The sequence below is a fragment of the Osmerus mordax genome, chromosome 14 (genome assembly GCF_038355195.1).
Source record: "Osmerus mordax isolate fOsmMor3 chromosome 14, fOsmMor3.pri, whole genome shotgun sequence".
In the NCBI taxonomy this organism is placed as follows: Eukaryota; Metazoa; Chordata; class Actinopteri; order Osmeriformes; family Osmeridae; genus Osmerus; species Osmerus mordax.
Window position 1 is genome coordinate 15,118,076 of NC_090063.1, and position 68,358 is coordinate 15,186,433.

The following is a 68,358-nucleotide window of genomic DNA, read 5'->3' on the forward strand; positions in this document are numbered from 1 at the left end:
AAAAAAAGGGACGAGAATGAATTTGGGAAGCGTCGTTCGAAGGGCGTTGGAGATGGAGGGGTTAGGGTTCACGAGGCTGTCACGGCCGCCTTAAGCTTGGGTGTTTGCGTTTCGGCTGTAAACATAACATCAAATCTCCGGTCACGCCTACGGTTTTGCAGAGCAACACACAGGTAAACAAGCGCTTTTCTTCCGGGAGTTTCCATCCGTGTCTCGACGTCCTCGTCTGACTCTGGTCTCAGTCCCGCCCACGCCACGAGTCAGAGAGAGAGAGAAAGAGAGAGAGAGAGCTTGGTCTCCTCTCTGCCCCAAACAGCTTGAGCCTAATCACATTAATCCTCTGTTCCTCTCACCCACTTTATCCACAACACAGTGTCAAGAAAAACAGGCTTTGCTCAGATGCCGTACAGGTGGGCAGAGTGGAGACGATGTACCCCATAATTGGTGTTAGTTCCTCCTCCTCTCCTTGGTCTCTTATGGTGTTAATTTAACACAAATTTCGCTGTGTGCTGAGGTGTGTGCATTGCTCGAAAGCTGTGTTCTGCAACTCATGTGACTAAGCAAATAAATCTGGCGAACAACCGCAGGACAAGTTGTTCAAGGCGGCCTGGCCTCAGCACACATGGCAACTTTGGCAACACATTACAGCAGGAAGTCTGACGTGATTGGCTCATACCCTGGGAGGGGGCGGGTCGTAGTTGAGCTACGCTGTAGGAGTGCACCAATAAAAGAAATCCTATTGTTCAGCAAAGGCTTCAGAGGGAGTCAGGATCTGTCGAATATTCGTTGAGATGGGAGTCGTGAGTCCTGGTCGAGGAGTTTGGCTTCAATTAGTAGTTTCCATGAGGCCTAGCAGTGGGCCAGTCTAGAGACACAACTCACAGCAACTCTGAAAGAACCTCGAGGATTATAAACTAGAGACGGAAGCCATTCTTACTCTCTGTTTCCCAACACACAGCATTAAGTGCTTGTGAGTCCAGCTGAGGCTAAAGTAGAGCGCTCCCTAGCTAGCTGTCTGTGCACATGACCCAAACAATTTTTCAAGGATATGAAAAAAATATATAAAGTTTTAATTCAAATAAAGTAAACGAGAGGATATCGTTTTAGAACATCCCTTCTCTGTCCCTCTTCCAAACATCCATAACATGCGTGATGCGTGTGTGACAAGGGGATGAGTTGTGTAACACGAATGTAAAGACTAAACTGACCACTTGAAGATGTGATTACGTTAAGTACCTCGATGGAGGAGGTCAAGCAGGCCCAGACACTGAGGGGACATGTCAACAAAACAGGTCTTTGGACTGAAACTGTCAGAGGTGCCTGTGGTTGAGGCACACACACACACACACAGAGGCTCAGGGGTCACCCAGGGGTCACCCAGGGGTCAGACCTGCAAGCAGTCAGGGACACGATGGATCCAGAGAGGATTTCCTATCCGATAATCGATCAACAGTCTCGAATCCCACGGAGGGCCGTGTGATTGAATGAATGGGAAACGTGCGCTCACTGCTCCACATTCACTGATCTCCACCAGTCGGCTCGATTCACATACAGGAAACAGGAAGTTGGAGTTATGTCACATTCTGCTCCATCCTCCCGGCAACCGTCCCATGACCCCCAGAAGTTTTTAGTCCAGGTGTGTCTCTGCTAGGAGGGGGGCCGTCCTGGTAGACCCCCCCTCCCCCCCCACTCCAGCCTGGTTCAGCTCTCTGGAGGAGACCTGATAGGGGGTCAGTCTTCCGGGGGGCGGGACGGGGAGTGTGAGGGGCAGTTCCAGCATTCAGTCACCTCCAGGGGGCAGCGGCGGGGGGCGGGGAGGGGGAGGGCTCCCCTGGGGTGGAGGGAAGGTCGGCGGGAGTCTGGGAGGGGGCCGGCGGTGGGTCTGGGGGGAAGCTGGAGCTGGCGGACAGGGTGAGATCCTCCGTGGAGAAGGTGAGGCCTCCCAGCTTGGCCAGGGAGCTGGAGCGTTTGAGGCGGGAGGGCATGGTGAGGCCGGCCAGCCTCATGTGGCTCTCGATCTCCAGGGCCCGCTGGCGGACCAGGCCGGGCTGGCCCCCGCGGAGGCTGTGGAGGCTGTCGCTGCTGGAGCTGCGAGTGAGGCTGGAGGAGCCGTGGGGAGAGGAGAGAGGTGTCCGGGTGAAGGTGGCGCCCGGGGGGGAGGTCACCGGGGTGGGGGGGTGCTCCTGGGCCGAGACGGTTGCGGAAGATGTCCGGGTCTCGGAGGGGAGCTCCAAATCCTCCTCCACCTCCATATCCTCCAACACCCCCACCCCCAGGTCCATCTGCTCGGGCAGGGGTCCAGCCGAGAGCTGCCCCTCCGCGGCCAGGCTGGCCAGCCTCTCCAGCTGCTCTGCTCTCTGCCTCACCATGCCCGCCCCAAGGCGTGTCCTCTGCAGCGTGGCCAGGGCTTCCTCATGTAGCGCCGCCTCCCCACCAGGGGGCATCTCCTCCAGGGCGAGCTGGAAAGCGACCCCCTCCCCTGGGGCGGCCGCGGCGGGCCTCTCCCCCTCCAGGCTCAGCTCCAGCAGGGTGAGCTCCGTCACGGCTCCGCAGCCGGCCTCCCGGCCCGGCTCTTCCTCCTCCTCCTCCTCCTCCTCCTGCAGCTCGTCCATGTCCTCCGTCTCCAGCGAGCAGCGGTCGCGGGGCAGCTCCTCGCAGCTCATGGGCGACACCAGGCGCTGGCGGTAGGCCTCCAGGCGCGCCACCGGAGCCGGCAGGGCGCAGGGGGCGCCCGGGCAGCACAGACGCCCGCAGGGCTGCACCAGGGTGGAGGGCACCGGCGGCGCAGGGGCGGGGGCCGGGGCGGAGAGAGGGGTCGGCGTGGGGGCGAAGTGCGTCCCTGGGGGGTCGATGGAGATGGTGGGGATGCTGCAGAGGCGGGCGGGGTTAAGGCGGTGGGGGCGGCCTCCGGCGGGGCGCTCGCAGCGGCGGCTCTGAGGCAGGCGGAGGCAGTCTGTACACGTCTGGTAGGACGGCTTCACCTTGGAAGGGTTTCCTGTGCTAGCACTGTCCTAAACAGAGGAAACAGACAGACAGGATACGTGGTCAGACACAAGATGACTCTGCACGTCGAGGAGAGGTCCAACCCTTTAAAAAAAACGACTGTATTTATTCACTCTTCATATGTTGCTTTGGATAAAAGTGTCTGTTAAATAAATTAAATGTACAACATTTTCACAAAACATACAACATCGCAATCCCTTTAGTAATACAATGTTTGGTACATAGGATCTGCTATGTCATGCGGGTTCTAGACTGTTCCACTCACGTCAAAAGCAGCCGGGCAGCTGCGCTTGGCCGCCAGACGGTTACTGTTGTTGGTGTTGAGGTTGGCCAGGCCTAAGCGGCTCTCCTCCTTCCTGTCCCCTTCCCCTTCTCCCCCCTCCTCCCCTCCCCCCCGCCGCCTCTCCTCCGCCCCGGCGGGCCGGGCCAGGGCGGCCATCTCCGCCTCCTCCTTCTGCGCCTCCTCCTCGTCCTCCTCCTCCACCGTGCTGAACTCCAGCCGCAGGCGCGTCTCTTCCAGCGGCTCCAGACGCCCGCAGGTCTGGGCACCGGCCGCCTCGCCCGGCAGCGCCAGCTGGGCCATGGGGAACCCCTCGTCCTCAAGGAGGGCGTCACGCTCCACGTCCTCGATCTCGATGAACACCCTCTCCATGCCCAGCAGGGGCGGGCCGCGCACGGGCGTCGAGGGCTCGCTGTCCAGCGCCGTGTCCGACAGGCGGCGGAAGTAGTAGTTGTAGTTGAGCGGGTCCAGGGGCTCCACCTCCAGGCCCCGGCAGGGGGAGCCGCCGCAGACGCCTCGCCCCCAGACGTCCTCCTCCTCTAGGGAAGAGGCTCGCAGCCCCGGGGGGTCCTCTCCAGGGACCTCCAGGCCGCAGCAGGGCCCGGACGCCTCGCCGCCCCCCTCCTCGGCCCCCTCAGGCCTCCACAGCTTGTTGTGCCGCTGTTTGCTGTCCGGGGGCGGAAACACACAGTCGTGATCAGTAAATGGCCATGAAGCAGGGGTCTCTAACCCTGTTCCTGGACAGATTCCTTCCTGTAGGGTTTTACTCCAAACCCAGTTGTGACTAACCTGAGTCAACCAGCTAGCCGTTGGAATCAGGTTGGCTAGATTAGTGCCGGAGAAAAACCCTGACGGACGTTTGGTCTGCAGGAACAGGGTTGGAGACCCCTGCCTCAGTCAGACTATATTCATAATACCTTCACTAGCCGACTCAAAGCTACCATAGTCCATTAGAATCTTGGCCTATGACCTTATAATCCACCTTTATGGGTACACACACTACTAATGCTGTGTTCACACCAAACGCGAAGCAAATTATTCGCCCGTCGAGATTACACGAATTCGTCAGTGACACCTCAACATTGATAAACTTTTGCGACACAAATATGAATTTATATCAAAGTAAAATTTAGTAAAAAAAATCTGATCCAAAAATTCTAGGTTTCCAAAATTCAGGTTGCTGCAAAGGTTACCCAACATAACCCTCAGAGAACCTGTGGTTCCAGATGGTTCCAGACAGCAGAGTTAGGGGGGTGGACCCTCACCTGGCGTCCAGGATGCCCTCGTACTCGGCCAGCTGCCTCATGAAGCCGGCGTTGGGCCGCGCCACGCTCCTCTTCTGCTTGACGAAGTTGTACGCTCGCTCCAGCGACCAGCCGTACTCCTTCATGGCGTAGGCGATCACTGTGGACGCCGAGCGACTCACCCCCATCTTACAGTGGACCAGACACTTCGACTGGTTCCTCCTGATGGACAATCACAACACAAACAAAAAATGACAGAATGCTCCTTTTTTTAAATAAAAATAATTAACATTAGCCTACTGAAACTAACAGAATAAGCAACAGTCAACGATAAGATGTGATATTTGGAGCGTTTTATGGTTCTCCAGTACTGCTGTGTTCTAGTGTGTTCTAGCAGAGGCTGCTGGTCTCACTTGGCTCTGAGGATGAAGTTGTAGGTGTCGTTCCAGTGGGCCAGGAGGTCCGTGGTCTCCTCATCGTACACACGGATGTTGTGGTAGGAGAACGTCCCCGGAAAAAAATTATCTATCTCCCTGGTCACGTTCAGGATATAACCAATCCTGTATCAAATACAAAACACTGATGAATCTCTTGTTCAGTGAGATTCATTTGAACTGTGTTTTAGTCAAAAAACTTCCTAAATTCATGACTAATAAATGTAATTCAATCACTCGTTCAGCAAGAGAAATTGACACAGACTTCATAACCATTCCTTCGAAAACTGTATTTGTCTTCCCAACAGACGTTATATATATATATATTCATGATGACTGTAGAATAATGGGCTTTGGCATAGTGGCTCAGGAATGCTTTTATATAAGAAGCTGCCAACCCAGCTGACGTGTTTGTAAACACTCACCCGCAGTCTCGCAGCTCCTCCAAGTTAGACGCGTTCCACTCAGAGCCCTGGAGTCGTCACGGGCAACGAATATCATGTTGTAGGTCAGGGTTAAAGGTCACAACCTAACACACTAAGGCTAAGTTCATGTTCAAAGCTAAGATGCTAATTGTTTGGGTGACTGAGGACTGGATGAGGGGATTAGGTAGAGGATTAAAGCAGGTTGAGATGTGGTTATTTTGTACTTTAGACTAGTAAATACAGACTCTAACCACCAAAATACTGTTTAAACTACTATTTGTTTGTCACTTTGGATAAAAGCATCTGCTGAATGAATCCGATGTGACGTAGGAGGGCTGGTGGTGTTACCAGGTAGAGGTGGTGTAGGAGGGCTGGTGGTGTTACCAGGTAGAGGTGGTCGAAGATGAGCGTGGCCTTGTCCATCTGGCCCAGGATTAGCAGCATCTCGTTGTCGATGAACTCCTTGAACTCCTTCAGGTTACAGCTCATGTGGTGCTCCAGCTCTGTACGGATCTGATACACACACACACACACACACACACACACACACACACACGCACACACACGCACGGACACACACATACACACACACACACATTGGTTGTCTAATAAATCTATCCATAACACCACCAATAAACTATATGTCTCTGTTGGCATTCACGATTAGAACGTCCAGCTGTGGAACCGTACCTCCTTAGACGTGACGTTCTCCAGGTCCTGGAACATCATGATGCTGCGCAGCTTGGCTCTGATCTGACCCTCGGTCCTCTCTCTCTCCGTGGGTCTGCCGGCACGCAGCACAGCGTTAGCCTTGTGATCTTACTGTGCTAGCGTACTAACGAGTTCATTTACATTACGTCATTTAGCAGACACTCTTATCCAGAGCGACTTACAGTAAGTACAGGGACATTCCCCCGAGGCAAATAGGGTGAAGTGCCTTGCCCAAGGACACAACGTCAGTTGACACGGCCAAGAATCAAACTGGCAACCTTAAGATTACTAGCCCGATTCCCTAACCGCTCAGCCACCTGACACCCCTTTTTTTTTTTTTACGTGGTGAAGTTCTCACCGGTCCACGAACATGGTGGGGGAGTCTGGCCTGGTGGTCTCCAGATCGGTCATGGTGTTCCACTCGTTGATGCAGCTCTGCTCCGAGGAGACGCAGCTCTCGTAGAAGCCCATCCAGGTGAGCGCCATGCCCCCGGGGAAGTAGTTGTACCTGCGGGACACCTCGCACGCCTTGTGGAGGATCTGGAGAGCAGACCTGAACACACACACACACGCATTCACACACATACAGACACACGCACATTCACACATTTTGATCCAAAGTGACATTCAAATGCATCGTGCATTTAAAAAAGTGCATTTTAATCAAAACTGCATTGTATTTTGGTGGTCTGAATGAAGGTACGGTCTGTGTTCAGCAGACATCTCAGCTATGATGAACAACAACAACTCTACTACACTGCAACCATCACTACATTATTACTTAGTACAGTGCTTTTTAACTGCAGTAATGTCTCTCTTGACCACTAGATGGTGCTCAACCTAATCTGCTGATTAGGCAGGATAATGTCATGATTTTACATCCTTCCTTTCAATATATTCGAGTACAAACAACAACTAAATCCTTTCACTCTTGGTAGTGTGAGGTAAGTTCACCAGATCAGGGGTCACGCTGAAGTACAAACACATATGAAGTCAAACCCCCACCCCTCACTCACCACATGGCCTGCACAGACACAGGTTTGAAAACATGTGCCCTTCCTGCCGTAGTCACGCTGAACCCCCTGAGAAGAAAAGATGAGAGGAAGATGAAATATTAGTCCATGGGAAAGGAGAAGAAGTGGAGATACGGAGGCATAAGAGCTGTCCTCCAACACACATACAGCTGAACGGGCCCATGGGACTATTCACTAACACAAACCAGTGGAACATTCCACTCACAGTGGGACTTAACAGGTCAGCAAGAACTCCACTTCCAGGGATGGAGTGAACTGGCCTGCAGTGGACAGTACTGTCCACTAGGGGGCAGGGGAACCCAGTGTGTCTGCGAGGAGCAGTGCTTTTTGCAATGATGCATCTTGAAGGCAGGTTCACACATTATCTTTGCGGACCTATCTGCAGAGGGTGGGCTTAGCGAGATGTGCTCAGAGAAAAGCTGTTTAGAAATATCTGTGTTTTGGTCATTCACTTGGTCATTTGATGAGTCATTGGTCATTCACATCCATACAGACCCAAAAGTTGAGCTCCTCCTGTGAATTTTCGTATTTCTGTGAGGTAAAACCCACCGCAGCTATTTTGAAAATGTGTGAGTTTAAACACAGTCGTACACAGGGAAACTCTCAATGAAACTCTCACTAGCCATGCTACACCTTCATATGGAGGTGTGTAGATTCGGAAGTACAGACTGACAGACCACGGAAAATAATAATGTACTTTATGTCTTCATCTGCTTGGTAGGAACTCACCCATCTCCATCTAGATGTATCTTTGTGTCGCTCCACAGTGGCAGCACCATCCCGATCGAGCAACTTTTACTGAAAAAGAAAAAGTAGGAATTACACACAAAACCACACGTTACATTTTCAAGCACCGGTTTTACAGAGAGCGATGCCATCGTCTGGGTAGGGTCGGGTCCAGGTGTCTCACGCCGACACCTGGACCCACTTCCTGTTTCCGGTGAGGGAAACAGGAAGTTGGAGGCTTGTGTACCTGTCCTTGTCAGTGAAGTCCATCCCCAGCAGCAGGTTCTCTTCCGTATCCTGGCGACCGTTGGTGTAGACCACAACCATGTACCGCACGCGCTCAGACCACCCGCTCTCTAACCGGACAGCCTGGGAGGGGGGAGATACAGAGATACCTTACTTACCACAACGAGTGTTAATGTGCGTGACCGTGTGTGAGTGAGTGTGTTTGAGAATGAGGCAGTGAGTGTGTGTCTGACCGTGTGAGTGTGTCTGTGTTTGTGAGTAATTGAGTCTCTGTCTGTGTGCGTGTGTGTCTGCCTGTTTGTGACCGAGCGAGTGAGCGAGTGTGTAACTGCAGGGTAGTTCAGAGCGCTGTGCTGCTACTGACCAGCTTGATGCGGTCCTCTGAGCGGAGCGTGTTGATCATGATCTGAAGGTGCTGAGGAAGATCTCCTGAGAGAGAGAACACCGAAGGGGTTAGCCACAGATCTAGAACACAGAAGGGGTCAGCCAGAGATCTAGAACACAGAAGGGGTTAGCCACAGATCCAGAACACCGAAGGGGTTAGCCACAGCTCTAGAACACAGAAGGGGTCAGCCAGAGATCTAGAACACAGAACGGGTTAGCCACAGATCTAGAACACAGAACGGGTTAGCCACAGATCTAGAACACAGAACGGGTTAGCCACAGATCTAGAACACAGAAGGGGTTAGCCAGAGATCTAGAACACAGCCTTGTCTGCATGTCACTTTGAAGAAAAGTGTCCGCTAAATCACCACATTGCACTCATATTATTATTATGATGAACGCAAAACAAGACATTGAAACGTCAACAGGCAGTGCTAACACACGGCTCAGCTGATCAACCCTGAGCTCTGCTCTCCAGCTCTCCTCGCTGCAGCTGATCAACCCTTCAGATCAGGACCACCCACCCCCCCGGATCCTCACATCTCCTTCCCTCAGACCCGCACCTCTCATGACTAGAGCTGGACAGCGTTCCCCAAAAGAGCTCATCTTATCTGGAGGAACACGGTTTCTGACACGAGGAGAACGTGCCGGAACACAGAGCTGGAGAACGCACGGTCTGGACACAGGTGTAAACGTGCAGTCTGGAGATGTAGAGGTAGATAGATGCATTCCAGGATTATCACTGCGCTGATCCCCGCGGAGGAAAACATCAACTTAGACGCCTGATTACTGAATGTGATCGACTTGTGTGTGTCAACAACATAATCGCCATTAGACTCTTTGTACCTCGGCATTTTCCGTAAGTACAAACATACAGACCTAATACACGCGTGTGCATGCACAGACACAAACAGAAACAAAAGCACGCCCACGGCTGAGGTAACAGCAGGGCGCTGCTGGGTCCAGCTGGTGACATTACGCAACACCTCGATGGGAAAGTCAAACACAGCCGATCTACAAAGCCTTATCTTGTTTAGTCTGCCTTCTCTCTTTTCACCTGTGAAAGACTGAACAGGTCCGTCAGCCCTCACAGAAGCTCCGGGGACAGGCACTCCCCTAACCCGCCCCTTTAGAACCACCACTCTCCTAACCCCGCCCCTTTAGAACCACCACTCTTCTAACCCCGCCCCTTTAGAACAGCCACTCTCCTAACCTCGCCCCTTTAGAACCACCACTCTCCTAACCCCGCCCCTTTAGAACCACCACTCTCCTAACCCCGCCCCTTTAGAATCACCACTCTCCTAACCCCGCCCCTTTAGAACCACCACTCTCCTAACCCCGCCCCTTTAGAACCACCACTCTCCTAACCCCGCCCCTTTAGAACCACCACTCTCCTAACCCCGCCCCTTTAGAACCACCACTCTCCTAACCCCGCCCCTTTAGAACCACCACTCTCCTAACCCCGCCCCTTTAGAACCACCACTCTCCTAACCCCGCCCCTTTAGAACCGCCACTCTCCTAACCTCGCCCCTTTAGAACCACCACTCTCCTAACCCCGCCCCTTTAGAACCACCACTCTCCTAACCCCGCCCCTTTAGAATCACCACTCTCCTAACCCCGCCCCTTTAGAACCACCACTCTCCCAACCCCGCCCCTTTAGGACCACCACTCTCCTAACCCCGCCCCTTTAGAACCACCACTCCACTAACCCCGCCCTGCGTGCTGGTGGTGTGTGTGTGTGATGTACCTGCGTGTTGGTGGTGTGTGTGTGTGTGTGTTGTACCTGCGTGCTGGTGGTGTGTGTGCGTGATGTACCTGCGTGCTGGTGGTGTGTGTGTGTGTGATGTACCTGCGTGCTGGTGGTGTGTGAGGGTCTTGGGGCCCTGTGGACTGCTGCCCTGCTGCAGGAAGAGAGCTGCTCCTTTGACCATGAAGAAGCTCTCGCTGAGGCTGAAACACAGAGAGGAAGAGGAGGGAGAGATTTCATCATCATCATCATCATCATCATCATCCCAGTCCCCTTTCTGATGGTGCCACATGGAGAATTAGGAGGAAATCGGACTCAGCAGAAAGAAAAGGTTTCACAGCAATCTCACTGAGATCATCTGAATATAATTTGGATGTTTTAGCCAGTTGCCCTCACAGCAGCAAAGTGAATGGATGACAAAAATCGTTTTTCGATAGGTGTTTTGTCCATTCCTTCCATTTGTTATGTTTCCATATACAGCTGTATGCTAGCTGACATCCCATACTGTCTGACAGCTGTTACCACAACAACCCTGCAACATCCCATAATGCATTTGTTGTCTCCTCAAAAATGTTTTATCTTGGCTCATCTCTCTCTCTCTCTCTCCTCAGAGATGTCAGGGTACACCTGCGTGCTGCTCAGAGATGTCAGGGTACACCTGCGTGCTGCTCAGAGATGTCAGGGTATACCTGCGTGCTGCTCAGAGATGTCAGGGTACACCTGCGTGCTGCTCAGAGATGTCAGGGTACACCTGCGTGCTGCTCAGAGATGTCAGGGTACACCTGCGTGCTGCTCAGAGATGTCAGGGTACACCTGCGTGCTGCTCAGAGATGTCAGGGTACACCTGCGTGCTGCTCAGAGATGTCAGGGTACACCTGCGTGCTGCTCAGAGATGTCAGGGTACAGGGGGCCGGCTGCTAATTGCTTTCTAAAGGTTCAGCGAGCAGGAATGGGCGTGGGGAGATCTTCCAGGAGAGACTGTCGGCAGACGAGCGCTGCTAGCGAGACCTTTCCTAAATGAAATACATCCTTGCAGATAGCGACCCGATGCTGCTTGATTGGCTTCACTGACCTTTGGCAGAGGATCAGCAATGCAGCGCTCGGTCTGTCCCTCTAGCTTTCTCTCCATATTTATATATCTATATCTTTCTGTCTGTCTCTCTCTATCCATCTCGTCTTTCCATCATTCTGTCTCACTATCCCCGTCTGCCTTTATTGTTTGCTTTGTCCAGCATCATCCTTTTCTTCCCTCTCCCTTTCTCTTCTCCCTTCTGCCTCTCTTCTCTGCCCCAAACCTGCTGCCTGACCCTAGGGTTCACTCCCCTAGCCTCCCCCTGGCCTCTTATAGAAGTCGGCCTCCCCTAGCCTCCCCCTGGCCTCTTATTTACATTTAGTCATTTAGCAGACGCTCTTATCCAGAGCGACTTACAGTAAGTACAGGGACATACCCCCCCGAGGCAAGTAGGGTGAAGTGCCTTGCCCAAGGACACAACGTCATTTGGCACGGCCGGGAATCGAACTGGCAACCTTCTGATTACTAGCCCGCTTCCCTAACCGCTCAGCCACCCGACTCTTATAGAGGTCGGCCTCCCCTGGACTCAGTTCTATAGCTCCGACCTCAGCCCTGAGGTCCAGTAGCCAGCTATGAGTCTTCTGGCTAGGACAGTGCTGGAGAGAAACAGAGTGTTGCTTTGTTTGGAGCAGGCTAGCTGCCCTCTCTGCCACCAAACACAAAGCCTGCTGTGACGCGCTGGGGCCATCGCAGGACCTTGTGTTCCAACTACTCTGTTACGTGGTTATCATTGTTTCTGGACATGTTTCAACTGACAAAGTAGAAACGAATGATCAGATTGTCCCAGGTTGACAGACAGAGAGAGAGAGACAGAGACAGAGACACAGAGAGAGAGAGAGAGAGAGAGAGAGAGAGAGAGAGGAGAGAGAGAGAGAGAGAGAGAGAGAGAGAGAGAGAGAGAGAGAGAGAGAGAGAGAGAGAGAGAGAGAGAGAGAGAGAGAGAGAGAGAGAGAGAGAGAGAGAGAGAGAGAGAGAGAGAGAGAGAGAGAGAGAGAGAGAGAGAGAGAGAGAGAGAGAGAGAGAGAGAGATGAGAGAGAGAGAGAGAGAGAGAGAGAGAGAGAGAGAGAGAAGAGAGAGAGAGAGAGAGAGAGAGAGAGAGAGATAGTGATAGTGAGAGACACACAGTAGCAGGGTACAGTAAACACTAATAACTTCGTAGTTGAATGTCCTTGAAATGACCTGACTGGTGATAAGTCCACCAGAGTGACCAGGAACAATGTGAGTCTGTTCCTACCACAAGTAAAAAGACCTTTAAAAAACCAACGGAATAAAAATTCAGAAAAGACAAAAGACATTTCCTCTAGTGAATTCCAGAACCAGAACACTGCCCCTCTGAATACAAACGCGTTCTCTGTACACATTCCTCGTGTCATTTTCCTTCAAGACCAAATAAGACCCAAGAAGCGATCTCAGAACCAAAACACAGACTCTCAGAACACCAACGTCATCTCGCTCATCACGGAACCCCCGCTGCCTCCGAGGTGCCATTCGGACGAGAGCTCGCCGGCAGCGCGCGGGCTGCAGAGCGTGGTGAGGACTCACATGCGGTAGATGTCTCTGGGAGTCAGCACGGCGTTCTCCACAAAGTGGGGCAGCATGGTGAGCATGGCTTCCTCGCAGGGGGACGCCACCAGATGCATCCTGTGGGCTGCCAAGGACCCCAGACCAGACCTCCTCAGACCAGATGTCCTCTTCGCTGGGCTCCCCCCCTCTGGACGGGTCCTTTGGGCTCCTCAGCTTGTCTGTTCTTCTTCTCTGGTCCCCTCAACTGACCTCCTCACCACTGGGCTTCCTCCTCACCTCTCACAGCCAGTCCACGGGGAAACACTCCATAGCATCGGACATCTCCAAACCAGCTTGTCTCTTTAACCCGTCTGTCTGTTTGGTGTCTTCTTAAAAATACTTTTTCCTTTTCTCTGTGTTCCAGCGAAGAGCACAAGTGACGTTGACCAGACACGAGCTATGCGCGTCCAGTTATGATTCCTGTCCTGCTCTCTCTCTCTCTCTCTCTGGTTGCCGTGGCAGACGATCGTCCTGTCAACCCCACCGCCGCCCTCATCCGTCTGACGCCCCACCCCCCCACCCCCCCCCCCCCCGGCCACGAGCGGACGCTTATCTCTTCCTCGCAGCGCGCACTCCGGCAATCAGCGCCCCCCCCTCCACGACACTCCGCCACAAAAGCGCCATTCAGGCGCGGCGGTCGGATCGGGTGTCAGGGAGAATCTGCGGCTCGACTCCAGTCACAAAGCAGACGTCTGTAGAGGAGGACGGACATGAGGCGTCCCCGCACACATGAGCTCCGTGCTGAGTCACCGAGCAGGGAGGAAGCGCTCCGCTCGCTGGAGCGCTCGACACAAAAGCATGACGAGACACATTAAACTCTGCGTGACCCGAGATTTTCAACAAGTTATGCGACGCCCCGCAGGCATAGCTCACACGCACACACAGAAATACAAACACACACACACACACACACACACACACACACACATACCTCCAGTCAGGAGGTCAGCCCTTTCAAGGCTGTTGTGTAAGCTTGTCTAGTGCTAGGTTTTTCTCCTGAGAACCAAGGACTGCTGGAGGGTACAGTGTGGATTAGGTTTCTGTCTGACTGCTACAGTAAAGGCCAGATAGTCCTGGCCTGGCTGACACCATGACACTGGAGGAGGAGAGATGTACATCTGGTTTGCAGCAGGACCGCTGACAAGACACCATCTTCTATCCTGGCGGAACTACTTCAGCCTGAGGAGTTTCTCCATATCGACGAGCCCCGCATTCCTCTTCTGCTCTTTCTGAGTTCTCTCAACCTCCGTAAACTTGCAGGCAGTCTTATATGACGCTGATCTTCATTTAAATCATAGAAGTTTCTTTCTACGATTTGAAGTACAGAACTTGAGTGTGCAGCTAGGACTGGGCTGTATAACAACAAACATGAGCGCACACGCCTTATCACCTCCGCCACCACGCTACACAGATAGTCTAATCTAGAACACTAGAACACTATAAGTATCAACAGAATGTCATTCTTTGACCGGACGTGGGTTCTGTGCAGTCCACCACCAGCTCTTTAATAAAGATAGATGAAGCTTGATTGCAATTAAACAATGTCACTTAGGACAACAGCAATGGAATGGTGAAGTGTATTCCGTTATTTCTTCCTGGATATATGAATGACACCGAGAACATACCTGCCTGTAGCTGAAGGGAAATGATATTAGTGATGCTGGTGAACCCCAACCGATTTGAGAGATGTTTTATGTCCTTAGGGAGCTTATCACGACGACAGTACTGTAAATGATTATGGAAAGCCAGGATGTGAAGTTCAGGACAGCTTCCATGCCTCTATCTACATCTCGTCTCTGTTTCCTGTAACTTAGAGCCAGGGCTTCAGCGAGCAAGGAAGGGGGCAGGGGGTCAAAGTTCATAGGGCTTGGGAAACACACTCAGTGATTTCCCAGCCATGTAATGTACACCCCCCCCCCCACCCCCAAGAGAGCACAGCAGATCATTATTTTACATTACCCTCATCTATGTGCATTCTCAGCTATTAAGGGAAACATAAGAGTTGAAACTCTAGACCTCAGGCTGGACACAGTCTTTCACTGCTGCCGTTACACTCCACATTGAGGGGGAACAAGAATGCATTCTAACACAATAACACACTCTAGAAGAAGAAAGCATTCTAGAACAAGAAGGAGTTCTAGAGAACGCATTTTCAGAACAAGAACGCATTGTGTATTGATACAGCATTCTAGAACGAGGAGTTCTAGTCTGTTTTGCACATAGCTCTTTGGCGGTTTACACCACACTGCATTTGATTCCATCCCATAGCTTTTATTTCAAGTCTTCCTCTTTTAGAGAAGAAGAGGAAGTTCTCACCTTTGGTTGGCCTTTCGGTCATCGTCACTTCCAACGTCCTGAAACAAAAAGAAAGACAATCAGGCTGTAAATCAGTCGGATCTCACCGTGTCTCAAGTCCCGTTAGGCTCTTCCAGATTCCTCAGCCTGCAAAACTGTATACCAGCCATACCCTTACACTGACCTTACACTGAGATGTCATCATCCTCATCATCATCATCCACTCACAGACCTTACGAGAGTAAGTCTAAGACTAAGACTAGTCTAAGTCTCTCTAATGGTGGACCTCTATGCTTTGAAGATGTGGGCAGACTGTCACTACCTGGTCGACGCAGCTTGGATATCTCTGGGGATGTGTAACTCTAGATAGAGATGAGCGCGCTGGCAGCGTTACTATAACGCAGAGCATATTGGTGTAGTAAGTGGTTTGCCGATGCTCAAACCACCCCCAAAGCATCATCTTCATGAAAGATCAAATATTAAGAGGTTTTGGCCATCTTACTCAAATGTAAGATCACGTCTGCAGAGCTGTTTTTAATGATGTGATTAGTATGACATCATTCCTGCAGCAGTGTGTGGTGTTTTTTTTACCCTGTGTGGTTCAAGATGCTGTGACTGTCCTGACACTCTACAACGTTTTTAACAAACACCCAAAGACCACCATTTTAAGTGAGAGAGCAAGTGGAATTTAAAGAGACCTACAATGTCTTCACTATGCAGTTCATGTTCTCCTACGCCCGAGAAAGGTGTACCAAACAAAAGCAGGCGGGTGGCTTCGGTGAGGGTACTATAGGGTACCAGCACCCCCTACTGGTCATACCTTGTAACTATGATCTCATCTATGTTTTGAAACGTTGCACACCTGCCACACACTCAGTCACAGTTGTTTAAACAGTATTTGACAGTCATGACTCAAAAAAAGAAGCCCGCAGGAGGTGACTACGCACAACGACCACAGGTCTTTTCAAACAGGCAACACTTCTAGCTACCGTGCGTACGAAAGAAAGCGTTGAAGAATTCACATACACAGCTAGCAAGAGACGATTTGGGGAAAAATCAAACGCACTTTCTAAACTTGCGTTAATGTTTGTTTGGTTACAGTCGAAATAATGCCGCATTCAGACTGGGAACAACACTGACGAAAACGAATGTTGCCCCAAATGAATGCTTTGTTCTACACCTAATCCCTAGCTAAGATTTTGTTTACGAGCTCTTGCGAGCCAGGATCATTTGTTTAAGTATTCCGTTAGGTAATCACTACATTATTCTTTCACGATGACTGGCGTAACGATATTATGAATCAAAACACCGCAACTGAAATTCTTTGACAGTTTCAAGTGCCATCTGCAACACCGGGCCTAGCGGATTCGGAGCATCGCTACATCGGTAGCATCCTCGGTTTTTCCTCCAGCGTTGCCTACCGCAACACCCCCGGTGCTAGTCGGGTTCCACTTACCTCCCCAGCGTTGGTGGTGGCGGTGCTGGCGGAGGATGCTGCGCTGGGGGTGGGAGAGCGCTGCAGAGTAACCAGGGCCATGTCTGGATACTGTCGCTAGGAGAAGACAGTCCTTGGAAGGGAAATCTCTCGGACAAGATACGCCGAGATTTTCCCTGTCCACCACCAGGGACAAAATACTCAAGATCGCATTAAATATTTTTAGCATCTGATTTCACACCCCGTAGAAAACCATTCGTCAGCTTCCCCCTCGCCCATCCTGCACAGTTCATTCTGGAATAGTCACGGATGTATTGTAAATAAGCAAGGAATCTCCCCCGTCTGTGTTATTTGCCATGGTCTCGCGCACACAAACACCAAATTGCAGGTTGCATGCGGGGCAGAAATGAATTGCAGCGTTACTTCTCTCCCGGCTGCTGTGATTGGCTGTTCCATAATGCGTGTGCTCTGTCATTGGGGCAAATGTCGTCAAGGTGACTCTGGCTAGACTGAAAACTCGCATCCTTCCCATAAAACAATAACGTAGTAGTCTAAGTGATGACATACGTGAATTCACCCTCATGTATCATGCATTGGACGAAATTCGTCAAACTGTTTACAGTAATAGTAGCAGCATAGTGCAGGCCCACTCAATAGTAAAAATGCCAAAGATGAAAATGTCTAGTGCCTTTAAATAATAATATTTTGTAATAGTATTTTATATTAACACTGTATAGTACAAAATCCTCATGTTGCCCACTGTACAAATAGAAAGCTTTTGAAAGAAAGGCTGTAGTGTAGTAGCCCTGCCATGACATTCTAGCTTGCGAAAGCCCAAACATGCTAACATGCCATGAGGCATCCACTGGTCCATTCAAGTCTTTCAGTCCAGAGACCTCTGCAGTTGTCCAGGTTTATTTCTTTACTTCCTCGTTTCTTGTCTGTAGTTCTTCCTGGTCATGTGACCCGTAGTCAGCGAGGGCTGTGGGCTGAGCGTGGCTGGTCTCCGGGGCTGTGGTGAGGTGGCTGGACTCTTGCAGGACCCTGCCTGTGGTCTCTATGGGGAGGGCTAGAGAGGCTGCTGTGGCAAGCAGGCAGCACGCACAGTACACACTCAGAGTCAGAAACACTGACGTCCGAAGCAACACCTGCAATGTGAAGGATGTAGGTCATTTTCAGGTCAGTTAAAGTCAGTTTATTGAAAAGGAAATGACTGTGTTGGTAGTGTTCAGGGAATTCCGTATGCACTGTTTTCAGATCAGGAAGTGAAACACTTCTGATTCTGATTCTAAGAACTTGTACCAGATCATTATAAAAAACTAACATTGTATTGTCATTGTAATGTAAGTTCTCATAGGGTAATGTTACACATAAGTTTCAGTGCAATCCCAGGTACAGCTGGCCACAAACCTGTGCTACGAAAGGTGTTAGTAGGGCTCCAATTCTTGCCATTCCACTGCAAGTTCCAATTCCAAGAGCTCTGACTGATGTTGGATAAACCTCAAGTACCAGGATGGGAGACACATATTAATACAAATCAAACTAATACTAATAATGGAGTCAGGTGGCTGAGCGGTGAGGGTTAGGGCTAGTAATCCGAAGGTGGCCAGTTCGATTCCCGGTCATGCCAACTGACGTTGTGTCCTTGGGCAAGGCACTTCACCCTACTTGCCTCGGGGGAATGTCCCTGTACTTACTGTAAGTCGCTCTGGATAAGAGCGTCTGCTAAATGACTAAATGTAAATGTAATACATACATTATAATAACAAAAAGATAAAACAATAATAAAACATACCATAACAACATGCTGTACATGACTAAAATGATGACTAAGTTTACAATACCTCTGGTGTGTAAAGATAAGCAACTTGGAATCCCCCACTGATGAAGGCTCTGGCTATGAAGATGAAGATGGTGAGCGCTATCCTGGAGGGAGAAAGAAAGAAAAAGAGAGTGAGAGAAAGAGAGAAGAGACAGAGAGAAAAAGAGAGGGAGAGAAAGAGAGAAGAGACGGAGAGAAAGAAAGTGATAAAAAGAGAGGGAGAAAGAAAGAGAGACAGTGAGAAAGAGAGACAGAGGTAAGATGATCGAGGACTCTACCGTTCTCCAACCAACCTTGATAGAGCGAGGAGTCGACCCGGAGCACTTACCTCCCGATGCAAGCGTAGAGGGGCAGGACAGACAGAGAGAATACGAGGAAGGACAAGGCCATGGTTTTCTTCCTGCCTATCCTCTCGATCACACACAGCGTTAACAGGAGTCCTACAGAGGAGACAACAGTGCTGCAGTACATGCATGTCTTTCTCCGACCCGTACAAACACACGGGTATTTGGGTTTGGCTATTCAACATATTGTGAGGGGGAAATAAATGTCACAACAGCTTATTTGTTATCGTTAAGCAAACATGGCTTTTCCTTAAGTAGTTCACATTGGTGACATTGGAAAGAAAGCTCAGGATGTCCTCTCGGCCGGACAAAAGTAATAAACACTAATGGCAGTGTGGTTGCAAAGTTACTCACCCAAAACCAATGTCCATACTGGATGTGAATGAATTGCTGGGCCTCAACAGCAGCACTGAGACAGTCACATGAGTTTTGATGGAAACATGTTGATGCTATTCTAGATAGCTGGTCGAGTCTGTGGTTTACCTGGAAACTCTGCCAACGTGGTCCAGAGGAGGTCTTTGTAGTCATCTGCTGTTAAGGTTTTGCACTCCAGTTCACACACAGGCTCAATCTTGGCACCTTGGTCCACTGTTAGAATAAAAAAAAAGATTTTGTCATCAGGCGCTCACAAACTGAAGGTAAGGATTTTTCGCTTTGGATAAAAGCGTCTGCAAAATGACTACACTTATTGACATGCATATACAGTACTTGACGCGTAATAATAGCTGGGTGTACAGAAATAAATAAATACTTTAAAAAAAGTTTACATCTTTTTACTTACTACCGCACACATCTCCTGCTTGAAACAGCTCAGTGGTCAAGAGGACCAGGCCGTAGTAGGAGAAGGCGGAGGCAAACCTGGGGTTGAGATAACACACAACACAGGTTTCAATCACACCCTCACAGTGCTCTGAACCAATGCTGCATCAGGCTGGTGACCATGTGACCAAGGGAGAACAGGAAGTGGATGCTGCTGTACGCCTTTACCATATGAACCACAAGAGAAGGGTTGTTTTCCAGTACTGAGGCGTGAAGAGATCTCTGATCTTCCCTCGGTCTTCCTGACGCATAGATAAAAGGGAACAAAACACAATCGTTATCATTTCAGACACTGTTGTGAGAGGGAACTCTTAATGTAGACATTGAGTAGATTAGGGTGACCAGATTTGAGTTTGTGAAAAAGAGGACACTTCGTCGCGTCGACGGGGTGGGGGAGGGGGGTGCTGGTTGTGTATTGTATGCCGCATTATCTGATCAAATTGACAGTTCTCTCTACAGTCAGAGCTCGCGCAAGAAGGTGGAACGTGAGGGAGATACCCTTTCCAAAACTTGTAAGGGCGTAATAGTTTGTGAAAGACCCAGAGAAACACAAATGTCCGACGAGGCAAAATCCCGGACAATTTTGCAATCCCTGCCGGACGCATTTTTTAGGTCTCAAAAAGAGGACATGTCCTGGTAAAAGAGAAAGTCTGGTCACCCTAGAGTAGATGCTTTAATCCACTGCAATTTACATGGGGGATTTGAACCTACAACCTCTTGTTTGACAGTCTAAGGCCTTACCGCTGAGCAATACCAATCACAATGTTCAATATGTTTTCCTGGAGATTTACTTGACATCTGCCTTTAGTGCTATCATCTTGTACGGCACACACCTTAAACAAACACACACACAGCGGACTAGCTTTACAGCAGTCTGACCTGCTTGTTGGCAATAAGTATTCCCTGGGGCATGGTCTTGCCGTTGTCCGCCGCCATACGACTTAAGGTTGCCAAGGCGTTGTCTGTGTTCCCTGATAGCACGTCAAAACGGGCGCTTTCAGGCAGCCACTGTCACGCAGCAGATAGAAATACACCAACTCAATATATTGTACATACTGCAGTATATTACACACAGGAAAGTAATACAGTATATAGAAATACATAGATACTACATAACAATATTATAGTATACTGTCAGTGCTGTCTAGTGCAGGTTATGCTGTATGTAAAATGTATTTTAGTTTAAATACTCATTACATTTATTCATTTAGCAGACGCTCTTACCCAGAGCCCTCATTACACTGCACTATTTATATAATATGGAGTATTATATTTTTATTGTTATAGTTATTAGTATCATGCCCATAGGTGTGAAGCATTCATTGTGAAGTGTTTGAGCACTACGTACGTAACAGAGAGCCACGAAGACGGCCAGGGGGACGGCGGAGAGGGCGAGCAGCCAGCGCCAGCCCCAGGTGGGCATCACCACCATGGCCAGGAGGACCTCGAACACAGCCCCGAGCGCCCAGAAGATCTGACGCGTGGACAACAACACACACACGCACGAACAGACAGACACACACAGACACACACGCAAGCACCCAGAAACACACAGATACACACACACACAGACACGCACACAGACACACACACACGCAGACACACACGCAAGCACCCAGAAACACACACAGATACACACACACACAGACACGCACACAGACACACACACACACACACGCAGACACACACGCAAGCACCCAGAAACACACACAGATACACACACACACAGACACGCACACAGACACACATGCAGACACACACACAGACAAACACACACAAGAATACACACACACACACAGCAGTGAACAAAGACCAGATGGGATTATTCTCCACGGGGTGTGGGCAGCAGCTGAAACGTGTGAGTCTTGAGCGAGATGAAAGAAATGTCAGGGATAAACACACAGCATGTTACCTCAATCAGAAGAATGCAAGTGGCCCTAGATTTCTTTGGGAGGAATTCTGTGTACAGAGTCACCCTGAAAACACAAACACATTTCTACATTTCCAACCAAACTTGGCGTGTTGTACAGAATATGGTTTCATAGGTGCATTTAATAATGAATAAAACTAGGATTATGTTTTTTATGTGTCAACCCTCTGTGAAAGCTTCTGTGACATTGCTTGTGAAAAGGGGGATCTTTATCAAATCAATATTTTTATTTCTTGTTTGGTTTAATCAAGTTTTGCCTCAAGGGTTATGTAAAATACACATGTTTTTTTACAGGTTGGACCATTGCTGCTGTTCACATGCTCTCACATGTCCTTCCTCACAGGTCTAACCGTCTCAGGAGAGCTGTAATGTGTTACAATAACACTGTGTTGTTCATTCAGTCTGACTGCCTCTAAATATCTGACGAGACCTGTAAAACACATGAATATACAGTAAATAATCTATCTGTACACAGGTGTTTATCCATGAAGCTTTCAAATGATGTTCTACAATAACTATGTATTCATTTAGCACATGCTTTTAGCATGTGCTAAAAGCATGTAGGGGAGATTTGAACTTGCGACCTCTTGATTTGGAGGCAAATGTTCCATCCCTGAGCTACAGCCATCCTTCCTGAGCTATATCCACAAAACTGTTAGCCAGTCAGATGTGTTCAGCAGTGACGTCACCAGGTTCTTCTGAGGAGAACTCACGACTGGGGGACTAGCAGGTTGTGTGTGCCTATGGAGGACACTCACGACTGGGGGACTAGCAGGTTGTGTGTGCCTATGGAGGACACTCACGACTGGGGGACTAGCAGGTTGTGTGTGCCTATGGAGGACACTCACGACTGGGGGACTAGCAGGTTGTGTGTGCCTATGGAGGACACTCACGACTGGGGGACTAGCAGGTTGTGTGTGCCTATGGAGGACACTCACGACTGGGGGACTCCTCCAATACCAAAGCCCACCAGGCCCCGGAGGACCAGGATCCAGCCGTAGAACGGGGCGAAGACGCTCAGGAGACCGTAGTACAGGCTCCACAGCATGCACATGGTCAGGGCCTGAGGAACACACACACACACACACACACACACAGACAGACATGCACACAAACACAAAGACATGTGCGCGCACACACACAGACAAACACACCAGTTTTATATTTATAAATTATTTTCTGTATTAAGAGCACTGAACAAATAATCTGCGCCTCGGCTGAAAGTAAATATAGGGAGACCTACTACTTTTCTGCCGTATTTGTCCGCTACATTGCCCCACAGAGAAGAGCTGACCATCATGCCAATGAACACCGCCTAAGATCAACAGTAAGTAGACACACCTTACAGAGTTATAATAGATACTACTGTGGAGGTAAAGGATTATATTGCTCCATGAATATAATATGACAAAGAGAGAAACAGACAGAGAGACAGAGTGAGGCAGAAAGAGAAAGATATATACAGACACAGAGAGAGATACAGAGAGAGAGAGAGCAGACAGTGAGACAGAAAAAGAGAAAGACAGAGAGAGACATTTACAGACATTGACAGATATAGACAAAGACACAGAGAGAGACAGAGAGAGTGAGTGAGAGAGAGACGGAGAGAGTGAGTGAGAGACAGAGAGAGTGAGTGAGAGCGAGACAGAGAGTGAGAGAGAGACTGACCGATGTTATGAATGCCACCTGGTAGCTGGGCAGCCTCCACTCACAGTGCAGCTGTGGAGCCAGGATACTGAGAACCATCATCTCCATGGCATCGGCCATCTGCAGCCAAACACCCCACCAGGAAGTCTTACAGTCTAACTTTTACTATAGCTCAATTCAATGCATACAACCTACCAGGAACACTTTGGGATCCTATACATCTGAAACTATGTGCTATTTAATTCATATTATTAATCAATTCCCATTAATAGTCAATTAGTATGGGAGGGGAGGGGGGAGGGGGGAGGGGGGAGGGGAGGGGGGAGGGGGGAGGGGGGAGGGGAGAAGCCTAAAACTGACAATGTCCACCCACTCACCCATGACAGGCCAGTAAGCATGGAGAGCTTCCACTGAAACCACCCAAAGCCAATGCTTTCCACCACATCCTCCACTGTAAACGTATCTGGAGGAGAGACAAGACAAAAGGAACAGGCTGACCAGGGAGAACAGGCTGACCAGGGAAAACAGACTGAACAGGGAGAACAGACTGACCAGGAAAAACATGCTGAGCAGGGTAACCAGGCTGCCCAGTGTGATCTTTCCGACACAAACGTACCCTTACATAGATGTTTCATTACATCAAAAAAGAGAAAAAGCAGACTCGCTGAATAGTGTACATTTTGATCAAAAACTGTTATCAGAAGACATCAAATTATATGAGCTGACATGCTGGCTCAACACTAGATGTTCACATGTTGTTCTTTACATGGTGTCCAATTAGGGTTAATTACATGAGGGACTGGGCAGCATTCAAGATTGCGAGGTGTCCGTGAATGTTACAAAATGTGTCGGCCCGATCATTGTATATATATAGAGCACATGAAAGAACATCGACAAAAAGTATTGGTATAAGCTTGTGTAAAGTATTAATGGAAACTTCTATATCATTCGGTACTCACATGACATTTCATTAATGATCTTACATGTTTATCTCAAATAATTATTTTTGCACAGTGCTTGGTAAAATACAGACCATCCCTTGACACTAGCCACCACAATACTGTTAGAACCCTGCACTGATCCAGGATTTGACGCTTATTCTTTCTAAACACACTATTTGAATTTGTTGCTTTGGATACAATGGAAACAGATTCATCGCCAGACCTTCAGTTCCACGAGGTGCAGAGGTGTTGACGTCTTGCCTCGCGGCCGGCCTAGCGGAGGAACAGAGCTCGTAGTCTGCACACTGGTCCTCATCCGTGTGACGGAGGCTGTCCCCGTCCCCTCTGAATGTCACCACGCTGCAACCAAACAGTCATTATCAGGAAATACAGAAAATACCAATGAAGTGGTCGTTCATCAGAGACTTTTATCCAGAGCATCGAACACGGGTGGATTTGAACCTGTGATCACTTACATTTATGCATTTATGAATTTAGCAGACGCTTTTATCCAAAGCGACTTCCAAAAGAGAGCTTTACAAAAGAGCATAGGTCACTGATCATAACAACGAGATAGCCCCAAACATTGCGAGCAGCCAAAACATGAAGCATACATTGTGAAAAGTGCCAAAGGGAAGAACCATAAGGAACTGCCACTTGGCCGGCTGTCTGGTGCTCTACCGCTGTGCTACACCAACATGTCTCATTGATGTCAATGTAATCCAACACACAAAAGTGTCACAGGAATGTTGTTTATTTCCCCCTAAGGCACTTGTCACTGACAGGCAGAGCTCTAAATTAAGAGGTTATTAACCTACAGAAAGCACAATGTATAACTTTGTCTTGCTATCAATTATGAAGCCCTAAATAAAAACTAATCTGGTGTAGGTAGGCATGGTACCTGATTTCAGGGTCTCTCCATTTCTTGTAAGCGACAGTGGAAGTTTTCCCCCAGTTGTTCATGTCTCTGCGTCTGTGAACAACTGAAACTTGGTCAAACCTGCTCTGGCATTGAGATCCAGTTTCACTGCAACTTCTACTCAAAACAGCCCTAAAGTAGAGGAGAGGGTGTGGTTATACCCACTGTAAACAAAGCCTTCACTGAGTCACTTTATGTGGAGCTAAAGAAAAGGTAAGGTGTTTGTTGGAATAAAAGGGCGTCCACTTACAGATTTGCACAATCCAGAATCTCCTCCAGAGTCTTAGCATAAGATAGTCGTGGCAGGAATATGACACGTTTTGTCACGTTTTAAAGATATTTTAAATGATAATTTGCCTTCAGACTGTTCATAATTAACTATTAATAGCTAAAGGATGTCAGTGAGCAGACACAAAATGATAAGGTGTTCTTGTTTTTTTTCAGTAGAGTTCCAGTTTAATGGTTTTGTGTCAGATTTGTAATTTCATGCAAGATTCTATCCAAACTCCAGTGTTTGGGTGTGTGGTTGTAATATCCTGAGCTGTCACTAGGTGGTACCCTTTCGTCAAACTGTTTCCTGCAGACAGTAGGAACATGAAGATTCCAGTTCGCATGACCAACCACATGGTGTGTCTCTACTCAATTTAATTGCGGAATATAACTGTACAACATCGAACAAAGCTAACTAACGTATAAACACATCCTATCAAAATGTTGTGGGCAATAAACACATTTAAATGTCCTCAATTCCGTAGTGTTAAAAGATTCCCCCGGAAGTCAGAGCAGGATCATGGACTGGCCAGCGTCCTGTGTGGTGATGTAGGGAGAGGGGACAGCGGTGGCCATGGCCAGGGTGGTGTAGAGGTCCTCCATGTGCCTGTCCTCCTGCTGGGCCAGGGGGACGCTCAGCTCACGCTCAGACACACACAGCGGGGAGCCGCTGAACAGGCCCACGGTGTCCAGGTCGTAACCCTCCTCCCTCATCTCCTCCCACAGACAACCTGAGAGAGAGAGACAGAGACAGAGAGAGACAGAGAAAGACAGAGAGAGAGACAGAGAGACAGGGAGAGACAGAGAGAGAGAGACAGAGAGAGAGAGAGAGAGAGAGAGAGAGAGAGAGAGAGAGAGAGAGAGAGAGAGAGAGAGAGAGAGAGAGAGAGAGAGAAAAAGAGACAGAGAGAAACAGAGAGAGAGAGACAGACAGAGAGAGACAGAGAGAGACAGAAAGAGAGAGACAGAGAGACAGAGAAAGACAGAGAGAGAGGGACAGAGAGAGACAGAGAGACAGAGAAAATGTGCTTTACCACAAACCTCTATATAAGAATTACATGTTCATTTACCAGATGCTTTCATCCACTTCAAAGTGCAATTTGACCCTGCAACCTCTTTACCTGCGGTCTAATGCTCAAGCCCTGTGCCATACCCATTCTCATGAAACATGTTAACAATACAATAATCCAAAATGTATGATAATCCAGTGTACAAACCGAGTCTCACAGCAATTTCCATTCCAAACACAGGATCCTCACATAAAAAACGGACCTACAAAAGTGTACAGAAAGGACTTACATAGTCGTTTTCATCCTCCTATCACCTCCCTTTCCTCACCTGCGAAATCTACGAAGCTGGTGTCCACCTCGACCATGTAGTCTGGGTGATGGTTGAGCAGAGGGTGGGGGGTCTGGTAGGGGTTCTGAGTGGCCAGGGGGCTGTGGGAGAAGTCTAGGCCAGGGTGGAGAGGGGGTGTCTGGGCAGGAAGAGGGGAGCCGGACCCTCGGCCTGCGTGAGCCTGGAGGTAGAAGGGAGCCCCAGGCAGGCGGCCTGAGAGCGGAGGCCCGCGGGGCCTGCAGGGGACACAGCTCATCCTGGGGTCCCAGCATGCCCTTCCCTGAGAGTCTTCAGGACGGTCTGACATCAGCTTTTCCAGTTCGTCTACGACACAAGAGTTGGGGGTTTTAATTCCCCCCCCCAAAAAGATTGTCTACGTTGTGTGTTTGTGTCTTAATCTCTTAAGACCCCCGGGGGTGAAAAAAGTTAACATAACAGGAAGTTTTGTTTGTCTTAAATAAGCCTATTTTAAGGAAAAGAAATGTCACGACACCGTGTTCTTATTTGTTCTAGTTATGAATCTACAACTTTATTAACTAGTCTCACCAGGGTTGGCCATACTGCGCCGGATGGCCACAGGGTCTTTACGTTTCCACTTCTGGATCTCCTCCTCCATCTTGTTGACCTTGGTGGGGTTTAGGGACCAGAGACAGCCCTTCCCAGAGCTCCCCTGCTTCATCTCCACCTTCTGGAAACACTTATTCAGGGACAGGTTGTGCCTGACTGAGTTCTTCCAGCCATCCGGGGCTGTCTGTAGGGGAGGGACATATCATATATAATAGATGCTGTATATTTTATACTGTATATCAACCACATATCAACTGTATATGTGGTTATCAATATACTATATATCAACCACATGTGAGGTACCTGAAGTTCATGGTGATAAAAATGGCCAATTATTTATTTCAATATCTCCCAGCTTCTGATACATGAATATAATAAAACATCCAGAGAGCTGTGATTTACATCTGTGGTTGGTACATCATTGTTTGTGGGACAATAAAACTAAAACGCTGGTTAGGGGCCTGTGTCTGAGGAAAGGATTGCCATGCTGTACTCCTCGGTGTAAGGCTAACGTGACCCTCACCTTGAAGTAAGGAAAGTGCTCCCTCATGAATCCGTAGATGTCACTGACCGGCAGGCTGCCTGTCTGGCTGTTCTTCAGAGCCATGGCTATCAAGCAGCTGCACAAGTAAACAACAAATCATCATTTTTTTCAAACCGAAAAAATACCGCAACTAACCGAAACACAGTGCCGTTAATACTATGCATTTTTGATCCTTGATCTTCTGCTGTAGCTTCTACGTGAGCTACTTGTACGTCGCTTTGGCTCAAACAGTCTGCTACATGAACAAAAATTGGACAGCTCTAAGTCAGCTTTTTGGATGTGTGTAGTGTTGATGACACCAAACAGGTTTCTTACCTGTAGGAGTACATGGGTTTGGGGAAGGGCCTGGTGTGTTGCTGGTCATGGTTGCTGTAGCGACTGTGGCCATGTTGCTGCTCACACAGGCCCAGGTCAGAGCCTCCACTGCAGAGAGGAGAGGGGTGAGTCTGGGTAGAAGGATGACAAGAAGCAGATGCTAAAGCCAACATCCAGATGGAGTCACGGGTGTCTGCAGGATTCTGTATCGGGGGAATGGACCTCCATGTATTCACACTCACACAAAGAAATAGAAACACAGACATGCAACACAACAAACACACACTCTTGTTTAAGAAGTGTTTACGGCAGCCATTTCCAATATTTTCCACTTGCATACCTCAAATATTTTGATAAATATGCATTATACAGTATATACATATTGAAATACATCTAAATACATTCACCTCCTGAGATGGGCTGCAGACCAGTTGTGGTGAGAAGTCATAGCGGTCTGAGGTGTACTGGATTCCTGGATACTGTGTCATCTTACAGATGGGGACACTTGTTAACAACATCCTGTAATGATCCTACTGTACACCTGAATTATAATCAAACCTCATTTAACATTTGTAGCCCTCTGCTTATTTCTGAATAAACCAAACAACGTGGATATACTGAAAATATACTTACTCCTCCGTTTTGAGTGTCGTGTGAGTTCACGTCCATGTAAGTGCTCTGTGTGTCGCTGTATGGACACATTATGGTGCCATGTGCTGTTCTCATGCTGCTGCTTGTGTCTACAGAAAAAGAACACAAGGTGCATTTGTACGTGAGCGGCGTGTGAGTGTGTGAATGAGAGGGTGTTACAGTAGAACACAGGGGAGTTCCTTCTCACCAGACTCCTGCATGCAGTCCTGAGGTTCCGTGCTGGGAGTCAGCCTGCTGCAAGCCCTTTGCTGCAGGGAGGGAACATCCACAGTGGTGAGCCAGGACAGAGAGGGCAGGTCCCCCGCCAGCCCCTCACACTGCTGGGATGAATCTGTGGAGAGCAGCCTGACACACATGGAGGTGGTTAGAAGTAGAATGTGCCAGAATGTACTGTGATTCTTATTCACACTCAAACACTGCTGTGTCGGATAGAATGTCCTGATTAGAATGTGCCGGAATGTACTGTGATTCTTATTCACACTCAAACACTGCTGTGTCGGTTAGAATGTCCTGATTAGAATGTGCCAGAATGTACTGTACAACTTATAATCAGTCAAATAAGAATCACAAGCTCAACTTCGCAGCGCCTGCCAAAAGCAGCTTTTCAGTTAACTTTATTGGTGGCCACATTGTAAACAAACTGTTGCTAGGGGATCCAGAGTGATAATTTCCTTGTTCATGAAACAGAAAGGCATGTATAATGATGACTAAGCAATAACATGGCACTTACATGTAGGGTTAATTGTCTGGATTTAAAATATTTAAAATTTTAAATATTTGTTTCAGATATAGTATTTTAGATAAGTTAAAAATCGTATGCATCCTTAACAATCTGACTGAAACAACAGAGATTTCTGAAACATGCTCACATTTCAATTAGGCTACACTGAATTAGATAAAACAGCCTGACTGTTATTTTAGGATATTATGTCCCAAACTGAATTGGCTGACTGTGGGTTAATAAACCAGAATAATATATTAAACAATGAATGGCTGGTTGAATCAATACATCATGTAACCTGTATCTGAAACAGACCATGTATTACATGGTCTATGTCAGATACAGTAGGTTCCAAACTAATTTGGCAGTAATGTCACTGTATATATTTACAGTAGAAAACGTGTCTGTATTAATGTTATAAATCTAAATCACCAACCTGTTTGAGGGAAACATCAATAAACCAGGGTCACACAAATGCACTTCAGTTCAAGCCTCTTAGATCTGGTTAAGATTTCCTCTACGTAAGTCCTACCTCCCTGTCAACAATGTCGCTAGGTGAAGAAGCATAAAATGCTAATTTGAGCGAATGAAACCTGGTCTATTCAACTGAGCAATAATACCGAGGAGCAGAGCCAAAAACTTTCTTTCCCAAATGTGGGCTTCTCTAACTACTGGGGATCCAACCCCTCTGGACAATGAAATAGATCTTGAATTTAATTGTATTACAGGCCCATCTGTCCTGGCCCCAATAGAGGGACAGACCGATACTCTACATTAACACATTTTTCTCTAGGAGAAGTGGGGGCCAAAACCCCATTCAATCGAAAAAAGTAGGACAACTCCACAGCCCAAACTAGTATACAGTACTGTCTTTGACCCAAATCTCAGCGGGCCAGGCTACTTTGAAACTGTAAATTGAGGTGGTCTTCAATCTCAACTCGATCTGATCCCTCACAAATCAATGACTCGTGGACTACGTTTTTGGCAGAAAGTCACTAATTGGCACAAGACCCGTCAAGGCTAGCTCTCGGCAGTACAGAAGCTGAACCAATGTAGGCCTACCTGAAATCCTGATGATGATTTGAGTGAGAATACCCCGACATTCCGGATGTTATTTACAACAGTAGCCTAGGCAACTGTCATCTCATAAAATAAAATGTGATAACGATGATGTCAACTCCAATATTTTGGTTATTGATTGCAATACAGAAAACTGTCTCACTCTACATAAATGTCTACTTTCGTGATGTTCAGGTTCCAATAACCTAGCTAGACTAACAATGTGCAAACCAGCCGTTAAGAAAGTAATTCAAAATTTGACGCTTCCATGCCCGCGCCGTTTGACAGGTGCAGCGGGAAAGTGCTTGCAGAGCGCGAGATGCGTGACGAGCATAATGGAGCATAGTAAACTTGGCACATCATTAGCGCACATTTAGTGTACTATTTCACCGTACTGCTGAGTCAGATGAGAAAGGACATGTGTGATATAAACTAAAGAAAGAAGAAATGGTCATAAAATACTTTTACGTAAATCATAAAATAGCTTACAATGAATGATGGATTTTGTTTGCTAGCCCAAGCTGTCGACAGGCCAGCGTTCACTATGCCTAAATTAACTGTTGTTATCTACACAACACCAAATAACAAAGTATTATTATAACTCGGCGATGGAGGCATTAGCCACATACAGACTTGACCAATTTGCCAGGTAGGCTAAGGTCATCTAGCTAATCTGTTGTCCCTCTTTGCATCATCTCAGTTGTAGGCCTACTGTCTCTGGCAGTAGCCAACGGTGAAAGGTGTCAATACCCTGCTTCAAAGTTTTGACAGTTTTTTTTATTATCTTATTTCTTAAAGTCAAGGTTTGAAAGGTGAAATGATTCAGAAACAGGCAGGGGATTTACACAATAACATACACTGTATCTCCTTGACATCTTACTGTGCCGTGAGTTATCACAGACAATGTGTGTCGTACAACTGTTCTCTTGAGTGGGCTACATTCTCACAACAGGGATTTCTGCTTGCGATCTGCTAGAGGCACTGTGTCGACTGCAAAGCGCAACAGGGAATGAGGCCAATCCTTAAAAAAAACGGAGGAAAATTAGGACATCAGGATACAGTTTGCTGCGGCGAAGCTGTTGCATTATGGGATGTCCGTAAAGGTGCTGTAGGTAAGGAGCTGTCCTGATACTGTAACTCTTAGCAGAGCTGCTAACTCTCTCATCACACTCTCACTTCGTAGTGAGAGTGTATAGGATACCTGGCTTCTGTCTGTCCCAACTAGATTCAGCAGGACAAGACCCATCGGACTGACTGGACCCACCAGAACTATAACAGAACTTCAGAAGAACCAAAATCCACTCTTTTATGCACATCGAATATCAAGATGTACATGTACTCAAAGGTAGGTGTTTTCACATTCAGTTGTAGCTTTCATGTGGATTGTATCGTTTTCTGATTACTAGATTCAATGTCTTAGTATAAACTTTTGGCCACAGTCTGTTATTGTGGCATTGCAAATTATTTTCATTTGATTGTATTGTAATATTGAGTAGAGACATAATTCTGTATGTGACCCAGTTTGGCCTTGTTAAACAATACAATATCCCGTATCTCACCGATGACTGAAAGAGTTTTATGATATAATTAGATGTAGCTGTGTCTGAGATTGGATGCTAACCAGGAGGTTTGTGCTTAAGGCTACTGAATAAGGAATGTCTGAGATATCCCATCCATCCGGCTGGTCGTGACCTTGAAAGGTTTGACCTGTCCTAAGCTACTTGTTTCTATAAATAAAGAATCAGTTGAATGTTCACTTGTTTTGGGCAAGTTAATTAAGCCATATTCATTGGATAGCCTTCAAAGTGGATAGGGTTGTGAGTGGTCATGGTTACTGTGAGTCCTGAGACTTGTCATCTGCAGGGACTGACCATTCTGTTGCAGGGTGGTTGTTACGGTTACGGGAGGTATGGATGGAGATCTTCACCATTACTAAGATAACACCTTAAGTGGTAAACAACTTACTGTTAATTATATGGTGGAAAGTGTAATTGAAAATAGAATAATCAATTTGGATTATTGAGCGTCTACAGTTTCCCAATGACCGAGCCGTCTGATACTTGTCTCGACCGAACAAGACAAGTATCAGAGCAGAGATGTTTTGATAATAAAGATGATATTAACTTGAATGCTTGACTAGAGAAGTATCATCTCACAGATGACTCAGGAAAACCTCTCCTTGTTCCGTTGCCCTCTCACTACAGGGCCATTACGTTAGGGAGCAAGGGAGGGAGGGATGGAGAATTTATGTGAGACAGGCAGGCAAAGTGAGGCACCATTGCAGCCATGAAGTTTATCATAGCCTTCACACTCAGCATGAAAAATTTAATGGGAAAATCAAACCCCTGAGTCCAGTGTAATTGGATTCCGCAGGACAGAGATAAATCTAAAAAAAACTGTGGGTAAGAGCAGAGCAAGCAAAGGCAGGCCAGTTCCAGGATCTGTCGGCTGACCACATGACCTGTGGTCTCCAAGCTAGAGAGGACAGCGATATTAAGTCAAAGTCTTAAGATGAAGTCTTTCATTGATCAAATATACAGAGTGGCAATGTCATCTGGACAATGAAATGCTTAACACGATAAGGCTAAAGACACTTCACGTGATTGAAATATTAACTTACCGTATATCACAACTGTCTCACTGACTGATAGACTGCAACAAGAGGTTTGTGTTGTGGCTGATCCCGTTAAACGTTATTTGACTGTAAGAGATTAAGGCAGGATTTATGGAGTTTGTTTCGATGTTTGATTATCTAAAGACTTAAAGTATAATAAAGTTTTTTTAGTGATAAATTTTGTTATTAAGTGAGGTGGTAATGCAAGATGCATTTATCAATGATTACGGGAGGCTAAACTTTAAATTTTAAACAGACTAAATGAGAGTGCAGAGTTCCGCTTCCCGCAGTCTTGTCACAACTCAGACCTCATTACACACACTGAAGCTGCACCCCACAAGATAGACAACCAAACCTAGTTTTTATTTCTATTATAAACAGTTTTAAAAGACAACAATGGTATAGAAACTAATAACTACAATAGCTAACTTTGAAGTGAGGTAACAATTCAAAATCAATTCCAGCAAACCAACGGTCAACGATTGGGCTGAATCTATATTACAAACAAGTGTATACACCACTGACGGATGAAGGACTCCCCTATAAGGTTTTGTTGGTGCAGGACAGTGTGTCCTTCTCATGAAAGACTTGTGTTGACGGCACCTTTAGGATGCACTGAAAGGGCCGTGCCTTCCTCCGCAACAGACGTGATAGGCCTACTGTAACCTGGCTTTGACGAGTGGTTTGTAATTATTCAGAAATGTATCTGGCTAATCAGTGATCAGTAACAGGACACATGAGCTGTAATTTTAAGCAAGGAGGATGAGGTGGAGGATGAGGAGGGGGATTGAGGGAGATTGTGTTACTACATCCTTGTGTTACATACCTGTACTATACACACTGGCACTTACACACACCACACACACGTACACACTCACACACGCAACTGGTGTAGGTGCATGGACACACAGGTGAAGCGCTGAATGAGACTTTCCTGCCGGGCTCTTATGAATGATTTACCAGGTAAGGGCTCCCAGAGCCCGAGAGGTCATTACTGGATCATTACGGACAGCGCAGGATCTCCGCTCCAGCAGGAAGTATCAGTCGTACCCGAGTTGCTCCTCTCTACCTCTCCACCCCTCCGCCCTCCGCCCCAGAACCAGGCCTGGTGTGCGGGAGAGCATGTGAGACGGAGTGAGGCCAGAGCAGCTGTGGGAACAGGAGTGATCTTGGTGGTGATAGAGAGGGGGTCGGCGTAGCTGTGTGTCTGAGCTGAAGACGATCTGGGACGGAAAAGCTGGTTGGTTGCTAGAGACACCTGGATAAGCACCTGTATCGCTCATCTGGGGACAACAGGTTGGATTCCATCTGGTCCCGTATAAGACTAATTCCACCATGACTCACTTGGCTTTGGAAATGACGGAGGTACGACACAGTGTGTTAGTATGCAAGTAAATACGCGTGTCTTTGTTTGTTTTGAAACACACCTGCACAATAGTAATGGCAAAAGTAATAGCAATGGCAGTAATTTTATCCCGTGGTAGTAGAAATATACAATGAAGTAATAAAAAGTAATCTTTTTTGCCAGGCTTTGAATTGAACCTCCTTTTTGCTGACAGAATACAGTTTTATCAACAAACTGAAGTAACACCATTTTTATACATTTACATTGATATATTGATGTCATAAGGGGCACTTGAGATCATATAGAAGCTGGATCTATATATAGCAGGTGCTGGACAGTGAGGTAGGTCCAGGAGCCTGTGTCCACCATCCTGAACAGAGGCACTCGGGTTTCTCTAGACACCTGGAGCCCCCTAAACGTGTGTTGCCCTGGGTGACGTGTAGCGACGAGCGCTATCTCTTTCAAGAGCCTAACGGCCACTTTGTGACCGGGTAACAGGATCCTGGACCTTAGTGTAGGAACTTGGACAAAGGAGGGCCCTCTCGGGTGAAGGCCTCTGGGTCAGATAGACTTTCCTGTTCCGCTTTAGCCTGCTGTCAAAATCTGGGTGTCTGGTTGCTCATTTTCCACCTTTGTTGTTGTTTTCTCAGCCCCTTACCGTTTGTCTCACTCTTCCTTCTGTCGGTCTGTCTCTCTGTGTCTGTGTGTGGTTCTTCAGAGACTTCTCCCATCTCTCCTTTCGTCTCTCTCGAGTATCACAAGCATTTCCCTCATTCCTCGAGATCCTTCTCTCCTTCCGACGTAGCATCGCGTGTTTCCTTGATCACACAGAGTCATCTGCAGTGTCTCTCAGAGTAGAGGCACTGGAGCCAGATTGCCCATCTCATCATGGCTCGGTGTTGTTTTCCTCCAGTGTCTTCTTCCACTGATTGGATTCCCTCTGTGCCCGTAATCTCTGCCCTGCTCTCTGAGGCGTGGCACCAGCCTACCCACACTGAGGCCAGCGGAGTGCCAACTGCCAAAGCGCGGGCACAAGGCCAAGGGCCAGGCTGGCGTATGTGCTGGCGTACAGACACCCCCACTCTAAGCAATTGCCTGTTTGTCTCCATAGGCTTTTACTGCTCTGATCTGATCACCTCTTGTTTTTTACATGGGGGCTTCTTCGATGACATCGCTGGCATTGGTTTACTGTGGTGACGGCATGAAGGTGTCCGAATTGTGCTTGTTAAGGGAAAAATATTATAATTAGTACAGTTACAAAGTACCAACATGTCTACATATATTGAAGTGGTCAATGCATATGTGAGTAACACAAAATGTGTACTTCCAATTGTATGAAGTGGATAAAGAAATAAATATATATGAAGCTGTCATTTAGACATTTAAGTTCGATTTAGGTTCTCTTTTTCCGCTTGGGTTTTCCGAGCTGTGACTCATGCCTCATGCTCTTGATATCTTATCCTCCCACTACAATGCTAGTCTAGATTGTAGATCTAGTTACTAGATTGTGACTTACTTTGTGACGCTTCATGTATAGTATGCTCTCTTTCCTTCTCTTTCCCCCTCTACTTGAGGAGTCAGGTGGCTGAGCGGTTAGGGAGTCGGGCTAGTAATCTGAAGGTTACCGGTTCGATTCCCGGCTCTGCAAAAATGACGTTGTGTCCTTGGGCAAGGCACTTCACCCTACTTGCCTCGGGGGGTATGTCCCTGTACTTACTGTAAGTCACTCTGGATAAGAGCGTCTGCTAAATGACTAAATGTAAATGTACTTATCTCTTACGCTCTCTGTGGTTTGTGAAGGGTGTATGTGTATTAAGTGCAGAGAAAAAAAAACACGTCCTTCATGTAATCTCCTGGGAAAGCAAGATGACCACAGTGAGAGAAGTGATGAATTGCCCGCGGCGCCCTTGGCCCATCTTCCTCTCTGGAGCTGGCGCAGGAAGTGCTTTCCTGTAACCAAGGCTGAAAATAGTCTCCTTTCCACTAAAAACTAAGAGAATAGGGAGGGTAATTGGCTTCGACTTATTTTTGCTGAGTAGGGCTGGATGAGACTGGTCATTTTGTTGGATTTAAAGAATGTGGTAGACAACAGTTTGATAATAGGTTAATTGTTGTCTTGACTACGGTCATGGTTTGAATAGGTAGACCCCATTCTTACTTTCTTACTTTCCCTCTCTCTCTCTCTCTCTCTCTCTCTCTCTCTCTCTCTCTCTCTCTCTCTCTCTCTCTCTCTCTCTCTCTCTCTCTCTCTCTCTCTCTCTCTCTCTCTCTATCTATCTGTCTCTCTCTAACACACACACACATTCAAACACACTCCTACACACGTTAACTATCACTTCTACTTCCTTTGTCGCTAACTTTATTGATGGTTTCCTATTAGCGGAAACGGTGGGGGCAATATGTCAATGTTTCCTGTCATGCTGCCGATCCCCTTAAATAAAGCCAAATGCTCAGAGCAAAATGGCATAAACACTACACACAGAGGAGAGCATTGTCATTCAAGGTAGGGAATTCCGATTTTTTTCCTCAAGAATCGATCGCAAGTATCTGTGGAAACTTTGGGCTAAGCTAATCTTGGGGTTGTGAGTGTCAGTTACAATAACAAGGAATCTTGGCTACAGGTGAGCTTTGCAGAGACCTGAGCCAGACATGGGAGGCATTGATAGTATGATACTGTCATAGCACTGTAATTAAAGTGTGCAGCTCTGGCCAGTAATGTCACCCGATATTTCCCACAGGAGCGAGAAATCAACAGCAGTTTTTTTCTGCAAATGAGTTGTTATTATTGTAACTATGGTTCATTTGGGGACTTTAATGTTAATAGTCTGACTAGTCAGTCATTTTAAGATAAGTTTATTTCACTGGCTGTGTGGGCTTTGTCATGTTTTCAGCATTGTTACTGACAGGAGTGGATGTTGAGGTACATCCAGGACATGTTTCATGGGGGTGGAGAGCGGGGGGGGGGGGGGGGGGGGGGAGGGGGGGGCGGTGGCAGATGAGTCCAGTAGTTATTTTGGGGTGACACATTTCCTGTCATCACTGACCTTGCAAAGTGTGTTCAACTGCTGAATGTGGGTGTTTTGTAAAAGCTAAAAGTTTGGAATCAATGTATGTATGTGTGAGTGTGTGTGTGTGTGTGAGTGTGTGTGTGTGTGTGTGTAGGGGGGGGGGGTGACCAAGCTTGTGCCCCCCCCCCCCCCTGGCAACGCCCACTGCAACACATGTTTCCGTCTCTGATAAACGTGACTGATGGAAGAGACATGGAAGGAGAAGTAGATTAGATAGTGACGGCTCAACTTAGGTCTGTCATGCACTAAGAGGATGTGCCCAAGGGCACCGGTCACACCAACTGGAAGTGCCAGATACTACCAGAGGACAGATTTAGAGGAAGACTTAGAGGGCTGTTTTGGGGCAACAATGTTTGTGTGTGTGTAGGTGTGTTTGCAAGCGTCTGTGTATACGTGTGTGTGTGTGTTTAAGTCTGTATGTGCTTGTGCGTAGATGACTATGTATGAGTGTGTTTGTGTGTTTGAATGGGTGCATGTGTGTGTGTCAGTGTGTTTGCATGCATATGTGTGTGTGTTTGCGGGTGACATTCCTATAACTGATAACTCGTGGAAAACAGGAAGTAGAGGAACATTGCATCATCAGGCAGTGAGAGGTTCCATGACTTATCAAAGTCACCAATTCAAAATAGGGACCTGTGAGGGAAGACCCAAAACAATTATACTATGTCATTCTAAACACTGAGGGCCAGTTTCCCAGACATGGATTAAGCCTAGTCCTAAAGTATTAGAAACCTCCAATGAAGATCTCCATTGAAAACGTTCTAGGAGTTTTCAGTGAGACTTGACATCTCTCTTTCCAAGGTCAAAAGGTCACTTCACTCAGCTCCATATGTATGACATGAGGCTTCTAGCTTTCCTCGGTCACCGACTGAACTTCTTCACAACAACAGGTGTTAGCTGTGTAATTAAGATATAAGATGTAATCGAGCAGTCTTCCGTGGTCAGGAATGTGGTTTCCTTGTCTTGTTTTGTTGCGGTTGTTGTTGTTGTTGTTGACACCGATCTGGGGTGTGCTTGTTTCAGAGCCTGGAGGAGCGCTGTAACCGGATCCTGAGGAACATGGAGGGTTCCCTGACGGCGCGGGACCGCGTGGGCATCCAGGACTTCGTCCTGCTCGACGCCTACACCAGCGAGAGCGCTTTCCTGGACAACCTGAGGAAACGCTTCCACGAAAACCTCATTTACGTGAGTGATCCTCCACCTTGATCTCGTCCACCCTGCTCTCTGCTCACATGAAGAAGCTAATCTCCCGCTCTCTCTCTCTGCCCAAACACCTTTTTAAACCTAATTTGTGCGAGTGGTCCACCCTGTCTCTATTTGCCGTGATGTAAATCAATATTACAACAGCGTCTCTCTCTGCCTATATTCTTTGACCTGACCTGAACAGTGTTAGAAAGAGGAAAAAAACGGGGAGAGACACAAAGAGAGAGAGATAGACAGATAGAGACAGAAAGAGAGAGATAGCTGGGGGCTGCAGTTTCTCTCTCTATCCCAAACCTGGCACCCAGCTCTGCTGAACCAGCAGCCATGTGACTGTCTCTGTATCTCTAGGTGGTGCTGTGTGGTGAACCTTCTATTCTGAGGTCGCAGAGGTCATTTGCAGTGATTAAACGTACTCGTTATTAAATACAGGATGTTCTGTACGCGTCCTCTGAACCCAGCAAGGCGTGAAAGTCTATTTTCTCATTGCTCTTCAACAGCTTTAATCTAATCTTACCTTGTAAGAGATATATATATATTATGACTGTTGAAATGGTCATCATTTATTTGACTCATCAACCGTCTCTGGAGGAGTGGAGGAGTTTTTCCTTGTCTTCCGCGACAGTTTAGGTTGGATACAGGTGCCGATCTATGGGCGTCTGTGAAGCCCTCTGTGACATTGCTTGTAAAAGCGGCCATAAAAATACCATTGAATTTGACAGTGACATGACATGATTCGGTTTTCCACAGACCTATATCGGCACGCTCCTAGTCTCTGTCAACCCCTACAAAGAACTGGACATCTACTCAAAGAAGCAGATGGACATATACATGGGCGTCAACTTTTTTGAGCTCCCGCCACACATGTAAGATCCATGTCATTTGTGGTGCATGCCTGGGAGATAAACTAAAGAACAATGTGTATCTTTAATAGTATAACAAAGTAAAACATGTACATGTATAACATTAGATTCCATATACATATAAAATGTATACCTATATAAATATTCAATACATTTGTCATAAACCTTTCCAGCTACGCCCTGGCAGATAACGTGTACCGCACCATGTTGGCCGAGTTCAATCACCACTTCATCCTCATCTCAGGGGAGAGTGGTGCTGGGAAGACAGAGGCCTCCAAGAAGATCCTCCAGTTCTATGCCGTCAGCTGCCCCAGCACCAAACTCCTGGACAACGTCCGAGACCGCCTGCTTCTCTCCAACCCCGTGCTCGAGGTCAATACCGGTGACCACATTCGAAAGGTTGCAGGAGTTGTGTGTGTTAGAGGGTAGGATGTACATGTTCCTGGGTGTGTATGTGCTTCATCAGCTCTTCATCACTGTCCACACGGCACATTTCAAAGTGTTCATTGAACACCATGAGTGTTCATTTTACTCTTTGAGTGTTTTATGTAGGTCCACGGACCTAAGTAAACAGCCCTGGTGTTAAAGGAACAGTTTTTGCTGTGTGCGTTTCAATCCCTCTCGCAGGCTTTCGGAAATGCCAAAACCCTGAAGAACGACAACTCGAGTCGCTTTGGGAAGTACATGGATATCCAGTTTGACCATCAGGTGAATACTGACATCCAGTAACACATCATGGGGACCTCACACTCCGGAGGAAATGGTTTGAATGTAGAACGTGAGTGTACGTTGTCACCTTTACATGCTGTGACGATGCTCTCGTCTAAGGGGGCTGCGGTTGGAGGCCACATTCTGAGTTACCTTCTGGAAAAGTCCAGGGTTGTCCACCAAAACCATGGAGAGAGGAACTTCCATATTTTCTACCAGCTGGTGGAGGGAGGGGAGGAGGATCTGCTGCGCTGGCTGGGCCTGGAGAGGAACTGTCAGCAGTACAGTTACCTGGTACAGGTGAGACTGAAAAAGTCGTTCATGGTTCGTTCTCATCTACTGTAACTACTTGACTTGGACTTGACCCTAAAAGACTTGAGTCTTGGACTTGATCCTAAAATACTTTAGACTTGACTTGGTCCTGGCCCCAAAAGACTTGTGAGCAAATCATGCTGACTCCCTCTGAAGTTATGCCTCCTGTTTTGCATCAGGGGGATTGTGCCAAAGTGAGCTCCATCAACGATAAGACTGACTGGAAGACTGTGAGGAAAGCCCTTGATGTCATAGATTTCAGTGAGAGCAACATAGAGGTGAGGCTTCATCATTCAAGACAGTATGTGTCTAAGATGAATACATGCATGGCTATACAGCGGAGGATGGATGGATGGCTGAATTGGTGGGTGGATGGGTGAATATTACAGCAGTCGATCAAAACAAGTTACACACAAATATATCAGAAATGTAGAGGTTGGTATTACAGATGACCGATTTCAAGGATCTCAGTTGATCAAGACTCTCTGGTTCCTTGCTTCAGAACTTGTTCGGAATCATCGCTAGTGTTCTCCACCTGGGAAATGTCAAGTTTGAGGCAGACCACAGAGGGTACGCTGTCCTGAACAACAGTCCAGAGATACACTGGCTGTCAAAGGTGAGAGACGAGCTAAACATCTATCAACCTACTAACTCACTTACTGAGTCACTATCAACTTCCTAAGTAGCTGTTAAAGGTGAGACCGGATAGAGGTCTACTCTGAAATAGAGACAAGCTAAAGAACTATCAACCTACTAACTCACTGAGTCACTATCAACTTACTAAGTAGCTGTTAAATGCACTATCAGGTTACTAACTCACTAAGACACTATTAGCATACTAGCTCACTAAGTCACTATCAACTTACTAAGTAGGCTAACAGTCTAAGTCACTATCAATATACTAACTCACTAAGTCTATCAAGCTACTAACACACTGAGTCATTCAACGTACTAAATAAAGTCTCTGTGTGGCCATGTAGAACATTTACATGTTACATGTAGAACATCTCGGGGTTGTCAGATGGCTGAGTGGTTATCGAGTCGGGCTATTAATCAGAAGGTTGTTGGTTCGATTCCCTGCCGTGCAAAATGACGTTGTGTCCTAGGGCAAGGCACTTCACCCTACTTGCCTCGGGGAGAATCCCTGTACTTACTGTAAGTCGTTCTGGAGAAGAGCGTCTGCTAAATGACTAAATGTAATTTGACTTTGTCCTCATGATGCTTGTCTTTCCACCGACGTGCTGCAATGGTGTGTGGTGGGTTCTTCCTCTGGTTTCCTGGTCAGTTGCTGGGTATTCCCGCCCAGGTGCTGCAGAAGGGCTTGACCCACCGGAAGATCGAGGCCAAAACAGAGGAGGTGAGAGCTGACACAGGGAAGTATCCTGTATAATCAAATTCAAAATCAAAACTGAAATGTGGTGCCCTTTTTACAAGCGATGTCACCGAGAGTTTCACATAGGTTAATAGAGCTGCACCTATAACAACTTAATACATTTATAATCTTTATCAACTTTATAATCATCTTAATGAGCTGGAATCATTTTCAGTCTGTATTGTGGTTGTTTATGTTTGTCGGGGCTGTCTGCTGGGCTGTTCAGGTGCTGAGTCCCTTCACAGTGGAACATGCAGTGTATGCCAGGGACGCCCTAGCCAAAGCAATCTATGGCCGGACCTTCACCTGGCTGGTGAACAAGATTAACGAGTCCCTGGCGAACAAGGTGAGTTGATACAGTACCACTTACCCACCATCCAAGGAAGTACCTTCCAGTTGACATCAAGTGTCAGCAAAGTCTGGGAGGATGAAAACCACATGAAGCTTCTTACGAATTAAAACAAAGTGCTGCTTCTTTGACAACTGTAGGATTCGTCAAGGAAAACAGTCATCGGCCTTCTCGACATCTATGGTTTTGAAGTCTTCCACGTGAACAGGTAAGGACATCACAGACACACTGGTTCTTTCTGCAGTCTCACCCCTCTGTGATGTAGATCCTACAGTGACTGTGTTTGATATGTTTCAGTTTTGAGCAGTTTTGCATCAACTACTGCAACGAGAAACTGCAGCAGCTCTTCATTGAGTTGACTCTTAAGTCCGAACAGGAGGAGTACGAGATGGAGGGGATTGAAGTAAACAGTTTGTCCGTCCTTAATTCTGTTTGATATTTGCTATTGACTATTTGGTAGAGAGATAAACAAAACAAAAAATCCGTAGTCATGTGTAATATTATTGTGTTGGGTAGAGTGATATGGAATATTAGAATGGAGTAGAGTTGTAGGCAATATTACAGTTTGGGAGAGTGTTAAGGGTGAAGGTGACATGCATTACAAACATTCTCAAGCATTCTCGCAAAAGTGAAACTGTTTTGTGTGTATCATTCCAGTGGGAACCAGTGCCATACTTCAATAACAAGATCATCTGTGACTTAGTTGAGGAAAAATACAGAGGCATCATCTCAATACTAGTGAGTAAACAATAAGACTTCCTGGTGGACAGAACAAACCTCCAGTACGACACCGTGGATTTGTGTGAGTTGTTATCATCACACGTTATCATCACTCGTGTTATCGTCACTCGTGTTATCGTCACACGTGTTATCGTCACACGTGTTATCGTCACACGTGTTATCGTCCACTTGTAATCGTCACACGTGTTATCGTCACACGTGTTATCGTCACACGTGTTATCGTCACACTTGTAATCGTCACACGTGTTATCGTCACACGTGTTATCGTCACACGTGTTATCGTCACACGTGTTATCGTCCACTTGTAATCGTCACACGTGTTATCGTCACACGTGTTATCGTCACACGTGTTATCGTCACACTTGTAATCGTCACACGTGTTATCGTCACACGTGTTATCGTCACACGTGTTATCGTCACCTGTTGTTTCCTCTTTCGAGGACGAGGAGTGTTTACGTCCAGGAGAAGCCACAGACCTCACCTTCCTGGAGAAGCTGGAGGGGACCATGGGCGGGCACCCGCATTTTGTCACGTGAGTCTCTCCCCGAGAAAGTATTGGCCACATCTGACATGACGTGCCCAATCAAAACGTGACAAAGGTCAAGTTTAAGGTCAAAGGTCAATGTTCATCACTGTCACGCCAGAGCAAAGCATCCCTTTCTCTCTTCCTGCGCATCCTGCAGACACAAGCTGGCCGACCAGAAAACCAGGAAGACACTGGAGCGAGGAGACTTCCGTCTACTGCACTACGCAGGGGAAGTCACATACTGTGTGGTCGGTGAGAGAGGATTTCCTCTGGGTCACCCTCGGCTTTCTCTTTCTTCCTCTAACTCACTCTCTCTCTCTAACTCTGTCGCTCACACTCTCCCTCTATCCTTCTTTCTTTCGCTCTTCCCATGGTCCTCGTTTGGGTCGTTCTAATACAGTTCAACAGTCCCTTCATATTCCAAATCCATATCTCCAGTCCCCATCTCTTAACCACTTTCCTCTGCTTCTCCCAGGGTTCCTGGACAAGAATAACGATCTCCTGTACCGGAACATTAAGGAGGTACATGTGCCCGCTGTCCAGGGCTGCCCAGAGCTCTGTCTCCTAATCTGCTTCCTGGCTAGCCGCTCAATTATTCATTATCAAGCACACCTGTGAATTATAGATAGCAGATTGTTAAGCATTGCTTTAGAATAAACCAACAGTGCTGTTAAGGAGGAGAACCATTGTCTGTGATCGTGCTGCCAGTGGCGGTCCTTTAAAAAGACTCAGGCGTGGCAGAGAGCTGAAGTCTTCCACGCTTAGCTGGGATGTCGTGAGATGTGGTCACAGCCTTGGAGAGATGGATCAGCAGCGTCTTAATCCCTGCGTGTTATTCGTCTGACCCTCAGGTCATGCGTCAGTCTAAGAACGCCATCGTCAAACACTGCTTCCCGTCGTCGGAGCCGGACAGCAAGCGGAGGCCTGAGACGGTGAGGACTACGTGCGACCTGACATCCCCTCACTGCTGCTGCTGTTCTGATATTTCTTGTAAAAAAAAAAAAAAGGCGATATGAACAAAACTTTGATAAGATTCACATTTTACATCTAGAAAATGGTGCAAAAAATTAATAAATCAAGGATCATAAGTACAGTTCAGTAGTTCAGGAACTATCTGTTTTTTACTAGGCACGGTGCAACACCTCAACTACAAGAATACAGCTTCTCATCTTTAACCCCCTGAACCTGTCGTGGGTGTGTTTGTTGTGTCTCTCCAGGTGGCCACTCAGTTCAAGGCCAGTCTGGTGGGTCTGGCTGAGATCCTCATGACCAAGGAGCCGTGGTATGTACGCTGCCTGAAGCCCAACGACGGCAAGCAGCCAGGTGGTTACCTCAGACACACACACATTCTGTAGATGACTCCATGCCCTGCGGAGTGCTACTGTATCTGCTGTATGTTGTGTTAGTGCTTTTAATCAAATCGATGTACGGTACTGGGGGGTATTTGAACCAGCGACCTCTATACCCCTCAACTGACACTGACCCATGTCCCCACCCCCCACAGGGCGCTTTGATGACGTGCTAGTGAGGCACCAGGTGAAGTACCTGGGCCTGATGGAGCACCTTAGGGTCAGGCGAGCCGGCTTTGCCTACCGACGCAGATATGAGGTCTTCCTTCAGAGGTAGGAGCTGTTAGACCCACACTTTTAACTACACCTTTTAACCGAACCTTTTAGCCCTGACCTTTTAGCTACACCTTTTAACTGAACCTTTTAGCTTGACCTTTTAGCTACACCTTTTAACCGAACCTTTTAGCTAGACCTTTTAGCTACACCTTTTAACTGAACCTTTTAGCTAGACCTTTTAACTACATGTGTGTGTGTGGTCCATCTCAGGTACAAGCCTCTGTGTCCAGACACCTGGCCCAACTGGAAGGGCACGGCAGCAGAGGGGGTGGAGCTCTTGGTCAAACACCTGGGCTATAAACCCAACGAGTACAAGCTGGGAAGGTGAGCTGCAAGTACAAGCTTGGCAGGGGAGGAGGGGGGAGGAGGGGGGGGTTGAACTGGAGACACCCCCCCCCCCCCCCGGCAGTCTCACTGTTGTTGTTTACCTTGTGTCTCTTAAAGGACCAAAATCTTCATCCGCCATCCCAGAACGCTGTTTGCCACTGAAGACGCCTTTGAGATCTGCAAGCATGAGCTGGGTGGGTTTCTGTACGAGATATTCAATTCAGACGACAGTACGTGTATGTTAAAACATTTCTCAATCCGAGCTTACTTGATGGAATGGAACCATACACTAACCAACCTTGTCTCCATTTGAGATCAAAACTCAGAACCAAGTGTTAACACAGTTAAGACGATGGTTGTATAAAAATGGCAATTTGAAACTGGGAATGGAGGGATGACTACATTGCAGCACATCCAACAGAAGCAAAAATATATATTTTTTGCTCCCACTGTCAAGTATCTCAAGATAAAGGATCAGCAGAGACATATGAAAGGAAACAAATGAATAATTGTCACGATTAATGGAAAATACAGCCTACATTTTCAAAACAAACAAATCATGACGTTTAGGTGTTTCTGTTACAGCAACAAGGATCCAGGCAAAATACAAGGGCTACAGGGAGAAGGGAAACTTCCTGAAACAGAAGGAAGCAGGTCAGTGCTCGTCCAGTTGTGCAGTGTTGAGAATGGTAGTGTTACAAAAACAATCGAAATTCTACATCAGCTCTACTAACTGGCTTTGTGCTGTTAGCCACTAAGATAGAAAACTGCTGGAGAGGTTTGAAAGCCCGGAAAGAGCGGGAAAAAAGAGCCTGGGCTGTGAAAGTTATTAAGAGGTGAGGTCAAAAAACATGCAGTGAAAATAATAATGTATCGATACAGCAAACACTTTAATCCACAGCTAGTGAATTGAGCCTGCGACTTTTTGATTTGCAGTCGAATTATCTACACCAATCCGTGAATCATCAGACACTAAACAAACAAAAGCTGTCTCTACATTGACACTATGTTTTTTATTTTTCTTGGGTAGGTTCATCAAAGGCTTCATGACCAGAAACCAGCCAACATGCCTGGACAACTCTGAATACCTGGCGTTTGTCAGGCAGAACTACCTGACAAGACTCAAGGACAATCTACCCAAATCCGTTCTGGACCAGAACACCTGGCTAACACCACCCCCCATTATGCAGGAGGTGAATTAAAAAAAAAAAGATTTAGCAGACACTTTTATCCAAAGTGACGCTCAAAAAGTGCATACATAAAGTAAAAGCAGAGAATCAAATGTGCACAGTTACAATATCACTTCGTTTCACCTTACTGGACATCTTCCTGTTTGAGTATACACATGGTACCATTCAGCTTTGTATGGTTTTGTAACACAAAGCCGTTCTTGCTCTTTGCCCCTGCAGACATCTCAACTGCTGAAGGCTCTGTACACTCGTCACATGGTACGGAAGTATGTGCGAGGAGTCACACCACAGAAGAAGATGCAGGTAGGAAGCACAGTCACTGTCACTACCTGCTCCGCCCCCCCCCCCGTCTTCAACACGCCCTCCTGGAAGTGACACGGGTCCTGGCGTATAGTAACAAACCCGCGAAACAATCGATTTTTCTACGTTTTATTAGTATTCAAGCAAATAAATACATGAGTGTATGTGTATTATTTAAAACAGTACATTGTGTCATATTTTCTAGCTACAGTTGAAAGGACTGACCAGTTCCATGTTCAAAGGGAGGAAGGAGAACTACCCTTACAGTGTGTGCAGACCTTTCGTGGACACCAGGATAAGTAAGACACCTCCGAACCCCTGGACACAATCTAATATCATCCTACAACTTGCTGCTGTGATGATTTCACGTGACACTGTTATGTTCAGGTGAGGAGGACATCCACATTAAAATCCTGCAGACGATAAGGCATGAGCGCATCAAGGTAAACAAACCCGAACCCCCTCGCCACAAACCTTTAACTGTGATAACACTGTCGTAGAGGTCTGAGGATACATGGACCTATCTCCAGCCTCCCTCAGGCTCCCTCATCCTGATCTCCCCCCCCCCCCCCCCCCCCCCCCCCCCCCTCCGTACACAGTACAGCGCTCCAGTGGTCAAGTATGACAGGAACGGTTTCCGGACTCGCTTCAGGCAGCTCATCTTCACCCAGACAGCTGCCTATCTGGTGGAGGAGGCCAAGGTGAAGCAGAGGGTGGAGTACAACGCCCTCAAAGGTTGGTAGCGCCTGCGCTGATGAGGGAGACGGTCTCCTGCATAGGTGTAGTTGATCTGTGGGCATCTGTGAAGCCCTCTGGGACTGGCTTGTAAAAAGGGCCATACAAATAACATTTGATTTGATCAAGTGACGTGAAGCTCAAATCAAGATTTGATTTGTAGTCTTTCACAGGTGATTGTCTGTTACTTACCTCGGCTGTGTGATCCGTAGGTGTGTCAGTCAGCAATCTGAGTGACAACTTCTTAATCCTCCATGTCACCTGTGAGGACATCAAGAAAAAGGTTCGATTATCAACTGGCTGCGTATAGAGATGGCCCGTTTACAGTTACACAAATGATACTTTGTATACAAAATATACAAATAAAATATGTAATTTCTGGGAAAAAGTGTCCAAACTTTTGACTGGTACTGTATATATATAATATATACAAATATATAACTAAACAGCAAAGACCTCTCAGTCTGTCATCAAAAGCATTTCATCTTTTCAGGGGGACTTGGTGCTGCAGTGTGACTTCCTGTTTGAGGCCTTGACTAAGCTGTGTGTGGTGGCCAATAAGCAGAACTGCATCAAAGTAGTTCAGGGGAGGTAATGAAAGAATCCTTATATTTCTTAACAAAAAAACACTGTAAAATTATCTTATTGATATAAGATATAACTTCTTATGCGAGGTACTGACCGTGCGTTTGTGTTTCCCTGTAGTGTAAGGTTTGATATCCAGCCAGGCAGAGAAGGGTTTGTCGACTTCAAGAGCGGACAGGAGTTCATGGTGTACAGAGCTAAAAACGGGCATTTGATGGTGGTAAGACTGACTACTCTGAATTCTTGTGAAACTGGTAATGAGTACAGTGTAAAACCACAAATGAACTCACTAAACATTATTACATTCAGGAATCAACAAAGGCCAAGTCAAGATGATGACCACACACAGATGGAGTTGTGACTAGCCTGGCCTTTCCCTCACAGGGACAGCATAGATCCGAGATTCCTTCCAGTTGAAAACTTTGATCTTTTTCTCTGTGAAGTTTAACTAAACAACTCCAACATGGTCACATACCTACAAGAAGCTGCAATATCCAAGTGAGATTTAAGTCTCTATTCATACTGTAGTCTTTTACATCAATAAAATAGTACTGATGTCTAACACTTATGCGTATTTTGGTGAGCTGTAAATCAGGTGCATGGACAACTTTGTCAGGCTATGGCTGTTAACATGTTACTGTTTTATTTGTAAATATTGACATACATTTTTGGTATTATTTTCTGTAGATTTCATTATCCCATTTTATAGATGTTAGTAATGTACAAGATGGGTGGTCCAAAGGCTGTGATTACAAAAGCCATGTGTCAACTTTTATAGTTTCTCCCAGGGATGCAAGACCATATTCACAATAAAAAATATATATAACCACGTGTGTACTCATACAAATCTTTATTTCTAGAAAAGTTGATAAATACAGTGCAAAAGACAGTTCTACATGTGAAATGATTAACATTCTCTGATAAGGAATGATCTACCTTCCACTTATGTTTGTTCAATGATTTCACCTTCAGTAGTGCCAGCGATCAGCATTTTCACAAAAGAAACACTGATATTCATTCACCTGCATCTAAAAAAATCGTCAAGAAGGCTACATGTCACTAGAACACAGTGTTAACACGACTCAGCAATCCTCCTTTAGAACACTCACATTACAGGCATGGTCAACCCTGTTCCTGGAGATCTACTGGTCTGAACTGTTGGTTTTCACTCCAATCCAAATATACCATAGCTTACTTTCATTATTCACTTGTTGACAAGTTGAATTGGGTTATACACAACAGGGTAAGACTACAAGAGGGTAGCTCTGCAGAAGCAAGGTGGGCCAAGACTGACGTCAGGAATATATTGTAGTTGTGGCCACAGTACGCCCTCTGCTGGAGTAAAGTAGCACAGAGACAAAACCTTCTTGGTTTGACCCATGATTTGATCTGCTGGTGGCGTTTTTGTAACAAGCGCAATACTAATACAGTACATATACTCACATTCACTCTCATACTATCAATATAATTTCACTATAGAAAAATATGTTTTAAAAAGAACTGGAAGATTAATAGTTGGAGTGTAGCATCTTTACACAGTATGTATAATAACTGGAATACAATCAATAAAATATATGCCTGTGGAACATTTTAAAGCAATGCAAAGTGTCTGGATAGTTTGTAGATAGCACTTCAATGCAAACACATAAGGCACAACCTCCTGGGTGAAGGCAACATGATGAATTGTAAAGACAAAAGTGATAAGCATCCCTGAATGGGAGCCCAGGACGGAGGTGGTTTGTTCAGACCGTTGAGTTTGGTTCATTAGCAAGCCCTGAGAGGGTCTTCTGGAAAGATCAACACTGATGTGGTCTGATGATGCCATTAAAACGCACCACAGAGTTCTAATCATACAGTATTAGGGAGAGATACAGGTGACCAGTGTTCTAGTGAGAGCACTAGAGGCCCTGTAGTCATGGGGGAAAGTGTGACTGTGTCAAAAAATCTTTGGTAACAGTGATAGATATGCCCCCTGGTGGTGGTGGCAGGTATTTAGTGTAAAGGTTAGTGGGTGTGGTCACAGGAGTTGGTGTGTTTACAGGTCATGTAATTTAGTAGTTACTAGCTGTCATGGTTACTGGTGGTGGGTAGTGCAGTTACTGGCTGTTGCAGTGGTTACTGGTTGTCGTGGTTGCTGGCGGTGATGGGTGTGGTTACTGCCCGTTGTCGTGGTTACTGGTGGTGGTGGGTGCGGTCATCGGGCCGTTTGATGTGAATGCGTCGGATCCTCTCGATGCGTTCACGCTCCTCGTCCTCGTCCAGGTGGTGGGAGCGCCCCGCGGCGCCCCCCGTGGCCTCCAGCAGAGCGTTGTCAGGGCCACGCCCATCCTGGGACTCATACAGGAGAATGTTGAGCGTCTCTTCATAGATTCGGGCCTCTGGAAACTCCACCTGAGGGTAGAGGATCGGCCTTACAGTACACCTGGCTCTGGTAGATGCTGGGATATCCTAAGATCCATGTTTGTTTCCATTCTGACTAACAAGGGTGTCAAGCATTAGGAACACCAGGCACTGGGAACACTACAACAATTATTCCCATGGTCAGGGGCTTCGAAGTGGGGGGAAAGTGGGACTGACTACCCAGGGCCCCAAAGGAGGGAAGGGCTCTCTAAAAGTTTTGAATAAGGACAGGAATAACCAAAATAAGGAGGAGGGGGGCCAAATTTGAGGGTTAGGGTCTCTTCATGGGGCCCAAAATTAGCGGCGCCCATGCCCATTGTAACGAACAAGAGTGTTAAAAAGTTTATATTTATATACGGTTTGTACGTTAAGGCTTGCTCTCGTTCTGGCAGTTACCTTGGTCTGCTTCTTCTCCGTGGCGTAGACGATGGAGGTGCAGCACACCTCAGCGATCTTGCGGCCCTGCCCGTAGAACGACCAGCAGCAGATCTCGTCTCCGATCACGTCCTTGATGAACAGCACCCGGCCGTTGAAGCGAAGGGAGAGCTTGTCAAACAGCTCAATGTTCTTCAGCATGTTGTCATCAGAGTTGCTAGGAGACGGAACGGAACCCACTTGTTAATTATTTCCGTACACACCTGCCTCAAGCTATGGCATTGTGAATGAGAGAATGTTTCAACTCAAACAAAACTAGTGATATTCACCTGGTATACGAGTACTTGTTGTTGCTTCGGTTGTACAACAATTTCACCGTAGGCTACAAAACATTGAGCAAATTAGTTATACATTCTGAATGAATAAAACACGGCATGTGACTTCAATGCTTGTCATTAGCGACGTTGCCATGACGGTAGTCCACCTTGTTGGAGGTAGTGATGAGTCTCTGCTCCTCCTTGGAGGACGTCACCAGGGGAACTTTACAGAACGGCTCGTAAATGTCCTTGTTCTGGAGTCACCGGGAACAGAAATGACAGGGACTGAGATAGTAGTTAAAGTGCCACAGACACACAACAATAGTCATGAGCGCTTTAATTGCAGCCCTCGGACATTCCCCAAGCTGAAGGTGGTGTTTTTCGGCGCCACAAGAGTGGCAGTACATTCTTGTAGCTCCCTGTACCATTCCGTTATATAATTTCGTAGTTTCAAATTTTTTCTACGTCTATATCTGTAACTATGATGGACACACTGAGTCTTTTGTTCATACAAGGAATGAATTATTATAAATAATAATAAAAAATATATATTGAATTTCCTTCAAGATTGATAAAATTAATTTCATTGAATTGAACACCTGTAAGGCTGCGTGGCACTCGTCTGACAGGCCCTGCACCAGATAGTACTTTGCTTCAGCCAGAAGCTCCTCCACTTCCCGTCTGATGTCGGGTAGGGGCACCGCGCCATCACGCAGGTAATTCAGGATGGTTCCGAAGTGCTTCCCACATCTGTCAATCAAAATCCAGCCTGTAGGAAAAAAGGCAGCCCAGAGGTCGATCAATCACCAACTGCCATCGATCGAGCGTGAGCTTTGTTGTGCGAGTGTACTGCACCCAAATATAGTTAGAACCACACATTTCTTATTTTCCGCTTTGCTTTTATACACTTTTTGTATCTCGCTTCGGATAAAAACGTCAGATAGATGATTCAAATGTCAAATGGACAGCAACTGGGCAATTATTATTAATGTTGTTAAGAAGCACTTTTTGTCATATTGGCTGAAACAAACATCACATCCTGATCCTGACATGGTTTGGGAGGAGTCACATAGATTCACCAGTACCTTCACTGTCAGTGAGAACTTCCATCCTGCCACTGAACATGGCCTTGAGCATGGTATCCTGTTTAGTCAAGGTCTGCATTGTGGTGTAGTAGAGCGCACCACCCACATTTAGCTTCACGTATTTGGAACTCGGACAGGAACCCTTGAACGAGGTGGTACGAGTTGTAGCCGCTGGAAGCGGCGAGTTCACCGCACTCACTCCTGACATCTCTTCCTGTGTGAAAACATTACACATCATCAGTGTCACTGTGGTTAAATGAACTGGTATTGCCATGTCGGTGTGGGTTTGTAGCCATTTATAACCCATAACCAAAAAAGAAAGAATTACAAAAACTGCTGATCTTAAAAGTTGCAGTTCAGTATCGGGTCCGGACAGTACTGCAGAGCCTGGGGTTAATTGCTTGTCAGCCTAATGCCGTTAGCTAACAAGCTAGACATTGCGAAATGTAACCTTACTAAGAAGTCTCATTATCTTTCCCAAAAATACATTTAAACAAAGCAGTGGTTTGCTTCTTGCCTATTTAACAGCTAATTGAGATAGTTACCCACAGTCCAAAACACCTTGGCAAGGAAAACGCCAGCCTATCTTGCGAGCAACTAACTAACTTGTAGTAGTGTAGAAGTGTGTACTGTGGCCATGATGGTGGAAAACTGGTGCCTGTATGACTTGACGCCAGACCATCTTTCTGTACAAATCTGAACACAAAAACATACTATACGACACAATAACAATTTGTCTTTATACGTGTGACCACAATACTAGCCTATTATATATTTAACCCAACGTTACGTAGCGTTAGTTAACGGGAAAACGACTTACCATAGAACCCTTGGTCAGGCAGCCTTGAATAACAAAGTTGGTAATCCAGCACGTTTCCGTTTGAAGCAGCCCAGATGACGTTTTCATAAAGGAATGCTCACGTTTAAGTGAAAATAATGTAGAGACTTGAAATTTGACTGAGAAAAAAGTAGCACACGTTAAATCCACGGGGTTAGAGGAATGGTCACCTTAACTAGCTAAATATGTTCACCTTTTAAACCTGATTTAAAATCCAAGCATCGATAGATTAAAAACGACGAGATGCAGTCCCTCGTCGAAAGCCTTGCATCAAAAACCAAAATGTGTTGGATTTCTTTTAAATAAAGGGTTTATTTCTGTCTTTGTCTGCGGCCTGTTGGTTGAGTTGCAGACACATTGGCAGTCAGCCAGTCTTGCGCAAGCAAAAACATCCTTCCTGCCTAAGCACAGTTTGCCCACTCTCTAAGAGTGTGGAACGTTAAGATAGGTAGGCTATACCTAAGCTATAACCTAATGTCAGAGAATGTCTAATAAGGGAGAGACAGACGGGCTAATGTTGTTGAGAAGAACTTTTTGCAAGGTTGCCAACTATCGCGAGACAAATAAGCGACCGCAGATTCAGAAACTGCTCCTTAAATATTTTATTAATTTGTCATAATGGCCCTAATATATCTAAACAAGTCTAAAACAAGCCCAATATTATTATCAATGATTGAGCCTTTAAGATAGGCTACTTAACTGACACTACATGGAGGACAGTGCACTGAACAGTTCTTAATTGATCGAACCTGGCAACAACAAAAAGTGAGAATGGTGCCTATTTTGAAACTTAGTTTCGATAAAACTTGTTTCTACATTTATTTATTTTAATTTTATAATGCTTTGAACGTGTTTTTTGGTTTAAAAACTTTTTGTTTTCAAAACGTTTCGAATTTTTTTTTTTAATCATTTTACAACATTTTGAGAAAACAATTTGTTTTCTCAAAATGTTGTTGGGAATCGCTGAGTTAGGCGATTCTCGGTAAGGTAAATTTTTCATAATTTATTTAAAATCAATGCTATTATTGGTCATAATAAACATGACCAATCAGGTTGAACAAAGTGAATAGCAAACTCCACGAGCAAGCGAGACGCAGCAATGCAAAAACATTTGTCGCTACACACTCATGCCAAAGAGTATAGTCAATATAAGTTCTTTGCTAATGCTTAGTGTCCTGCGTGACAGTGCTGTGTTGTATCAGGTTGCTAGGAGACACATCGGCAAGGCCACAAGAACCACGAGGTAGATTTGGGTTGAGAAACAGAAGGATATACACTCCAACCGTATGTATCTCACCTCAACACATATGTAAAGTACAGTACACTGTATGTATTGGTTTAAATATCTTCTTCCAAATTTACGGATCAATATGTGCACCTATGAAATACACCCAAAATGTTCAGTTTAGGGAAAGTGCAGGTTTCACAGGTTTGGCAGAATTAGAGACGAACTGTGGATTTAGTATGAATGAAGTGAATGATGAGTGAATAATAATATCAGGGAGGATATATAAACTGAAACGAAACGTACAGAACACACTGTAAACACTTGCCAACATTCAGTAATTTTGTAGCTTATTGGGCAATAAACAGACATTGAAACATTTGAGCTTTTCTAATGTACGTTTTATTTATCCTATTTTAATTTTGTAATAATTTGAAACCCTTCAACCACAAATCAAAACCCATGACAGTGATGTAGACTTTGAAAACATTGTTGTGTTGCAGCTTCAAAGTATCTTCATCATCCTCTTGTTCTCTTACTTTGTCTTCGTCTTAGCACTGATATAGTCGATTGATCCTCTCGATATCGGTTCTTGAGAATGTGGTTGACTGGCCAATAGCAACGTTAGGGTTGGGGATAGGTATAATGACATCAATATTAGGGTTGATGGCAAAACCTCGTCTTGGATACTGCATGATTGAGGAGTAGTCATAGGAAGTGCCAAGATTGTTGGTGTCTGATTTGGCAAAGTTATAGTACTGGCCTGGATCGATGTTGGCAAAGTTGATCTTGACGTACTGGTCACGGTCACTCCTGGTGTGCTCGTGCTGGAAGCCCAGGGCATGAAGGGTCTCATGTTGAATGATTTTGTTTTCCATACAACCGCGCTTGTTGATAGAGAGCACCTGTGGACCCCGCTGTCTCCCAAGAGAAGAGAAGCAGCCGTCCTGGCTCGCAACCATGATGTAGTCGGTCTCAGTTGTACGGGGCACAAAGCGAATGCAGGAAACAGAAGCAAACGATCTCAGGGCGTTCTCAATAATCTGCCTTTCTTGGGGAGAGTACTCACTGCCGATTGTGTAGGCTATCCCCACCTGACCATTCGAGGATTTCTTCCACTTGCATGAGTCCCCTTGAAAGCACCTCATGGCATTTCTGTGTTTTGGTAGGATCAGGTCTCCCTCCAGAAGAAGCTGACTGGATTGGTTGTTTGTGGTCAGAATGCCGCCAGCGGACATATGTAGATGTTCATTGCTGTTTTCTCCATCTATATGGATGGGATTGGCTTGGGAGAGTCCCAACAGCAGCAGCATTAGGAGAGACAAAGAGGTGCTGATCTCCATCTTCAGGGTCTGGAGGTTCAATCTGGCTCTGGGTCTGGATGGGAAGTTTTCTAGGTCTGGTCTCCTTGGAGATGCTTTGCTCCTTTTAGCTGGATGTCTGAGTCTGGTGAGTCCTGGTGTTTTATACTCTCCTCTACAGGTGTGTCTGCAGGGGGTTTAGGGCTTTGGGTTGTGGCTGATTGTCCTAATAATCATTTGAGGACACAGCAAAACCAGCATCGCAACGCCCTGCAACTCCTTGTCCATTAGGGGAAAAGACAGGTTTGCTGGAAGTAAGTTTACTTATCTCAACCTGGATTCCTTGAATGAATGAATTATTAAGACAGTGTCAAGTATTTCCTAGTTGTAAATGACTACATCCATTCATTATCAAAGTTTAAAGGTATTGTACCATTTCAATATAATTATAAAGTAGCTGGTACTGGGTTTGTTGATTTAGGAAATGATTAATCAGACATATGTCTGTTTTGTCGTATGTATTTTGTTTTAATGAGGGATAAAAAAAACCCTGCATGGCAGTAACATTAAGGCACGGCATGTACCATTGTTCATTCTTCATCTGAATCTTGCCGTCTTTATGAGAGAACGAGCATCCTAAACCGTATTTTGTGATTTCATACCTTTCAGAAAAAGGCATATACATTGACCATATAATGCACTCAGGACCCCCCAGAACATGATATTGTAATTGTCTTTTCCCTTCATGGCCAGGGAGTGCAAGCAATGTTGATTGCGCTGTGTACTCAAGATGCTTATGTAGATCAGCCACAACCCAAAGCCCTAATCCCCTGTGCCGACACACCTGTAGAGGAGAGTGTATAAAAACAAGACTTCAATTAATTCCTGGTCCAGGACTAATATTAATCATTCCTAACTCTTTGAGATGTTTGGACATATGGTCAAACAGTAAAGGGTATACTATTCAGAAAAAGCTGAATACTGTTCTATACACAATGCCCTTAGGTTTAGAAGATAGAGCATGCTTTGAAAAACTTTAGTTTTACTGTTTGAATAAACCACCTCATTAGGTACACCAGTTCAACTGCTTGTTACACAAATATCTAATCAGCCATTTACATGGCAGCAACTCAGTGCATCTAGACATGTAGACATGGTCAAGACAATCTTCTGAAGTTCAAACGGAGCATCAGAATGGGCAAGGCAGGTGATTTATAGGCCAACAGGTTATAAACGCAGTAAACGCTGAATTAAATAAGAAGTGCCTCAGTAAGAGTCGTTCTGATGAACGCTGTCAAACCATTAGCCATTTTACATTACAAGTGCTGTAGAATGTAGCAGGCTACAACAAAAAACTAAACTGTCTTTCTTTTAAATAGACATGCTTTAAAAACAAAGGACAAGTTATATGTATATAGGACGCTTATGTCCATCGTTGATTGTCATTTTGGAAAGGCAACCCGAACTCCTCTACAAAAATGCATTGTGTTTGAGAACTAACAAACTGCTAGCTACCGGAAGTTGTTGCCTTGGCTTATGCAATATGTGGAAGTGATGCGTGTATAGTGGATTGAAGTGGGTGTATGCATTAAGTTATGGCGGAAATGTCAGTTGGTCTTTCATCAAAGTGCCAAGCGTAACTATTGACATTTCGGTCATGATGAATTAAAGGAAAAATTTTATTAAAACATTTGTAAGAATTGTAATAATAATTTACCAAAGGATATATATACATATTTTGTCATTTATTCATTTTTCATACTTTAGTTTTCATTGGTTTGGCGGCCCATCTGTATTACCCTAGCGGACCATTAGTGGGCCGCGGCCCACAGGTTGGGAATCGCTGGGTTTGGCGAGGTACATTTTTCATAATTGCGAAATGTTACAATTTTTTTTATATAAAATCAATGCTATTATTGGTCATAATAAACATGACCAATCATTAAGGTTGAACAAAATGAATAGCAAACTCCACGAGCAAGCGAGACGCAGCAATGCAAAAACATTTGTTGCTACACACTAATGCCAAAGAGTAGTCAATATAAGTTCTTTGCTAATGCTTAGTGTCCTGCGTGACAGTGCTGTGTTGTATCAGGTTGCTAGGAGACACATCGGCGAGGCCACAAGAACCACGAGGTAGATTTGGGTTGAGAAACAGAAGGACATACACTCCAACCGTATGTATGTCACCTCAACACATATGTAAAGTACAGTACACTGTATGTATTGGTTTAAATATCTTCTTCCAAATTTACGGATCAATATGTGCACCTATGAAATACACCCAAAATGTTCAGTTTAGGGAAAGTGCAGGTTTCACAGGTTTCGCAGAATTAGAGACGAACTGTGGATTTAGTATGAATGAAGTGAATGATGAGTGAATAATAATATCAGGGAGGATATTGAAACGAAACGTACAGAACACACTGTAAACACTTGCCAACATTCAGTAATATTGTAGCTTATTGGGCAATAAACAGACATTGAAACATTTGAGCTTTTCTAATGTACGTTTTATTTATCCTATTTTAATTTTGTAATAATTTGAAACCCTTCAACCACAAATCAAAACCCATGACAGTGATGTAGACTTTGAAAACATTGTTGTGTTGCAGCTTCAAAGTATCTTCATCATCCTCTTGTTCTCTGACTTTGTCTTCGTCTTAGCACTGATATAGTCGATTGATCCTCTCGATATCGGTTCTTGAGAATGTGGTTGACTGGCCAATAGCAACGTTAGGGTTGGGGATAGGTATAATGACATCAATATTAGGGTTGATGGCAAAACCTCGTCTTGGATACTGCATGATTGAGGAGTAGTCATAGGAAGTGCCAAGATTGTTGGTGTCTGATTTGGCAAAGTTATAGTACTGGCCTGGATCGATGTTGGCAAAGTTGATCTTGACGTACTGGTCACGGTCACTCCTGGTGTGCTCGTGCTGGAAGCCCAGGGCATGAAGGGTCTCATGTTGAATGATTTTGTTTTCCATACAACCGCGCTTGTTGATAGAGAGCACCTGTGGACCCCGCTGTCTCCCAAGAGCAGAGAAGCAGCCGTCCTGGCTCACAACCATGATGTAGTCGGTCTCAGTTGTACGGGGCACAAAGCGAATGCAGGAAACAGAAGCAAACGATCTCAGGGCGTTCTCAATAATCTGCCTTTCTTGGGGAGAGTACTCACTGCCGATTGTGTAGGCTATCCCCACCTGACCATTCGAGGATTTCTTCCACTTGCATGAGTCCCCTTGAAAGCACCTCATGGCATTTCTGTGTTTTGGTAGGATCAGGTCTCCCTCCAGAAGAAGCTGACTGGATTGGTTGTTTGTGGTCAGAATGCCGCCAGCGGACATATGTAGATGTTCATCGGTGTTTTCTCCATCTATATGGATGGGATTGGCTTGGGAGAGTCCCAACAGCAGCAGCATTAGGAGAGACAAAGAGGTGCTGATCTCCATCTTCAGGGTCTGGAGGTTCAATCTGGCTCTGGGTCTGGATGGGAAGTTTTCTAGGTCTGGTCTCCTTGGAGATGCTTTGCTCCTTTTAGCTGGATGTCTGAGTCTGGTGAGTCCTGGTGTTTTATACTCTCCTCTACAGGTGTGTCTGCAGGGGGTTTAGGGCTTTGGGTTGTGGCTGATTGTCCTAATAATCATTTGAGGACACAGCAAAACCAGCATCGCAACGCCCTGCAACTCCTTGTCCATTAGGGGAAAAGACAGGTTTGCTGGAAGTAAGTTTACTTATCTCAACCTGGATTCCTTGAATGAATGAATTATTAAGACAGTGTCAAGTATTTCCTAGTTGTAAATGACTACATCCATTCATTATCAAAGTTTAAAGGTATTGTACCATTTCAATATAATTATAAAGTAGCTGGTACTGGGTTTGTTGATTTAGGAAATGATTAATCAGACATATGTCTGTTTTGTCGTATGTATTTTGTTTTAATGAGGGATAAAAAAAACCCTGCATGGCAGTAACATTAAGGCACGGCATGTACCATTGTTCATTCTTCATCTGAATCTTGCCGTCTTTATGAGAGAACGAGCATCCTAAACCGTATTTTGTGATTTCATACCTTTCAGAAAAAGGCATATACATTGACCATATAATGCACTCAGGACCCCCCAGAACATGATATTGTAATTGTCTTTTCCCTTCATGGCCAGGGAGTGCAAGCAATGTTGATTGCGCTGTGTACTCAAGATGCTTATGTAGATCAGCCACAACCCAAAGCCCTAATCCCCTGTGCCGACACACCTGTAGAGGAGAGTGTATAAAAACAAGACTTCAATTAATTCCTGGTCCAGGACTAATATTAATCATTCCTAACTCTTTGAGATGTTTGGACATATGGTCAAACAGTAAAGGGTATACTATTCAGAAAAAGCTGAATACTGTTCTATACACAATGCCCTTAGGTTTAGAAGATAGAGCATGCTTTGAAAAACTTTAGTTTTACTGTTTGAATAAACCACCTCATTAGGTACACCAGTTCAACTGCTTGTTACACAAATATCTAATCAGCCATTTACATGGCAGCAACTCAGTGCATCTAGACATGTAGACATGGTCAAGACAATCTTCTGAAGTTCAAACGGAGCATCAGAATGGGCAAGGCAGGTGATTTATAGGCCAACAGGTTATAAACGCAGTAAACGCTGAATTAAATAAGAAGTGCCTCAGTAAGAGTCGATCTGATGAACTCCGTCAAACCATTAGCCATTTTACATTACAAGTGCTGTAGAATGTAGCAGGCTACAACAAAAAACTAAACTGTCTTTCTTTTAAATAGACATGCTTTAAAAACAAAGGACAAGTTATATGTATATAGGACGCTTATGTCCATCGTTGATTGTCATTTTGGAAAGGCAACCCGAACTCCTCTACAAAAATGCATTGTGTTTGAGAACTAACAAACTGCTAGCTACCGGAAGTTGTTGCCTTGGCTTATGCAATATGTGGAAGTGATGCGTGTATAGTGGATTGAAGTGGGTGTATGCATTAAGTTATGGCGGAAATGTCAGTTGGTCTTTCATCAAAGTGCCAAGCGTAACTATTGACATTTCGGTCATGATGAATTAAAGGAAAAATTTTATTAAAACATTTGTAAGAATTGTAATAATAATTTACCAAAGGATATATATACATATTTTGACATTTATTCATTTTTCATACTTTAGTTTTCATTGGTTTGGCGGCCCATCTGTATTACCCTAGCGGACCATTAGTGGGCCGCGGCCCACAGGTTGGGAATCGCTGGGTTTGGCGAGGTACATTTTTCATAATTGCGAAATGTTACAATTTTTTTTATATAAAATCAATGCTATTATTGGTCATAATAAACATGACCAATCATTAAGGTTGAACAAAATGAATAGCAAACTCCACGAGCAAGCGAGACGCAGCAATGCAAAAACATTTGTCGCTACACACTAATGCCAAAGAGTAGTCAATATAAGTTCTTTGCTAATGCTTAGTGTCCTGCGTGACAGTGCTGTGTTGTATCAGGTTGCTAGGAGACACATCGGCGAGGCCACAAGAACCACGAGGTAGATTTGGGTTGAGAAACAGAAGGACATACACTCCAACCGTATGTATGTCACCTCAACACATATGTAAAGTACAGTACACTGTATGTATTGGTTTAAATATCTTCTTCCAAATTTACGGATCAATATGTGCACCTATGAAATACACCCAAAATGTTCAGTTTAGGGAAAGTGCAGGTTTCACAGGTTTGGCAGAATTAGAGACGAACTGTGGATTTAGTATGAATGAAGTGAATGATGAGTGAATAATAATATCAGGGAGGATATATAAACTGAAACGAAACGTACAGAACACACTGTAAACACTTGCCAACATTCAGTAATAATGTAGCTTATTGGGCAATAAACAGACATTGAAACATTTGAGCTTTTCTAATGTACGTTTTATTTATCCTATTTTAATTTTGTAATAATTTGAAACCCTTCAACCACAAATCAAAACCCATGACAGTGATGTAGACTTTGAAAACATTGTTGTGTTGCAGCTTCAAAGTATCTTCATCATCCTCTTGTTCTCTGACTTTGTCTTCGTCTTAGCACTGATATAGTCGATTGATCCTCTCGATATCGGTTCTTGAGAATGTGGTTGACTGGCCAATAGCAACGTTAGGGTTGGGGATAGGTATAATGACATCAATATTAGGGTTGATGGCAAAACCTCGTCTTGGATACTGCATGATTGAGGAGTAGTCATAGGAAGTGCCAAGATTGTTGGTGTCTGATTTGGCAAAGTTATAGTACTGGCCTGGATCGATGTTGGCAAAGTTGATCTTGACGTACTGGTCACGGTCACTCCTGGTGTGCTCGTGCTGGAAGCCCAGGGCATGAAGGGTCTCATGTTGAATGATTTTGTTTTCCATACAACCGCGCTTGTTGATAGAGAGCACCTGTGGACCCCGCTGTCTCCCAAGAGCGGAGAAGCAGCCGTCCTGGCTCGCAACCATGATGTAGTCGGTCTCAGTTGTACGGGGCACAAAGCGAATGCAGGAAACAGAAGCAAACGATCTCAGGGCGTTCTCAATAATCTGCCTTTCTTGGGGAGAGTACTCACTGCCGATTGTGTAGGCTATCCCCACCTGACCATTCGAGGATTTCTTCCACTTGCATGAGTCCCCTTGAAAGCACCTCATGGCATTTCTGTGTTTTGGTAGGATCAGGTCTCCCTCCAGAAGAAGCTGACTGGATTGGTTGTTTGTGGTCAGAATGCCGCCAGCGGACATATGTAGATGTTCATCGGTGTTTTCTCCATCTATATGGATGGGATTGGCTTGGGAGAGTCCCAACAGCAGCAGCATTAGGAGAGACAAAGAGGTGCTGATCTCCATCTTCAGGGTCTGGAGGTTCAATCTGGCTCTGGGTCTGGATGGGAAGTTTTCTAGGTCTGGTCTCCTTGGAGATGCTTTGCTCCTTTTAGCTGGATGTCTGAGTCTGGTGAGTCCTGGTGTTTTATACTCTCCTCTACAGGTGTGTCTGCAGGGGGTTTAGGGCTTTGGGTTGTGGCTGATTGTCCTAATAATCATTTGAGGACACAGCAAAACCAGCATCGCAACGCCCTGCAACTCCTTGTCCATTAGGGGAAAAGACAGGTTTGCTGGAAGTAAGTTTACTTATCTCAACCTGGATTCCTTGAATGAATGAATTATTAAGACAGTGTCAAGTATTTCCTAGTTGTAAATGACTACATCCATTCATTATCAAAGTTTAAAGGTATTGTACCATTTCAATATAATTATAAAGTAGCTGGTACTGGGTTTGTTGATTTAGGAAATGATTAATCAGACATATGTCTGTTTTGTCGTATGTATTTTGTTTTAATGAGGGATAAAAAAAACCCTGCATGGCAGTAACATTAAGGCACGGCATGTACCATTGTTCATTCTTCATCTGAATCTTGCCGTCTTTATGAGAGAACGAGCATCCTAAACCGTATTTTGTGATTTCATACCTTTCAGAAAAAGGCATATACATTGACCATATAATGCACTCAGGACCCCCCAGAACATGATATTGTAATTGTCTTTTCCCTTCATGGCCAGGGAGTGCAAGCAATGTTGATTGCGCTGTGTACTCAAGATGCTTATGTAGATCAGCCACAACCCAAAGCCCTAATCCCCTGTGCCGACACACCTGTAGAGGAGAGTGTATAAAAACAAGACTTCAATTAATTCCTGGTCCAGGACTAATATTAATCATTCCTAACTCTTTGAGATGTTTGGACATATGGTCAAACAGTAAAGGGTATACTATTCAGAAAAAGCTGAATACTGTTCTATACACAATGCCCTTAGGTTTAGAAGATAGAGCATGCTTTGAAAAACTTTAGTTTTACTGTTTGAATAAACCACCTCATTAGGTACACCAGTTCAACTGCTTGTTACACAAATATCTAATCAGCCATTTACATGGCAGCAACTCAGTGCATCTAGACATGTAGACATGGTCAAGACAATCTTCTGAAGTTCAAACGGAGCATCAGAATGGGCAAGGCAGGTGATTTATAGGCCAACAGGTTATAAACGCAGTAAACGCTGAATTAAATAAGAAGTGCCTCAGTAAGAGTCGATCTGATGAACTCCGTCAAACCATTAGCCATTTTACATTACAAGTGCTGTAGAATGTAGCAGGCTACAACAAAAAACTAAACTGTCTTTCTTTTAAATAGACATGCTTTAAAAACAAAGGACAAGTTATATGTATATAGGACGCTTATGTCCATCGTTGATTGTCATTTTGGAAAGGCAACCCGAACTCCTCTACAAAAATGCATTGTGTTTGAGAACTAACAAACTGCTAGCTACCGGAAGTTGTTGCCTTGGCTTATGCAATATGTGGAAGTGATGCGTGTATAGTGGATTGAAGTGGGTGTATGCATTAAGTTATGGCGGAAATGTCAGTTGGTCTTTCATCAAAGTGCCAAGCGTAACTATTGACATTTCGGTCATGATGAATTAAAGGAAAAATTTTATTAAAACATTTGTAAGAATTGTAATAATAATTTACCAAAGGATATATATACATATTTTGTCATTTATTCATTTTTCATACTTTAGTTTTCATTGGTTTGGCGGCCCATCTGTATTACCCTAGCGGACCATTAGTGGGCCGCGGCCCACAGGTTGGGAATCGCTGGGTTTGGCGAGGTACATTTTTCATAATTGCGAAATGTTAAAATTTTTTAAATATAAAATCAATGCTATTATTGGTCATAATAAACATGACCAATCATTAAGGTTGAACAAAATGAATAGCAAACTCCACGAGCAAGCGAGTCGCAGCAATGCAAAAACATTTGTCGCTACACACTAATGCCAAAGAGTAGTCAATATAAGTTCTTTGCTAATGCTTAGTGTCCTGCGTGACAGTGCTGTGTTGTATCAGGTTGCTAGGAGACACATCGGCGAGGCCACAAGAACCACGAGGTAGATTTGGGTTGAGAAACAGAAGGACATACACTCCAACCGTATGTATGTCACCTCAACACATATGTAAAGTACAGTACACTGTATGTATTGGTTTAAATATCTTCTTCCAAATTTACGGATCAATATGTGCACCTATGAAATACACCCAAAATGTTCAGTTTAGGGAAAGTGCAGGTTTCACAGGTTTGGCAGAATTAGAGACGAACTGTGGATTTAGTATGAATGAAGTGAATGATGAGTGAATAATAATATCAGGGAGGATATATAAACTGAAACGAAACGTACAGAACACACTGTAAACACTTGCCAACATTCAGTAATAATGTAGCTTATTGGGCAATAAACAGACATTGAAACATTTGAGCTTTTCTAATGTACGTTTTATTTATCCTATTTTAATTTTGTAATAATTTGAAACCCTTCAACCACAAATCAAAACCCATGACAGTGATGTAGACTTTGAAAACATTGTTGTGTTGCAGCTTCAAAGTATCTTCATCATCCTCTTGTTCTCTGACTTTGTCTTCGTCTTAGCACTGATATAGTCGATTGATCCTCTCGATATCGGTTCTTGAGAATGTGGTTGACTGGCCAATAGCAACGTTAGGGTTGGGGATAGGTATAATGACATCAATATTAGGGTTGATGGCAAAACCTCGTCTTGGATACTGCATGATTGAGGAGTAGTCATAGGAAGTGCCAAGATTGTTGGTGTCTGATTTGGCAAAGTTATAGTACTGGCCTGGATCGATGTTGGCAAAGTTGATCTTGACGTACTGGTCACGGTCACTCCTGGTGTGCTCGTGCTGGAAGCCCAGGGCATGAAGGGTCTCATGTTGAATGATTTTGTTTTCCATACAACCGCGCTTGTTGATAGAGAGCACCTGTGGACCCCGCTGTCTCCCAAGAGCGGAGAAGCAGCCGTCCTGGCTCGCAACCATGATGTAGTCGGTCTCAGTTGTACGGGGCACAAAGCGAATGCAGGAAACAGAAGCAAACGATCTCAGGGCGTTCTCAATAATCTGCCTTTCTTGGGGAGAGTACTCACTGCCGATTGTGTATGCTATCCCCACCTGACCATTCGAGGATTTCTTCCACTTGCATGAGTCCCCTTGAAAGCACCTCATGGCATTTCTGTGTTTTGGTAGGATCAGGTCTCCCTCCAGAAGAAGCTGACTGGATTGGTTGTTTGTGGTCAGAATGCCGCCAGCGGACATATGTAGATGTTCATTGCTGTTTTCTCCATCTATATGGATGGGATTGGCTTGGGAGAGTCCCAACAGCAGCAGCATTAGGAGAGACAAAGAGGTGCTGATCTCCATCTTCAGGGTCTGGAGGTTCAATCTGGCTCTGGGTCTGGATGGGAAGTTTTCTAGGTCTGGTCTCCTTGGAGATGCTTTGCTCCTTTTAGCTGGATGTCTGAGTCTGGTGAGTCCTGGTGTTTTATACTCTCCTCTACAGGTGTGTCTGCAGGGGGTTTAGGGCTTTGGGTTGTGGCTGATTGTCCTAATAATCATTTGAGGACACAGCAAAACCAGCATCGCAACGCCCTGCAACTCCTTGTCCATTAGGGGAAAAGACAGGTTTGCTGGAAGTAAGTTTACTTATCTCAACCTGGATTCCTTGAATGAATGAATTATTAAGACAGTGTCAAGTATTTCCTAGTTGTAAATTGGTTGGTTGTGACTTGTTTAACTACATGCTCTTATGGTTCTTCCCTTTGGCACTTACTTTGGTTGTTCACAATGTGTGCTTCATGTTTTGGCTACTCGCGATGTTTTTTGGCTATCTTGTTGTTATGATCAGTGACCTATGCACTTTGTAAAGCTCTCTCTTGGAAGTCGCTTTGGATAAAAGCATCTGCTAAATGAATAAATGTAAATGTAAAATGTAAATGACTACATCCATTTATTATCAAAGTGTAAAGGTATTGTACCATTTCAATATAATTATAAAGTAGCTGGTACTGGGTTTGTTGATTTAGGAAATGATTAATCAGACATATGTCTGTTTTGTCGTATGTATTTTGTTTTAATGAGGGATGAAAAAAACCCTGCATGGCAGTAACATTAAGGCACGGCATGTACCATTGTTCATTCTTCATCTGAATCTTGCCGTCTTTATGAGAGAACGAGCATCCTAAACCGTATTTTGTGATTTCATACCTTTCAGAAAAAGGCATTGGCTCAATTTGACCATATAATGCACTCAGGACCCCCCAGAACATGATATTGTAATTGTCTTTTCCCTTCATGGCCAGGGAGTGCAAGCAATGTTGATTGTGCTGTGTACTCAAGATGCTTATGTAGATCAGCCACAACCCAAAGCCCTAATCCCCTGTGCCGACACACCTGTAGAGGAGAGTGTATAAAAACAAGACTTCAATTAATTCCTGGTCCAGGACTAATATTAATCATTCCTTACTCTTTGGACATATGTTTGGACATAGTATGGTCAATAAGTAAAGGGTATACTATTCAGAAAAAGCTGAATACTGTTCTATACACAATGCCCTTAGGTTTAGAAGATAGAGCATGCTTTGAAAAACTTTAGTTTTACTGTTTGAATAAACCACCTCATTAGGTACACCAGTTCAACTGCTTGTTACACAAATATCTAATCAGCCGTTTACATGGCAGCAACTCAATGCATCTAGACATGTAGACATGGTCAAGACAATCTGCTGAAGTTCAAACGGAGCATCAGAATGGGCAAGGCAGGTGATTTATAGGCCAACAGGTCATAAACGCAGTAAATGCTGAATTAAATAAGAACTGCCTTAGTAAGAGTCGATCTGATGAACTCCGTCAAACCATTAACCATTTGACATTACATTTACATTTATGCATTTAGCAGACACTTTTATCCAAGGGACTTTACATTACAAGTGCTGTAGAATGTAGCAGGCTACAAAAAAACTCAACTCGGTCTTTCTTTTAAATAGACATACTTTAAAAACAAAGGACACGTTATATGTACATGTACAGAGTTGTAATTAACAGTATTGAAGCATGAATAACAGTTAAATTAATTTGAACTAATTTAGGGCGAATATAACATATTGTCTACTAGTTGATAAATAATTTACTTTGGGTGTTAACATACACAAAAATAAAAGTCATTGTTTTCAACAACATCAAAATGTACAAATTCATACAATTCATAAAATCTACTTATTTACACAGAACGGGCATAAAAATCTTATAAACATAAAAACATCATATATTACTATCAAATACCAATATATTTAACATAAAACATTATAGGAACTGTACTTATTCAACAGGCTTAAAGTAGAACTACTTCAGAGATTTCACTTGCTGTAATTTGCAGTTCTACATTATGCTATTTCTACGTAGCTTTTGGAGTCTCACAATTATCTCAGTAGGTGATGTGTGTGTGTGTATGGATTATATGTGTATGTACAGTATGTATGCGCGTGTGTGTGTGTGTACATGAGAGAATCCCAGTCTCATCGGTAATGTCTTTGCCCGACTGC

At 45.3% G+C, this 68,358-nt stretch overlaps 10 protein-coding genes across 15 annotated transcripts in view; 1 reads left to right on the plus strand and 9 right to left on the minus strand.

The window, feature by feature from the left end:
• Positions 1-1,784: 1,784 nt before the first annotated feature.
• Positions 1,785-16,767, minus strand: ssh1b (slingshot protein phosphatase 1b). Its single transcript, XM_067250355.1, has 15 exons — positions 16,622-16,767; positions 15,187-15,224; positions 10,337-10,437; positions 8,468-8,532; positions 8,105-8,226; positions 7,861-7,929; positions 7,114-7,179; positions 6,456-6,650; positions 6,077-6,170; positions 5,771-5,899; positions 5,387-5,433; positions 4,941-5,087; positions 4,549-4,749; positions 3,269-3,950; positions 1,785-3,011 (listed from the first exon to the last, which is right to left on the minus strand). Exons 1-15 carry the CDS (start codon positions 16,700-16,702, stop codon positions 1,785-1,787), a joined length of 3,264 nt encoding a protein of 1,087 aa, XP_067106456.1. The 5' UTR covers positions 16,703-16,767.
• Positions 16,768-17,275: 508 nt separating this feature from the next.
• LOC136956561 (synaptic vesicle 2-related protein-like) lies at positions 17,276-25,415 on the minus strand. Of its 2 annotated transcripts, none has more exons than XM_067250482.1 (17): positions 25,273-25,415; positions 25,005-25,076; positions 24,327-24,463; positions 23,540-23,625; positions 23,184-23,282; positions 22,759-22,830; positions 22,454-22,578; positions 21,498-21,561; positions 20,934-21,059; positions 20,465-20,593; positions 19,754-19,827; positions 19,548-19,624; positions 19,250-19,354; positions 18,751-18,862; positions 18,445-18,526; positions 18,011-18,100; positions 17,276-17,748 (listed from the first exon to the last, which is right to left on the minus strand). In XM_067250482.1, exons 2-17 carry the CDS (start codon positions 25,064-25,066, stop codon positions 17,515-17,517), a joined length of 1,674 nt encoding a protein of 557 aa, XP_067106583.1. In that variant the 5' UTR covers positions 25,067-25,076; positions 25,273-25,415; the 3' UTR covers positions 17,276-17,514. The 2 variants fall into 2 exon arrangements, with proteins under 2 accessions (XP_067106583.1, XP_067106582.1); XM_067250481.1 differs by having other exon boundaries at positions 25,005-25,154.
• A 143-nt stretch (positions 25,416-25,558) lies between these two features.
• On the minus strand, positions 25,559-32,417 carry LOC136956464 (forkhead box protein N4-like). Its single transcript, XM_067250356.1, has 7 exons — positions 32,359-32,417; positions 28,867-29,052; positions 28,057-28,164; positions 27,721-27,817; positions 27,177-27,381; positions 26,631-26,954; positions 25,559-26,023 (listed from the first exon to the last, which is right to left on the minus strand). The coding sequence occupies exons 1-7, from the start codon at positions 32,415-32,417 to the stop codon at positions 25,800-25,802; spliced, it is 1,203 nt and encodes a 400-aa protein (XP_067106457.1). The 3' UTR covers positions 25,559-25,799.
• A 6,141-nt stretch (positions 32,418-38,558) lies between these two features.
• On the plus strand, positions 38,559-49,176 carry myo1hb (myosin IHb). The gene is made up of 31 exons (XM_067250480.1): positions 38,559-38,699; positions 39,465-39,580; positions 39,751-39,949; positions 40,205-40,285; positions 40,406-40,585; positions 40,777-40,875; positions 41,100-41,213; positions 41,883-41,954; positions 42,196-42,315; positions 42,459-42,526; positions 42,616-42,721; positions 42,976-43,056; positions 43,500-43,591; positions 43,743-43,837; positions 44,061-44,107; positions 44,437-44,517; positions 44,803-44,908; positions 45,090-45,207; positions 45,421-45,534; positions 45,655-45,731; positions 46,123-46,191; positions 46,289-46,373; positions 46,568-46,730; positions 46,947-47,030; positions 47,233-47,326; positions 47,415-47,470; positions 47,627-47,762; positions 47,975-48,045; positions 48,256-48,353; positions 48,468-48,567; positions 48,657-49,176. Exons 1-31 carry the CDS (start codon positions 38,574-38,576, stop codon positions 48,681-48,683), a joined length of 3,075 nt encoding a protein of 1,024 aa, XP_067106581.1. The 5' UTR covers positions 38,559-38,573; the 3' UTR covers positions 48,684-49,176.
• A 4-nt stretch (positions 49,177-49,180) lies between these two features.
• LOC136956568 (BTB/POZ domain-containing adapter for CUL3-mediated RhoA degradation protein 3-like) lies at positions 49,181-53,722 on the minus strand. Its single transcript, XM_067250488.1, has 7 exons — positions 53,345-53,722; positions 52,525-52,738; positions 52,039-52,208; positions 51,607-51,693; positions 51,452-51,504; positions 51,144-51,339; positions 49,181-50,738 (listed from the first exon to the last, which is right to left on the minus strand). Exons 1-7 carry the CDS (start codon positions 53,429-53,431, stop codon positions 50,520-50,522), a joined length of 1,026 nt encoding a protein of 341 aa, XP_067106589.1. The 5' UTR covers positions 53,432-53,722; the 3' UTR covers positions 49,181-50,519.
• Positions 53,723-55,138: 1,416 nt separating this feature from the next.
• On the minus strand, positions 55,139-55,930 carry LOC136956577 (high choriolytic enzyme 1-like). The gene has a single exon (XM_067250496.1). The coding sequence runs from the start codon at positions 55,928-55,930 to the stop codon at positions 55,139-55,141; it is 792 nt and encodes a 263-aa protein (XP_067106597.1).
• Positions 55,931-58,551: 2,621 nt separating this feature from the next.
• Positions 58,552-59,343, minus strand: LOC136956575 (high choriolytic enzyme 1-like). Its single transcript, XM_067250494.1, has one exon. It carries the CDS (start codon positions 59,341-59,343, stop codon positions 58,552-58,554), a length of 792 nt encoding a protein of 263 aa, XP_067106595.1.
• A 2,627-nt stretch (positions 59,344-61,970) lies between these two features.
• Positions 61,971-62,762, minus strand: LOC136956574 (high choriolytic enzyme 1-like). Its single transcript, XM_067250493.1, has one exon. The coding sequence runs from the start codon at positions 62,760-62,762 to the stop codon at positions 61,971-61,973; it is 792 nt and encodes a 263-aa protein (XP_067106594.1).
• A 2,627-nt stretch (positions 62,763-65,389) lies between these two features.
• Positions 65,390-66,181, minus strand: LOC136956576 (high choriolytic enzyme 1-like). Its single transcript, XM_067250495.1, has one exon. It carries the CDS (start codon positions 66,179-66,181, stop codon positions 65,390-65,392), a length of 792 nt encoding a protein of 263 aa, XP_067106596.1.
• Positions 66,182-67,513: 1,332 nt separating this feature from the next.
• LOC136956557 (autism susceptibility gene 2 protein homolog) overlaps positions 67,514-68,358 on the minus strand; it is a 21,509-nt gene continuing 20,664 nt past the window's right edge. For all 5 annotated transcript variants that reach the window (XM_067250478.1, XM_067250477.1, XM_067250476.1 and 2 more), the window contains one exon: positions 67,514-68,358. This exon is cut by the window's right edge. The gene's annotated coding sequence lies outside the window, so the exon portion shown is untranslated.

Coding starts and splice junctions, on each gene's coding strand:
- ssh1b (XM_067250355.1), bottom strand. CDS start 16,702: ATGGCCCTGGTTACTCTGCAGCGCTCTCCCACCCCCAGCGCAGCATCC. Junction 10,438..15,186: donor GACCGAAAGGCCAACCAAAG/GTGAGAACTTCC, acceptor TCTGTGTTTCAG/CCTCAGCGAGAGCTTCTTCA. Junction 7,180..7,860: donor ATACATCTAGATGGAGATGG/GTGAGTTCCTAC, acceptor TTTTCTTCTCAG/GGGGTTCAGCGTGACTACGG.
- LOC136956561 (XM_067250482.1), bottom strand. CDS start 25,066: ATGAACAACTGGGGGAAAACTTCCACTGTCGCTTACAAGAAATGGAGA. Junction 24,464..25,004: donor TGGAGAGACCCTGAAATCAG/GTACCATGCCTA, acceptor GTTTGGTTGCAG/CGTGGTGACATTCAGAGGGG. Junction 20,594..20,933: donor TCTTCGTGGCTCTCTGTTAC/GTACGTAGTGCT, acceptor GCTGCGTGACAG/TGGCTGCCTGAAAGCGCCCG.
- LOC136956464 (XM_067250356.1), bottom strand. CDS start 32,417: ATGGTGAAGATCTCCATCCATACCTCCCGTAACCGTAACAACCACCCT. Junction 28,165..28,866: donor GAACTCCCCTGTGTTCTACT/GTAACACCCTCT, acceptor TCCTCTCTGCAG/TGGAGGCTCTGACCTGGGCC. Junction 26,955..27,176: donor GCGCAGTATGGCCAACCCTG/GTGAGACTAGTT, acceptor CTTGTGTCGTAG/ACGAACTGGAAAAGCTGATG.
- myo1hb (XM_067250480.1), top strand. CDS start 38,574: ATGGAGGGTTCCCTGACGGCGCGGGACCGCGTGGGCATCCAGGACTTC. Junction 39,581..39,750: donor TTTGAGCTCCCGCCACACAT/GTAAGATCCATG, acceptor AAACCTTTCCAG/CTACGCCCTGGCAGATAACG. Junction 43,592..43,742: donor GGGCACCCGCATTTTGTCAC/GTGAGTCTCTCC, acceptor CGCATCCTGCAG/ACACAAGCTGGCCGACCAGA.
- LOC136956568 (XM_067250488.1), bottom strand. CDS start 53,431: ATGAAAACGTCATCTGGGCTGCTTCAAACGGAAACGTGCTGGATTACC. Junction 52,739..53,344: donor GCCTGACCAAGGGTTCTATG/GTAAGTCGTTTT, acceptor GTTTTCACACAG/GAAGAGATGTCAGGAGTGAG. Junction 52,209..52,524: donor AGTTCTCACTGACAGTGAAG/GTACTGGTGAAT, acceptor TTTTTCCTACAG/GCTGGATTTTGATTGACAGA.
- LOC136956577 (XM_067250496.1), bottom strand. CDS start 55,930: ATGGAGATCAGCACCTCTTTGTCTCTCCTAATGCTGCTGCTGTTGGGA.
- LOC136956575 (XM_067250494.1), bottom strand. CDS start 59,343: ATGGAGATCAGCACCTCTTTGTCTCTCCTAATGCTGCTGCTGTTGGGA.
- LOC136956574 (XM_067250493.1), bottom strand. CDS start 62,762: ATGGAGATCAGCACCTCTTTGTCTCTCCTAATGCTGCTGCTGTTGGGA.
- LOC136956576 (XM_067250495.1), bottom strand. CDS start 66,181: ATGGAGATCAGCACCTCTTTGTCTCTCCTAATGCTGCTGCTGTTGGGA.